The sequence below is a fragment of the Phyllostomus hastatus genome, unplaced genomic scaffold (assembly GCF_019186645.2).
Source record: "Phyllostomus hastatus isolate PE091 unplaced genomic scaffold, TTU_PhHast_1.1 phas_scaffold_501, whole genome shotgun sequence".
Taxonomy (NCBI): Eukaryota; Metazoa; Chordata; class Mammalia; order Chiroptera; family Phyllostomidae; genus Phyllostomus; species Phyllostomus hastatus.
This window is the reverse complement of record NW_025334033.1, coordinates 37,840,610-37,912,698: the sequence shown is the minus strand read 5'-3', so window position 1 is coordinate 37,912,698 and position 72,089 is coordinate 37,840,610. Positions and strand designations below refer to the sequence as shown.

The 72,089-nt window shown below is 39.9% G+C and overlaps 2 pseudogenes; both read left to right on the top strand.

The window, feature by feature from the left end:
• The first annotated feature begins 37,864 nt into the window (after positions 1 to 37,864).
• Positions 37,865 to 42,527, top strand: LOC123807888 (annotated as a pseudogene).
• A 17,064-nt stretch (positions 42,528 to 59,591) lies between these two features.
• Positions 59,592 to 65,055, top strand: LOC123807887 (annotated as a pseudogene).
• Positions 65,056 to 72,089: the final 7,034 nt, after the last annotated feature.

Genomic DNA, 72,089 nt, shown 5'->3' with positions numbered 1-72,089 from the left:
ATTTTAATGGCGAGTTACTATTGATGCTGTGCGTTTTTGCAAGTAAGGGGAAATTCACACATCACTTTGTATATTTCCTTGCAGTGGGAAGTTATTTTGATCCCACCTTACAAATGATCCATGCTGATATTAAGTTTATGGTGTTGGGAGGAGGAGAAAAGAGTGAAGTTAATTTGAATTTAGAAAGTCTCTAAATGATAATTGAATCACAAGTCTGGATTATAATTCTAGGAGCAACACTTGACTTGGTCAAAATCACTGTTATGAAGAGATGCAATTTTTACACAGTACTTCACATTGATTAAGTAATTGTGAAAATGGAAAAAAAGTATTTGAATCTTAATCACAGTCATTTGCATGAAATAAAAGTCTGTGTCAGGGGAATGCACATTATAATAACTCCTGGGTGTTTTGGTTGCATCAGTGAGCAAAGAAGTTGTATGCATTTTTTTCCATGCTGATATACAAGAATTCCTTTTATATTTATTGTATCTTTGATTGTATGAAAATTCAGCAATATAGGATTTTGGCTGATGAGAGACGACAACTGATTAACTACCTTAACAATGGCTGTAATTAAAACAGATGTTTGATAATGCACGTGCCCGAATTAAACTGGGAGCATTCAAAGAGAGAAAAGAGAAATAGGAATTTTATATGAACCTCATTCTCAGTCAGGCTCTCCATTGGATGGGAAGGTAATAAACGGGAAATAAACTTCAGAAAATTCTGTCAGTCTCTCTTCTAAACATCCCACCCCTCCCCCACTGCTGCTGTATGTTTGGGACACTCGGAATACAGAAAACTGAGCTTCTTGCTCCTGTGCTGCCTCCACCCCGGCATATCTGGGACTGGTCTGCAAAGCCACAGAGCCTTTTTTTGTGCTTTGGCATAGGTTAATTCTTCCAACTTCACCACCCTGTTGGGAGTCTTCAGAATCCCAAGTATCTCCAGACACTGGAGCTAGACTCTGTCTTGCCTTCTTCAGACCCTCCGATAATGAAAACCACCTTTTAATAACCTGACATCTGCCACACGGGTTGATATGCATTTCCTATGATGTTGAGTTAGATTCGTTTCTTATATTGATTATCTACTAGTCTGAGGGCACCATGATTTGGGAATTAAGGAGGTTTCAGTTTCTGAATATTTTTGCAGTCCCAAGTTTGTGGAAGAGAAGGAGAGAACCCTAAATAAAACAAGAGTTTTGATTCCTGAAGATGTTGAAAATTCCAGAAGACAGTATTTTCAAAATGTATGATTCTAATTATCTCTGAACCCAGGTCAGAGAAGAAAGCTGCTAAGAAAGCCTCTGCCAGATATGGGCCACCTGAAGGGATAAGCGTGGAGCAGAGAGCTAGGATGGGATGGATGTAGTACTGTATTTAATTAGAACTGCACAATAGCAAAAATAATAATCATAACAATAATGATGATAAATACATAAATGTTTCACTGACTAAAACTAAGTAAAAAATACAAAAACAGTAAAAAACAAAAGTACCACTAAAAGAAAACGATTGTGATTTCTTTCAACGAAAATGATTGTGAGCTCAATCTCACCTTTGAGGGAGAAGCAACACGCCAAGCAAGTGGTGACACCCATGAAGAATCAAAACACGTGTGCCGACCGGCGCCCTCAAGTCATCCCACACGCAGGAAACCGGCAACACGCTGGCACTCTTTCACCTTAGAATCTAAGCGTTTGCAGGGACTCCGCAATATTTATTGAAAGAAAAAAAAAGCCCTCTTTCGACCTCACAAAACTCACTTCTTTCTTTAAAAAACAAATACATTCTACATCCTCTCTCACCAGCCTCGTCAGGCCTTTGCACTTCAACCCTCCTCTCCGCCTCCCCAGAGTCTGCACCCCTCTCTCCAAGGCTAATTCAGGTTCCACCTACTGCAGGAGGAATTCAGCGTCACTCCAGGCCGCCATGGTTTCTTCTTTCTCTGTGCTCCTGTTGCATCCATGGACAATACTCCCTAGTTTAGCACATAATTGTTGTTCGTTTGTAGGGTTTTTCAAACCCCAGTTGCAAGCTCCTTAAAAATGGGAACGTCTCATCTTTCCTTCTTTCTTCCCACCTTCCTTCCTTTCCTTCAACAGATATGTATTTAATACCTGCTCTGTGGCAAATGGGGCACTTCCTGGGTTTCTCCCACAGCGTCTGGCAGCACTGCGCCTTGAAGGTGAGTAGGCATGAAATGCATATGCATATTGTTTGAAGGGGCTTATCAAGCAGCTCCTAACGCCCTAGATAATTCAATTTAACTCATCTGCTCCTTCCTCCCAGCATATATTTAACTCATTCTTTTCAACAAAGGATTGCGCCTTCAGTATCACCTTAAGCCCACTCAGTTCTCTCTGACAGAGGGAAGCCGAGAGATTTATGCCGGAGAAACAAAAGCCTGTTCTTGAAACATGCTTCTGCCCCCAGATCCACCCAGCTTCATGTGTACTCTTGCTCAAATTCCTTGACTTCCTTGTGCCATCACGTTCTTTCTAGAAAAGAAAGATAATAACATATTCCATGCCACCCCCAACACTTCCTAGGGTGAGGGCTAATAGGATAATGGCTGTAACATACTTTAAGCTCATCCAAAGAAAGGTGGCACACTGTATAAAAATGTAAAGAGTTATTATGCAACTAATCAGATTCAAACTACAGGTTGCAAATAGACCTGTGGAGTGTTGCAATGAAGCCTCAAGGAGAGATACTAATGCTTAACTTGCCCCACAGGCCCAGGCAGCATTTCCAGAACTTTCTCGTACATGAATTAACTTCAGAAAATACGTTTTAAATCCATTTTTTTAAAGGCAGGGGAGTTGATGCCTGCAGAACAAAGATGAACTTGTACAGCCAGAATCCAGGTCCCTGACGTTTGCTCCCACTGGGGAGGTGCCACCTTTGGTGTCACATACAAGCCGCAAGAACGCAGTCTCTGCACGGGTGGCACGAGGCGGAACAGTTCCATCCTCTTGCCTGGAGGTTCTATAAGTGTAATGAACATTGTATGTTCACTTTATTGCATGAATGAGCCTGGCTTTCTAGACCCTGAAAGGAGAAAGGGAGCTAAAATAATCAGGTACCAGCAGGCCAACATTAATCTATTTGAAGAAGGTGCTGAGAGAGTATGTCACCCACTAGGCTGGCTGTGGGACCGCTGCAGGCTGTGGGCATTGCCTCTGGCTGCTCAAACCCGCAGGGCTAAGTGCAGGAGAGAAGTCACTTTCATCCCCCACGGTGCTGGAATGTGCAACTTTGGGCATGCCACATGTGATCAGGAAGCACACAAGGGCCTTGAGCACAGAGGTAATAGGTGGGGTTAGATGTTATTGGTCTTCCAGCATTATAAGAATTTGGGGCATCTATGCTACCAAAGGAAGCTGGCTAGCCTGAATTTATGTCCAATCAGCAGCAGTCCCAGAGGAAAAAAGATGAAGATTCTGACTAACCTTCCCAACCCCAGCAGAAGTTCAAAGGTATTAATGACATAACTGATAAACCAGAGTGTCTGACTGAGGCCATGTTGCAAGGACAGAGAGACCCCTACAAGGAGGCTCACCACATGAGAGGCGTAGGGGTGGGCTGGTGACCCGAGTTCACCAGGGCCTGGCTCATGAGCTATGCTTGTTTCAGGCATAGATGCTAGAAACACACCCCAACACAGTACTGTGCATGCACTTTGGGAGAAAATCTGAATGCTCATGATTCAAAAAGCTGCAACACTGCAGTGACTTGGATTCCAGAAAGTGGTGCTATTGAGAGCCTTAATGGAAAGTAACGAGGAGAAAAGAAATGTCCTTCCCTACAAGGGATGAAACTGCTTGTCCTCTGCGAGTCAGCAGAGGCCTGTGTGGAAGCCAGCAGGTGTGGAGAGAACAAGAGAGGAGGCAAGCAAGGACTGGGAGGATAATTGCAGCCTCCCGAGCCTTTTATGTACAAGTATTTATATACGAGTATTGTATGTGGCAAATGAAGCTTATTTGGACAGATATTTTTATTAAAAGAAGAAAAGGAAGGAAGGGAGGATGAGGGGAGGGAGAGGAAGGAAGGGAGAAAGGGAGGGAGGGCGGGAAGGAGAAACAGGAAGACAAGAAAGGCGAGGGAGGGACTCCTGAAGACATACAATGAAGAGGCAACTTCGAAAGAGCAATTAGAAGCAGGAGGGAAATTGATAAAATAAATGCTCCACACTTAGACATAATTAAAGGGAACATGGATTCCACAAGTGATGTTATCAAAGATATATATGTAAAGACTAAAGAGAGACTATCCACAATTCCTTCCTGAAAATCTGTTTGATAATATAATCTAGCCAACCAAAACATAAGTAAAAATTAATTGACCCAGAGATAAGGAAGCTTGGGCATATAAGGACTCCAGGTTAATATTAAACGAATTTAAACATTGAATTAAGTCTAAACAGTACTGATTACTGTACCTATAAAACATAAACTAAATCTTAAAAACCTTGAAATAAAAGCTAAACAATATTTTTAATGATATAATGGACTCAGCATTCCATGGCTATTAATAAAATAGGCTACAAAGAAAAAGAAGCTAAGAGATGTAACGAGTAAATTTCCTCGTCTTTGACCAGAAGTTAATAGAAATTTTAATTTTTTGAAGTTGATAATTGAGAAATATAGACTTACATATGCTATTTAAAGTTATAGAGTTCAATAGAATAAAAAAACACATATCTTTAATACTATAATGCCCATAGGGCTGGGATGTGGAGAAACACAGATTATTTACTGTAGAAGATACTTTATCCAGAATATCCAAGACTTAACTTATTCCAGATTAATAACGTTTGACATTTTACATACTTAAATTTCAAAAGAGCTAAATAAGAAGTTTTAGTATATAAATATGGTATGTAAAATAAAAAATAAGACAAGAAATAAATGATCTTTAAAAATAATGTTTTAAATATCTCTTTTTTATTATAATGTAAATATATCCTGCCGAACAATTGAATATTGAATATTCTGTAATGATTTTGCATCAGTTTGAAACATCGAGGCTTACCTGGAAACAGAAAAGTTAGCAGCACATAAAATCCTAAGTATTTAACAGTATAAGCACAATGAATACCTTTTACATATTTTTTAAATGCACACCCATTTCCTTAAAAATTCAGGGACAGAGGGAGGAGCATCACATAAGAATAGAAATATATGAGAATTATATTCACTAAGAAATCCTGATTGATCTTCACATAGCGGCGAAATCACCAGTTTTCAGGCTGTGTTGTAACAACTTTTGCAAACCAGAACAGAAAATGGATGAAGTAACAAGCGCTCTTGGAAAGAGGTATCTACTAATTTCCCTTCTCAGATTTCTCTCTCAGTATGTACATAGAGAATTTCCTCCTTAGTAGCCAATCATTATTTTTCTCATGAAATTTATGAAACATCTTATAACATGAAACAACTCCTAGAAACTGTTTTTCATCCATCATAACCTCTCTGTCTTGTACCTGCTGTTTGGACCCGGCTGCCAAGAATGACAGTGCAGACTTCTAGAACAAGTCTGATGTTTGGACATTGCCAAGGTTTAGACTTCTAGATAAACAATCTCTACTGTTACAAAAGACAGTGACAAAGAAGTCAGAAAAACAAGCACAAAATGTATCATAAAATGTATCATCTGGAGACTGCCATGAGGCCAAACGTATATGCTATAACGATCAATGTAAATGGGATGAACACCTAAAAAATCTGAAAAAAAGAAAGGTAATTTTATGTGGAATATTAAACGATGCTTACAATCCTGTGGTAACAAATTTGAAAACTTGAGTAACATGAATCATTTCCTAAAAATATATAAATCTATAAAACCTCAGATTTTGTTTTTTTAAAAAGTGTTAGAAAACCTGCATCCCTGCTGTGACGTGGTCAGGGAAGTACTACTCTGAGCCAGGGTCCCTTGCCTTTCCGTCCGCTGTTATTTAATTGTATCAGAGTTTAAGGAAAGAATTCTCACAACGCCAGCATGAAAATGACACCAAAGGATTGCAAAAAAAAAAAATGGCATAGAACAGAAAAACTACAGACTAATCTCATTTTTGAATAAGATGCAAAATACCAGATAAAATATTAGCATATTGTATTATACGAATAGTAAAATAAAGCCAGAACATACCATAATCAAAGGGAGTTAATTCCAGACTTCTGAAGATAGTTCAATAATAAAAATCTATTGAGACAACTTTATCTTATAAATAGATAAGAGAATTAGAACCATGTGATCATGTCAATATTTGCCACCCTTCCCACCCCCTCAAGAAATGACTTTTTAAAAGATTTTAATATTGTGGTAATAGAACAGAACTTTGAAGCCATATAAGCCATACCTTTTAAAAATTGCATGTTCCTCATACACAATGAACTAACAGCCAGCATTACACTTGCTGCTGACAAGCTAGGAGTAGTCTCAGTAACATGAGGAACAAGACAAGGGTCCTTGTTAGCAGCACAATTATTTAATGACTGTTCTTGAAGTGCTCACCAATGTAATTGGATGAGAAAATGAGATAAGAAGCAGAAATATTGGGTAAGAAGAGACAGAAGTATCATCATTTGCAGATTATAAAGATTATAGCCTTGAAAAATTCAAATGAATCAACTGAAAAACTGTAAGGAACATGAGAGATTTTAGTAGATTATCTGGTTAAAATACAAATATGCAAAAGTAAGAATTTTCCCACTTGCCTGCAATAACTAGTTAGAAAGTATGACAGATACAGTAATTTCCCATTCACAAAAGAAAAAAAATGACAAGAAATGTCTAATATATTAAGGAATTTATAAAACTTGAGAGAAGATCATAGTAAATGTGGAAAGAAAAACTAGGTTAAAATGTTATTACAAACTGAACTAAGCTATGAATACAATGCAAAAAAATCAAATTCCTAGCAGTTATTTTTTTTAGAAACTTGGTATATGATTCTAAAATTATTTGTAGAATCAGCATGTGAGAATAACAAAAATGGAGCTGAAAAATCATAATTATAAGATTAACTCTATTATACAGTAATAATTTTATTTATAATGTATTAATTGGTAATATTAATCATTTAAATTAATTTTAGTTAGAAGTAAAAAGAGTGTGACACTGACAAATGAATCAAAGAAACAGAACAGGAAACCCAGAAATAGATCCAAATTTACCAGGAAACAAAATACATGAAGAAGATTATTTTCTCCTGATTGCAAAAGATAAATCATTTAATAAATTATCTTGAGCCATCTGGCCCAGCCCAAATACCTGGGAGCTCTCCTCCCCTCACTACCATTTCTTTATCCACCCGTGATTCCTTCTGCTTTTACCTTCAGAATGCACCTGGATCTGGTCACTGCTCACTACATCCACAGCTACCAGCACCCTCACCTCTTGCCTGCATTTCCAAAACAGCTTCCTAATTGGTCTGGTTTCTCTCTGGCCTTCCAAAAATCTTCATACTGCAGTTAGGGTGGTCTTTCAAAAATAATCAAATGATGTCACTCCCTTCCTTGAGATTCCTCAGTGGCTTCCCATCACACGTAAAAATCCTGGCTCCTTGGAAGTAAGTGGCAGTCCTCCTCCTGCAGGCCTGGCCCTGCCTCGCCTTCTGACCTCAGCCCTCCCTTTCCACTCACTCCCCTCCGGACACGCCAGCCTTGCGGGACACAGTAAACTTTTCCCACCCCAAATTCCTGCATTGTCTTTTCCTTCTGCCAGGGTGCCTCTTCCCCTTGATCTTTTCAGATGGCTCCACCCTTCACATCCCACAAGTTTTCCTGAACAAATGTCCATATCACAGAGGCCAGGCTTTACCGTCCTAACCCACCCCTTTCCATAATGCTCTGCTTTATCTCCTTGGCCCTGACCAGTCCCTGAAAATGTTCCCTAAGATAGCCTTGCTTCTCATCTGTCTCTCCCACTAGATTATAAATTCCAGGACAGCAAACTTTGCTTATTTTGTTTGCCACTCTAACCTCAGTGCCTAGCACAGTGCCTGGAACATGGTAGTGCTTCATCAGTATTTGTTGAGTCAAAGAATTGCAGTGGAAATTGAGAAAAGGGGATACAATTGAGTTATTTAGGAGGTAGAATTAATGGGACCTGAGATTTATTCAATGGAAGGATGCAATGGGTGAAGCCTGCGGGACCGGGAATGATTCTTCGTCTGTGGACCAAGGAACTGAAGAGACGGTGCACCATTCCTACGGTGAGAAATTGAGGGTGAGAAGCTCGATTCATGAGCCATATGTTGAGTGCAGTTTGGGCTCTGAGTCAGCTATGAGATATTCATGGGGGATCTCCAGAGTGCAACAGGTCATACCAGTTCACAGTTCAGGAAATGAGAACTAGCTTAGGGTTCATCGTTTTTTCAGAAACATGTGTTGAACTTTTTAAGAGAGGAAAAAGGGAAAGATTTGCAAACCAAAAACTGGCTAATGATAATTACCAAGAATGCAATTCTTCAATTACTTTCTCTGTGTTGTCACAAGGTATAAATTTCTTCTGCAACAGATAACTGAAATGACTTACCAAACACATAAGCAAGATTTATTCTCCTAACTATGAATAGACCATAAAATTGTATCTCCATAAGTTATTGGAACTGTAAATCCAATTATCATGAACCTAGTTCAGCTGAATGATCAGAGAGCATCTGTTGGATAACTCTGAGGCGTCCACTGAGGACTGACCCCTCTGTAAGTACCTGCAGCAGTTGCAAGCTAGCATATAAGAGCCCTCATGGAAGCTGACTGTCCAGTGGGAAAGACGGGTGAAGATGTTAGTCAGACTACCTTTCCTGTGTATTTGTTAAAGGTATTTTAAATGGCTACATCCTGATCAGTCTGCTGAAGAGCATGGCGCATGAAGCATGGTTTTAGAGAGCCGAATTCCTCGTTGCAAAGGGGAACTGACTCGGGCGAAGTATGTATTCACCTCTGGGCTGCTGCTGCTTCAGCCCCGTGTCAGATTCTTATGGGAGCCAGGACCTGCTGCCTCCACCAGCTCATGTGTGTGGCTTTTTTTTTTTTTTACTTTAATCATGCATGCAATAGTCTGGAGAAAAAATTTAAATACAATTATTTCTTAAATTTATCTGAACACATCCAGAGGTAATAATTATTAACATTTTGGCAAATGCTCTTCCAGACAATCTATCCACAGATACAATACCTATGTCTGCAGCAAGATCAAATTTACAGTTTTATTCCTTTGTAGTATAGCATAAGCATCTCTCCCTATGCCAATAAACACACATTTCCATTACTTCTTTAAATGGCTATAGAGTTCAATTGATAGGTGTCCCAAGATTTATTGAGCCAACCCTCTATTACTGGATATTTTTTTTTCATATAATTCTATTAGATTAGCTGTGGTGTGATTTATTGTGATAAACTTCCTTTAACACTCAGTTTTGCCCATTTATCCAAATATATTTTCAGAAAGAATTCTTAGATGTGAAAGTGTGGGTTAAAGAAGATACACATTTCAAGGGCCTCTGCTCTGTATCACCACAGTACAATTCACTTAAAAACAGCAGATATGGGTGCATCTTAAGGGTGACCAATGAATGCCTGGAAGTTAATCAACAAAAGTTTTCTTTGAAAAATTTTTTAGGAAATGGAAGGATAATGTCAGAATCAATCTTCTGAATTGCTTATTTTTTTTCTCCTAGAGAAAATATTATTTAACCATTGCACTGTATTCCTCCACTTCTGAGTCCCAGGGGCTGCCAACTGCCCTCCTAACTTCCATCTTATGCTGTCATGGCTGTTCCCACTGCTAATCCAGTGAACCCTTATCTGCTTAGCATTAGCCTCAAAAATCACTTGCAGGTGGTTCTGCCTAAAGAAAACTGGTCCCCAAATCCAAAACATTCATGCCAGAGCATCACTTCAGCAAGTCTCCAAGAACCTCTGAAGACTGAAGATAATGGTTAAGGTGGAGAAGAAGATAGAAGGATCTCAAAAGGTGATGGTTTATAGGACATGAATGTAAGAACAACCATTTCTGACCCTGCAGCTTTACAAACGTGCTACATTTAAGTGTGCATATCATTCGTGATGATTGTTCTATCCATAATAATAACAACTAATATTTATTGAGTACCTATTTTGAGCTAGGCATTATTCTAAGCAGTTTAATTTAACTCTACACACACACACACACACACACACACACACACACAGAGTCCTGCTATTATTGTCCCAGGAAAGAAGGAAGCCACACACAGTTTAATTTGCCTTGGAACCCATGGCCAGTAAGCACAGAGCTACACTGAAAGCGAAGGTCCCAACACAACCTTTGCAGCCACTTGCCAAAAAAAAAGTTATAACACTTTAAATCATATTTGCATGGCTTGGGTGAAGTATTTAGGGAAGAGGCACAATCAATATTTTATCTATTTAAAGCAATTAAGTAAGTATTCTTTCATTTATCCAAAAGTACTTAAGGAGCCCATATTAAGTTGAAACAATCATGCCTAAAACTGTAGGAAATGCAAAAGGGAACTCATTTAATCCACTTAACAGATGTCTACGGGGCCATTTCTATTCTCCCTGCTGTCTGCTGGTCTCAGGGGATACTTGCGATCGTCCTTCAGTTACAGAGAAGTCCAAGGACAAGTGAACATTGCATGGGGTGGTACGCTCCCACAGGGGGAGGGTTTATAATTCCACATTAAGAAAAGGGGTAATTGAGTGCATTGTGATAACTGTCACCAGGAGGGAGAAAGATGAGTGCTGTTATCCGAAGAAGGGTGAGACGACTCACGTAGACTTCAATGTGAATAGTTCACGCCGGGTCAGATTCGGGCTCTAAATTGAAGCTATTGACAAGTATTCTGTTTCTTCAAGGGATAGTCATCTTTTAGGAGGTGATGGAACAAATGAGAATAATCTTAGATTGGGTAAGGCATGTACAAAATCCAGTTTTAGGAAGGATATCCATGTAGTCATGTGCAGAACTCACTCAGTGGAAGGCGAGAGGTTGAGGGGACCTGTGGTCATGGGCCGGCTATGAACCACAGGAAGGAAAAGGAGAAGCAGGAATGGAAGGAAAGGGGAGATAAAAGGAACATTGAGAAGGAAGGCATTGAAACTCTTGGAGAAACACAGTAGAAAAGCAGAGGTTTGAAATCAACCAGAATCAACCTAAGTGTGCTGCTCACTAGTTCTGTGACCCATGGCAAGTCCCTCTGCTCTTCGTCTACACAACGGGTATAACAATATAAGGTATTGTTTTCATAAGGATTCAATGAAGCAATAGTAGTTTTGATTATTATTGGTGACTGACTTCAAAGCTTGTCTGTCACTCTCTGTCTCCTTACCCTGTCTCTTGCTGTCAAAGTTCAGGGAATCCCTGGGCGGGGTTGGGGGGGAGCCATAAATAAGGACATTTACAGAGGGATAAAGGTGGTCTCTGCTTTCCTATGAATTGAGTTTGATGAGTACCTAAAAATATCATTTCTCTTCTCTTCACTAATTCTGAACCAACTAAAAAGAAATAAAATAGTAAAGCACATAAAGACAAAATGTCACCTTTTATCACTGGCAAACATGAGTTTTGAGAACATGGGGTTTTCTGCAGACCATACCTACTACTACAGAACACCGAGACAAGTAGACCTCCACCCCGCCAGGCCCCCACCCGCAGTCGCAGTTCCCGCTGGACGGCCGATGACCTTCCCCAGGGGTCAGGCCTCCTATCACACAGAGTCCAGAAGGAAGGGCGGAAGAGTTCTGTGTGGGGCATGCACTCCTAAGAGAAAAGGAGAGGAAGGAGCTGGGGTCCAAGGTTCCCAATCAGCCATCACTCTGCATCCATGAGTGAGTCCATAGTATGCACACAAGTGCAGTTCCGGCCACAAAGAAGAAAATGGCTAGCTCAGTTCAGGGAATAGTGACTCCCAAGCATCCAGCCCCACCCTGCTGTCCTGGTCACCTTCTTTCCCCCCGTCTCTCACTTCTCACTTGGCTGTCAGTGCCTAATGCACAGTACAGTATAGCTGCTTCCTTCTCCATGTGGTCAGATCCTTAACCAGAATTCAAAACCCTTAAATGAGAGGAATAAAGGCCCTGTAGTAGAATTGAGTGTGGTAATTTGTGTGGTCAAAAAAAAACCCTTTGCAGGGCTCCTGAAAACATCGCCATCCCGGGTGGTAATCTACTGGCCAGTGCTACCAAGATATTGCACTTTGTCGACCCAGGAACTTGTGTAGTGTGTTTGTCTTCCCTAAAGCAATTTTGCTGCATACACAAAGCTCTCACTTTGAGGGAGACACCACTCTGCTGGGGCTAGCTCTTCCAGAGCGTAAGTTCTGCACACTGAACATACAGTTGCACAATCTGAGGAGAAGAATGAGACATGTGGTTTGACTAATCAAGTGCCTCAATTTACACTATTACCCAACTCCCACTCTATTACCTAATCCCGATCCTGACATGTAGGAGGAAAGACCCCACCTTGGACCGGAAGTTCTGGCTCTACCACTTTCTAGCTTCAGGAACGTAGACACATGACAACCTCTCTGAGTCTCCATTTCCACATTCAGAAATGAGGCTTTCCATTCAATATATCCTTCAGTGGGTGATGGATAAACAAAGTGTCAGACACCGTGCAATGGGATGTTGGTCCATGATAAAAACAAATGAGCTATCGAGCTTTGAAAAAACACAGAGGAACTTGAGATGCATACTGCTTAGTTAAAGAAACCATTCTGAAAAGGCGACATACAGTGTGGTTCTGACTAAATGACATTCCTGAAAAGGTAAAATTATAAAGACAGTAAAAAAAATCAATTGACAGAGGGTATAAAGAAAAGGATGAATAAATGAAATACAGGGGATTTTTAGGGCAGTAAACTACTTTGTATCATAGTGCAATGGTGGATACATGATGTTATGCATTTGTTAAGACTTGCAGAACCGTACAACACAAAGACTGAACCCTAATGCAAACTATGGCTTTAGGTGCTAATACTGTATCGATATGAGTTCACCAATTGTAACAACTACACCGTGCTAATGCAAACGTTAACAATAAGGGAAACTGGGGAGAAGGGTTGTGATGTAGGAACTGTGGGAACTGTCTGCACCATTTTTCTGTAAACCTAAAATTTCTCTAATAAACAAAGTCTGTTATTTTTTTAATGGGGCTTTAACTTCTACCTCTCCGTGTTGTTAAGGCTCTAAAGGTGATGCTCAGGAGCATTCCTGGCTCCTAGCCACTCCTGCACAGTGTTCAGCCAGTCAAATGCCCACGGCTCCAGCTGCGCCCCCTTTCCTTCCCCTTCCCAACAATTTAAAGAAGTCTCCTCTCCTGGTAGTGGTCACACCTGGAACTCTTCATCTTCAATACCTGGACAGCATGATCAGTTAGTTCCCTTGTAAATCCAGCTGGTTTTCAAAATGCACACGTCTTAATTATCATTCTTTCCCATCATGTCACTCTTTTTTGTCTTTTTTTAGTTGACTTTTTAGAGAGAGAGAGAGGAAGAGAGAGACATTATTGTTCCCCTTAATTATGCATTCATTAGTTGGTTCTTGTATGTACCCTGACAGTGGATCGAACCCACGACCTTGGTATATCCAAACAATGCTCCAACCAACTAAGCTACCCACTGGCTGGGGAGTTTCTTGTCTTTGTTTAACCAGGAGTTCCTGTGTTAGGAATCCTCGTGGCAGCTGTGGTGCAGTGGTGAAGAGCGTGGGTGCAGGATCCAGACTCCCTGCACAATTATCCCAGCTCGGCCATCTACCAAGGGACTGGAGTGACCTTGGACAAGTTGTCAAAACCTTTTCTGCCTCTGTTTCCTCATCTCCGAGTTGAGAATGATAAAAATAGTATCTCCCCCACGTTATTCTTTTTCCTCCACATGTTTTGATTACTGAAGATGGGAAAGAGAAGATGTGTTCTCCACCCATATCCTGGGTAAATCCTGGGATTTTCTCATGCAGACAGTGAGGGAGTCTGTATGTGAGTTTTTCTGAGTCCATCAGATCCATGTCAGATTGTCCGGTGACCAGGGCCACCCTTAAGACAAGACCTGAATCCTCGCAGTTCCCTGACCAGTTCTGCATTTCCAGCAGCTTTTAAGGTAATGCAATATCCTAATGCACTGGGGAAATATGCTGTTTCACTTTTTCCGAAAGGCAATAAAGATCTTCCAGATGGACCACAGACCGTGTCCTCCATCCTCTTCCATCTCCACACCATGTCCACAGCCCCGAGCTCTCCTGACTCCGCCGCCAGGAAGGGAGCTGCGGCAGTAAACGCGTGCGCGTCCTGTTGCCATTCGGCACGTCCGGCTCAGCAGCTTCACCTGGGACTCAGGCCCAGCGTGGCGCTGATACAGAGAGCCAGGTATTTGGTCACGTCAAAGCAATTTGCCAACGGCAGATGCTTTCTTTCTGTTTAATGTTTCATGCGCAGTATTAGGTGGTTGATTTAACTTGTTCATAGTGCCTGTTTTATCTCATTAGCTGTCTTTAAAGGGAATCAAAGCATGTTAAGTGTAGACAGAGGACATTGATTATCTGTATGTGAGTGTATGAGACAGAGAATTTAAGTCACTGCTACTTTCCTAACATGTTAAGGACATGAGAGCTCATATATACATACATGTTAACCTACAAAATAGAACCACATGTGAAGTATGTATCCATGCATGTCAATATTAAATAAATAGTCAACATACAACTATCAATGAAATACACACATGCTTTATTTTAGCATAGATAGATAACCATTTGTAAGTTAAAGTTCGAGTTCTAGAGCCTCAGGTTATTCTCAGGTTTTCATCATCTTTTATCTTTAGTACATTTTCAGCCATAATCCCAGCAAAATGTGCAGACAGCATTAATGCTGCTCCACTCGCCCTGCTTCAGCCACGTTCCTGGTCCAGGCTTTCATTTCAGACCCTGACTAACCTTCAATGTACTGTAAGTGTGCAGTTGGAACACGCCGACCTGAGACAAAGCAGCATTATCATATATCAGAGGGGAAAAAAGTGGTCATAAAATTTCCAAAGGAAAAAAATGCTACCCGGCTTGTCCTTGAAACATCCCTCTGGTGAAGGGCGTCGACGGTGGTGGAGATTGTACGTGTGTGCGGTGGCAGTGGGCACCAGAGAACTCGCTGCACTTTCTGCTCAATTTCGCTGTGAACCGAAAACCATTTTTTTTACAAAAGCCTATTAAAAAATTCTCTTTGATATCTGTATCCAAAATAATAATAATAATAATAGCATTAATAATAATAATGTGTTTGGTGCAGTAAACCAAGGCCTCAGCTAGGTTTAGCCTGTAACAAGGACTAACGCTTGTACTACTTACCCTGCCATGCTGCCAGCATATAGATGTCACGACAGCCAATAACGACTCCTTAGGGGATGCTTGTCATGTCACAGAGGTTTGAATTCACAGAGCTTTACCAAGCACATTGGCCACTAAGGATTATCAAGGAAGAAATTCTTTTAAATGCTTCCCACTAGTCTACATAATAGAGTATAGCAATCTTTACATCATATTGATTTTATTTTTTAGTCCCTGAAAGTAAATGAAGACAAACACAGGCTGGAGTACCATGAGACTCTGGTTTTCCTCTGTGTCTCCCAAGCCTCCCTTCAAATGAGTGAGTTATCTCCACAAACTCTCCGGATCTGGTGTTCTAACCCCAGGCTCTTATGTGGGTATGAGGTGATCATTCGTGTTGTGCAGACTTTATCTTAGCAATGGGCTCAGCATTACATGGGCATTCATGATGTCCAGCTCCCATTGGATAGACCTCGTCTACTTTGATTCATGATCTTGCTACAAGGATTAAGGCAGATTGCACACATATTAATGTTTTAAATCAATTTCTTAATAAGAAAGATAGACTAGTATAAGCTTCCTAAGTGCTTATATCTTACAATAAATTTTTTATGCCACTAAACATAGTTCCCGTTCAGAGATCAGTGTGCCCTCGGAAGCCGCACTTTGAAGAGGCCAGCTGCTGATCCTTAGACTATACAAAACAGTGGAAAGTAAGCGATGCTCCAATTCATTTAATTATAGAACACATTGAAGTAAAAAATTATAATAACTAATACATTTCTTTTTTCAATCAGAAAAAAATCTATTGCTCAGAGCATAAAGGTAACGGCTATACTAAAGTTGACTTTTTAACAGAGTTTTACTTTCCACCCAAGAAGAGAGCACTCCTGGTTCCCAGGAGCATCCTCCAAGCAGTCACAGCACTGCTAGTCACCTTGTGCTCGAGGCCCATCTAATGCAACTGTTCCAACTGCACCCTTCTTGGCAGGGCAGTTTGAAGATCCTAACCTCTTTATAGAGGAAAATCGTCCCTTAGATGCGCTGGAGCGACATAACTCTCCCAGCCATTTTCTGCGCCACATTTTTGTTTTCATTTTGCTTCCTTTGTGCTCCATTCAAGGTTTGCCTGCACTGAGACAATCTTTTACATGTTTTTCTTCTTCTGCCTGCATCAAAGTTAGGACTTCGTGAGGGATGCCTTGCTATCGGCATCTGCTACCTCTTTTTCTTAGGGGCTGAGGAGGAGGCTGCTGTGTGGCTGAAAAAGACTCTCATTCAGTGTGGAATTGCCTCCCTTTGCTTTCCTGTCACACTGTCAAGCTCAATCAGAACGCAATGAAAGTGATACAGAGGCGAGGCTTTGCTGGCGAGACTTAGAACAAAGACCGCTCCATAGCCTAGTACAGATTTCACATCCAATTTAACTCTTTGGAAAAGGATTTCAGGAAATACATAGTCAAGAGTTGAAAAAATGGAGTTGGATGTACTATAAAGGCTAAAAGTATTATCCTGGCTTAGATAAGCTACAAAGATAGGTTGATACTATTTTCTACCATAAACCACATTAGCCGGCATTACACATTGAGCTTTCTTTACTCGTTAAGTTGCAAGGAGATTTGAGAGGAATTTAGCAGCTACATAAAATGACTCTTTCATGATTCTAGCTTTACCAGTCATTTTAATTGTACAAGGTGCATGAATAGCAAGGACCTAAATCATGTTGTTTAACAAATCTGGTATTAGAGGGTTAGTCTCAGTTTACTTATTAAGAATTTAGTTGAGTAAAGGATTTTAGGACTCAGTTCTTTGTGTGGATGACAATGAACAGGCAAATACTTGTATTTTTGGGGGGAAACATACATCAGCTACACATGTTTTCAACTGTGCTGTTGGGCCTATAACTAATGTTGTGCATTGAACATGTTTTTCCACGGGGAACTAACTGTAAAGAACAAAATTCCCTGAGAAGGACATAGGTCAGTGGTGACTTCAGTGGCCTCTCCCGTGACTTCCTTTCTGAAGCCGAGTTTCCACTTTATCTTACAACAGACTTGGATTGAGTCTATGAATTTTTCGAATTTAGATCATGACAAGTAAGACGTGTTATTAGATTAGTGGTTTCATTTCAAACATGGCCCCTCATTTTCTCCTGGTGGATTTGAAACGTGCCGAACACTGGTTCACACAGCACACACCAGTTGTGAATTTTAAACATTCTACACAGCAGCAGTAACACTGTTGCAAGAGTGAAGGGAGCTTTCTACAGTTTCAATGAACTGTTTTTAGAAGGAATTCTTTAAAACGATTATGGCCATAGGCACCATTGTCAAAATGCCAATATTTATGATTTAGGAAATGATACATATTTTCTTGTTTGTGTGTATCTTATTGAAAATTAAAAAACATTTAAGTAATTTCATATATATATATTTTTTTATGTGCACTTGGAGAGAGACTGAAATTAGTTGACAGACACAATTACATTTAAGGGGAGCACATTTCACGTAACTGGCACCACATCATTGCAGATCATTGCAGTAAAGAAGCCATTGCTTCGGAAAATTTTCCATGGACAAGATACGACTAGAAGCAAGCGTGTGATAGATACCAACATTTCATCTCTGCATGCAATTATGATACAAATTAGGAATGCTATTATGTTGGTGCTTCATAATTAAGTAAGCAATTAAAAACAAAACTAGTTCATTAACAAATTGTCATAGCTAGGCCGACAAGTGTCCAATGGGGTCACGGTCACAGCAATTGCATGAGACGATGAGTACGTCTTCCCAAGAGCAAAAATCCCCACCAACAGCAGTGGTTCTATTTCTAATTCATGTGTTATATAAACAGCAATTTATCATGGAAAAGCTGAAATAAATACTGTAGGCAAGTATTTATTTGTGTTGGAGGCAAGAAGAGGAGAGCGCTTTTGGTGAGTTACCTGTGCTATTTGTTAGAGTATGGTTTGATGCTAAAATGAAATGATAGTTTTACTCAAAAATGAAGGCAGACTCTCCTTTGATGCTTGAGATAGCTGTGGTTATTTTCTCCTGTCTTTGGCCAATTGGCTCATTCAGTCTCTTTCCCTTTGGGGAACCAATGGTTCTATCCGAATGAAAATGGCGACTAGAAATTGGCAGTTACTGGTGGTAGCTGTGAGACCCAGATATTTGTATAGAGTTTTAAAAGTAGCCAGTTGATAAGTATTTTCATTAAAAAATGTTTCCCATTATTTCCAGTGAAACCAGATAGTGTCACAACATGAAAAAATTATATCAACAATGAACACGTTTGATAAATAAGAATGCAAAAAAAGTAAAATGGTTAATCCCTGTACTAATTATTTGTCCCATTTTTGTTAATACAAATTAAATGTTTCACTTGGTTAATGACAAGTTTGATCAAACAGTTCATAAACTGTTGGATTGACTTTGAAATGAATTCAGGAGAAAAAAACGACACGATGCAGAGCTGGCAAAGGGCCGCCTCTAGTGGGAACAGATGCCCGACAAATTTGGCGAGTAGTTTTGTTTCCTTCTATCTGTTGCAGTTCACAATCCTAATGAATGTTATGTTTAAATAACATGAATAAAGATAAAGTGAAAATGAATTCAACTCCAGTTTGAGCAGCAGAATGAAAATGAGCAAACTGTATTATCTTCTGCCACCTAATCTGGGTTGAATTTCCTCTGTATCTTTTTTGTTTGTTGAAGAATCCTTTTCTTGAGTCTCCTTGGCCATTGACAAGGTCTTTTGAGATGAATATGAAAAGATAGATTTAAAGGTTAAGGCCAGGGTCAGATGGTTGCAGATGTTTTGTGAGAGATTGTTTGGTGCAGTTTGTGATACTTCTCCTGACTAAGGTATTTCAAATGGGCAGACTCATGGCCAGCCACTGTCGGTGAGTGTGGTCTGGCTCACAATTGATCCATGAAAACACAAACACAAGGTGGAAGGAGTGTTTGTTTTTCCTGAGGCGGATAATTTTCCCTCAGCCCAAGACTTTGTCTAAAGCCAGAGAAGAAGACGCTGTTTTTATTTCTAGGAAGTAGGATATTTCAGGTTTGGCTTTTCAGATGATCATCTGAGGCCATTTTTCAGGGGATGAATAATGGCACCATGTGATAGAAACTGATGAACTCTAAAAGTTTACAAAATTTTTGACGAGGGAGAGAAAGAAAGTAGAGCTTGGACATTAAAAAAATGATAAATGAACTCATCTCTCTCTCGACTTCAAATCTAATTAACAGACAATGTTAAAACAAAGAGACAGGAATTCATGGAGGTCATACTGATTGCCCTTGAGATATTTCATCATTTGGTAGATTTAGATCAAACCCTGTTTCCTATAAGGAAGGTTAGAATAAACAGACATGTATGTATGTAGTGTGATGCATATATAAAATGTGATATATAAATATGTATAAATATATACAGGGTGGAGCAAAAGTAGGTTTACAGTTGTGAGTACACAAAACACAGTTTATTCTTGTATTACTACTTATTAATTATTGTATTATTTTCCATAGAAACAACTGTAAACCTACTTTTTCTCCACCCTGTATGAGTTGTGTATCACACACACACACCTGTCTTCTTAGCAGTCAGATAGCATTAGATGAACACCATTTCCTCCAGCAATGTCTTAGGGATTTTCATTGCAAAAAATTTTATTTACTATCATCTCTACTAGTTTATAAATGTAATTAAAACATCTCCATGGGCCATTTGCCATCTCTCCTTTGAGTGCTTTAACGTTAGAAATTAGCATTGAGATCCTATAGTTAATTGACTAAGGCCAATGGGATGGCTTCTTTCCACAACATGCAATTCAGAACCCACAGGACTGGGATAGTTTCTGTCATACCCCTTATAAAGAAGGTGATTCATTAAAGTACATTTTGGAAAACTCTATGTAAAATACCTAGGATTTTGAAAGATACGAAAAACTGTAAATTTTTCAGTCAAGAGATGATTAGGAAGCTTTTATAGCTCTTTCCTATCATCTATTCAACATTGGTCACTCTTTCCATTTACATTCTTCTGCCTGATACTACTGGGAAGATTGTGTTTATTATTCTAACATGATTCTTTGTGAAATAGGTGCTTGATAAGGATTATTTTTGAAGAGCCAAGAGCCCCTCAATTACCCTCTCAAACTTCTTATAAACTACGGCAGATAGTGGTCTCATCATCTCTGAAAGCAAATCTAGACTTTTTCAATGTTTTAAATACTCGCATGCCACAAAATATAATCCATGTTGTTTTTGCTAAGGTGAGAAATTAGATTTTTTTCCTCCCTGAGGCCTGTTGCCTCTTTTAAACATTGAATTTTCTGATCATTTCTATATATTTGAGTCACTGGACAATACTATATAGGTTTACAAAAATTATGTCACAAAATCATTCTTACATTTCTTCTTATAATAATGGAAATATTTGAAAATATTTTAAATGAAAATATAATCTTCAAGCCTCCTTCATGCTATCAACACATATATAAAAGGTATGAAATATTCTCTTTACAGAACTCATTGATGTGCATTTCACTATTTCACATTATAGAGTGAAATGATCTTTTTACACGATATTCTCGATTTTATAACCCCCTCCAGCTAAAATTATTTCACTATAGAACAGTAGGTTTTTAAGATTGTGATTTTAGTAGACAGAGTATTATCCCTACAATTTCCCTAAATAGGTGAAATGCTATTTGAAATATATATTTCACTTTCTTTTGGCTATTCTGAAGGCAAAAGAAAAAATAAAAATATTCAGGGAAGCAAAAAGACAATCCCACAATAAAAACAAAAACAAAAAAATTCTGTATAATAGCTGTGTGTTTTGCAATTGCAGGTTTAGAAAGCTTTATTTAAAGCAGCTTTGGAATGTTTTTGTGATAAACAGAAATCAATATGTATTCACATCACAATTTTCTTAAGCATGTTTACGAGTTCTTTTCTAATTCACACCCTGCCATCATTGTGTTTTTATATAAGTTCATTTAAAAAGATTTGGCACACATAACTAAGAATAATTATGGAATTACAGAGTAGGATTACTTCTGAAGAAAAAAAATGATCATCAGTTGTATTCTCATCAGCTATTCTATTTGACTTCATCATTAAGAAAAGTATTCAGGATGTCTAGTGGGTGAAGAGAGCAGAAGTGTGTTTTCATTTTGATATGATAGCTGCATTCAAGTTATTCTCCTCTTTACAATAGATTTTACCTAGCTTTATCTTCATAAGAAGCTGCTTTCAGTTGAAAAGCAGAAGTGAATAGAAGTGTCATGACATGGGATTAACAGTACAACCGGTTAGTGAATCAAATGTTCGAGGTGAAGAAAGTGGAATGTGTGACATGCATCAGCAGGATGGACTGACGGGATTTCAAGAAGACAAGGGAAAAAAATTTTTAATCATTTGTCGATGCTCCTAATATCAGTACTACTTTGAAAGCACATGGTCTGTTTAACCAGTTGTTCACTGCGGTGAATCTGAGGGCATTAAGATGTTACCAGCAATATGAGTTCATGTTGAAGCGACACCCACAGGAGAAACTAGCCCAAGTTCTGTTTCCCACTAATTGGGCTTGAGGTGGAAAGACTGGCCGATATGGTTCGCTTTTGAGATGCCAACGTATCTGCCAGAAACCTCACTGTGGGCTCCTGTCATAACATCCACACAAATCGCTGAAGAATTAACGCATATATTATATACACAATATATATATCCCTTCATATTTCCATTTACATAGGTTTTATAAAGTACTCAGAGTTAATTTTAAAATTTTGAGAGTGTTCACCCAAAGATTTAAACAGATAAAAGCAATCAATTTGGAGCACTTAGAAACACACGTTTAAGCATAGCCATGAGTTCCTTTTCTCCTTCTGCTGAGTGTCCACACAAATGCGTAAAAACTTAAACTGAAGCTGGTAATACTTACAGACCTGTCTGAGTAGCAGGGGAGAGCGTCTAAAAGGTCTATTTAAAAACACAGGAAGATGCTTCATATCGTCAGTGTCTTCATGTGGAAGATTTAAGAAATTCCACATAGTTTGGCATTTACTGCATAACTCCGTGTTTTTCAGTCTTTGTGTTTGTCACAGCAAGTTTTCCTAAGAGTAGGGTTAAAACTATTATGTGCCTAATATTTACTTAAAACTTTGTAAAAAAAAAATTCATGAACACAAAAAAGCCCATTAAATATTCACACTTTAATATATGTTCCTCAGAAACAAATGTACAGTTAGATAACACATAAAGAATTATGAATGACTAATTATATTTTGCATATTTACAGCAAAGACAATTAGCAAATAGCTTTTATATGCAAAATAAATGAAAAAGTAATTAAGATGCACTAACCAGAGCAGCAATATCAAGTCTGTTGTCTTGTGATTCATTCCTAACAAACAATAATTATGCATTCATTGTCATATAATTAAAACAGCTCTGTCCTTTAGAAAAATGGTTATTTACTGTATAATAACCTGAAGAGTGGCAGAAGTTCCTCATAATAGTGAGCAGGATAATTAAATATTTCTTCTTAGGAAATGCTCACCCAGTTTAGTTTATCATAAACTTCTACCAGCAAGCAGCTGTTCCTCGGGAATGCCAAGTGTTCTCTGTTCCGTCTGGGAAAGTTACTTCCCGTTTCGTTTCCAAGCCCTCCTTCCCTTCCCTTGCTGTTCAATCGAGCAGGGATGCTCCTGAGCCACTCTTCACCTTTCTAGGGCTCGTCCCCCTGAGGCCAACCCGAGATGCAGAGGGCTTTGGGGAACATCTTCGAGGCCTGTCTACCTCCGTGGCGAGGTCTGCACTTGGTGGTACGAATGTGTTATACCTGCTTCTCTGCCAGAATGTGTTCCCTGTTTGAAGACATTATAAGAGTTGCTCTTTGTAATCACTAAGATAGACCTCGATGTTAACATGAGCCCTCAGGCAATGTATAATTAATTAATTAAATAGCATCCAGTATTTATCATATTAAATACACTTCTCAAATTTTACTGTAGAAACACAGCAACAACTTTCAAAAGGCTTATTGTTTTTGGTATTAAGTCTAATTAAAGTGATACAGACTATCCTCTGTATTCCCCACAGATAGGTAAGGGGAGACATTTTGTTTCCTCAAAGCTGAGATCTCTATGTCTGTGGCCACTGGTTAGATTACTGTCTTGTTCATCCCAATATAAACTCGGGACCTATGTGATGCAGTCAGAAATTACTTAAGCAATTATTTTGTGTCTATTTTGTGTGTTGTTTTCATATATTGATACCATTACATTGTTGTGTGTATAGTCAACAAAATTAATTTATTTTATATAATAAAATTGTGTGTCCTTTGGGAGTGGAGAGTGCAGGGTAATTGGGATGAGCAGTATTTGTTTCTTATTAGTTACTGATTTTATAAAAGTTATGATGGTGATTTTGAAAATTATTATTTTTAACACCTTAGATATTTGAGAAATATAAATTTTAAGTAGAAAAAATGTATTGAATTGTTAATTTAGAATTTCCTTATTACTTAAAATGTCCTTTTTATTATACTTTTTACATAATTTGTAATAATATTAAATATAAACATGAACCTCAGAGAGTAAGAAAATTAATGGCTTTAGTTAGGTTTTGTGATTTGACTTTATTAAATATTTGCAACTAATTATTTCAGCAATTACTGAACTACCACTCATTTCCTTACTAAGTTCAAGAAGTGAGTATCAAACAGTAAGCATACCATCTTGTTTTTTTCATGTAAATAAAGATCCACAACCTTATCTTGAACAGTTTATTCTGAACTATTTCCTTATTTTCTAAATAGTCTGCATTATAAGCTCCTTTTGGCATGTTATAAAATGGACATAGAACATGGAGAACCTAGGGAGATGATATATGTTTCTTGTTCCTGTGTTATGTTTGGGATAATTTAGCTATAGCTCAGAATGCTAAAAAGAAATAATTGCTCAGGAGTGTAGCTGGTTAAGCACATTATTAAAGCTCCCATTGGTATGCTACCGACAGAATGTTGGGATAGAAAGAAAATAGAATTTGAATTCATAGCAGGGATTCTGATAATTAATTTATTAGTAAAAGGTAAATGAGAAAAAGGTAGAAGTCACACCTTAAACTCTAATCAAAAACTCTGCAGGATTATCCACTACCAGCATATCAGAGGCACAAGGGAAAAAGAGAGCTAGAAAAAATATTTTAGATTTTATAATTGCTATTTGAAGAAATTCTAGTAATTCCAAACTAATTCTAAGTAGTCATCATGGGAACAATTAATACATATTTCTTCTTACACTTGTTTGTAGTTTAGTATTGCTTTAAATTTTAGTTACTTGAGCTGCAGAAGAGGCAAAGAGGACCATAGTCTTTTCTCAGTTCTTAGTGCTTATTAAACTTGTTCATGTAACTATATGTACATATGTATTTCATCTAATTTAAATTTCTATTAAGTATGTCAGTAATCTTCCACCTTGCAGATTTAAAGAATATGGGGTTATTCAGTGTTGTAGTAGAAGTTATCAGTTTATGTATCTGCTATGACAGAGTAAAAATGATCAAACATTCTACTAACTCTTAGTAATGAGCTTGTTTCTCTCTTCAAGGAACAAAGTTCATAAAAAAGAGATGTGAAGGGCCAAAGGTGAATGCATGCACCTGTTTGTAAGCCTCTTTCCATTCTTCCTTTCCAAAGTACAATTTTCTTAGCAAAAGGGAAATAGGAAGACCAAGCCTCAACTTTTAGACGACATCATGGAAATTATAATTATTCAAAATTTATAATTCACCTTGAAGTTGTTATTGGTATCTTTCAAAGGGGAGCTTCGTCATCTACCTCAAGTTCATTGTCTTATATGTATATGGGGTCTGTCCAGAAAAAGTCCAACCATTGGTAATATAATGAGAATGGTCTGCACAACATTGATGTAACCTAACAGCCAAGGAGAGTGGACTGGAATGTGCATGTGTGAACAATGATGACTTAACTGTAGTACTCAGTGGGAGTAGCAGATGCCCATTGAGTGAGCATGTCCACTGTGTGGACATTGCATTCAAAATGACTGAGTAGTGCAATGAGTCTGCGCCAAATTTTGCATTAAGCTTGAACATTCCTCTGTGAAAACTATTTGGATGATTCAGAAGGCTGCAGCTACAGGCAGCTGGTGATTGATTAGCAGTTTCATCACAACAGCACACTCACTCATGCATCAGGTCTCCTGCACTTTTTTAGCAAAACATCAAATCACCCAGGTGACTAAGCCTGCTTATAGCCCAGATTTGGTGCCCTGTAACTTCTGGCTTTTCCCAAAACTAAAATCACCTGTGAAAGGGAACAGATTTCAGACTATCAATGATATTCAGAAAAATATGACAGGGCAGCTGATGGTGATTAGAACTGTGTGAGCTCCCAAGGTACCTGCTTTGAAGTGGATTGAGGCATCACTGTCCTTCATACAATGTTTCTTTGTATCTTCTTCAATAAATGCCTCTAGTTTTCATATTAATGGCTGGATTCTTTCTGGACAGACCATATACATACCATGGGCCGCTGACCAGACTACAGAATGGAAGATTCTGGGATCCAGAGACAGTGTCCTTTCTGTGTAAGTGTTCTACATGGCACATAGGATATGGAAGTTGCTTGATATATACTGTTGGATGACTACTTCCATCATACATTTAACAGAGATGTTTGTTGTCTCCATATTGTTTGTCCCGAACCCGGTCCTTGCTTCCCTTCCCTACATGTAGTCTTAGCTTCCACATGTCTCACAGAACACACCCAACCACAGATCTACTCGCAGTTCTGTTTCTGATAGATGCGCAGTGGGGCTTTAACCAGTACTTACTGAATGACTGACAAGTTAAAAAATGAAAGAATGAGTGAGTGAATAAATAATGTAAATATTAATTGAATGTGCTCATAGAGTATAGAAGTACCCCTTTTCAGCAAAAGTAGTTGCCCTTATTCTATCTCAGCCTTGGCTTGGGTAAAATTTGTGGTGTGCCCTTCAGTGCCAGGGCAGCTGGCATACACATATGCCACTCTCATGAAGTCTTTCTAGGTGTATTTTTTTAAATAAATGTTTGATATTTAGGGATAAAAGATAACCAAAGAGGGGGAACTGGGAACATAGTTGTTTCCTGCAGATACAGACATTGCATTTGACACTACCTTCTGGCTCTCAGGCCAGTCCCTGCTCTGATTGTTGACCTAGAGGGTTCTGTGTTCTTCCAAAGGGCTTGTGTAGAAGCGTCACAACATGCTTTGAGTCACTGTCTCTCCCCTGTGTGGGACTCAGACAATTACACTGCAGAAAACATTATGGAGAGCTCAGGCTAATTGGAGCATTTTCAAATTGATGGGCTTATTATAAAAATTTCTTTATAAAAATTTTCCAAAGTATTTTCCTAAAACTTAATATAAAAATACTCCTAAGTCTAATATTTACTTTTAAGTCTAATAACCTAGAGCAAAAAGAAAGACTTTTACAAGGCTCCTATCCAAAAGCAGATCAGAAAGATCCTAGGTATAGATAACAAAAATCATCTCAAAATACACTCTCCACCTCACATAAGGCTTAATAAAATAAATGACAATCAAGAACATAGAAACATGAGTGGTTTTATTGCTTGCAACCTTCAGTTCTGACTATTGGTTTTCATCGGCTTCATGGATCTTCCAAGGAATAAATACGAGCAGGTACAAAGTAAGAGTAAGTCTTTCAATAAACTCCGAATCATGCCGTGTGATAGAAAACTGGACATGGAGTCAAAGCAGCCTGGAATGTCTTCAGTCCAAGACAGGTGTGTCCTAGAGATGACATCGAAAATCTTCAGGGACCCCCTTCCCCAATAAATCAATAAGCGTTTCCTGAACTCTTCACTTCTGAGCCTTAAGACTCTCCTGAAAGTTTGGTTTAATTTGAAAAATAGAACAGTCAAGGAAACCCTAGAAAATTTGTTGTATAAGTATAAAGAAAAACATAGCAAGCTAGAATGCTGTGGTGACATTCAGTGTCACTTTGTGGAACGTAGACACAGACTACGTGTTTGCTAGTGTTGGAGGAATGGAATCACGAGGATCACTCTCAAACACAATTGATGAAGAAGCCTCACGGGGGACAGGCAAGTCCTCCCTCAGTACTGCACTTGCCTGAGCCTATCGGGACATTCCTGGGTTCCTCAGTGGGTACTCCCAGACTCCTTACATTTCTGGGTTCTGGGAGTGGGAACTCCTGTTCCTCATTCATGTCCCAGATGCAGGGGGGACGCTAAAAAACCCTCATCTTACCAACCACCACCCACAAATGAGGATGGATATTTCACTCGGAGAAAGCAACGTGTCAGGACTGTTCCAGGGGCTGGAACGGGTGGTGACTGGGCAAGAAGCATTTGCGGTGAGTGGTGGAAGTTCGAGGAAACCCTTTTACTGCTGGCGCAAGGCCCCCAATGTGGAATGAATCAGATTCCTCCAGCTTCAGTCCGGCTACATTATATTTAGATAATAATCCTGCAATGCACATTGATGCTGAAGTTGCTTCTTCAAAACTTTAAGGCAACAATTAAGTATTCCATTGTCATGGCTCAATTAAATGGTTTGGCCTGAGAAAATTGGGGATTGTAAAGTGAGGATGGAATGTGCTTTGATCCTCTTTCCAGGGTTATTGTTTCATTAATAAATGAACATGTCATTTGTCTCACCAGAGGGAGCTCATGCCCTCCAGGCTTTTTTCCCTTTTTTGTTCAGGTTTTATAAAGATGAATTTCCAGTGCTCTGAAATACCATGGATTAGTGGCTAAGCCTGACAGCACTTCGGGGAGTAGCGAGCTTAAAGTGCCTCACACAGGTCTCCAAAGCACTTGTTTACTAATAGAGGAAATCAGCGACCGTCTGCAGCTGCTGATATCGCATTACCATTTGGAAAGACAGTAGCTGAGATAACAAATCACACAGTTTTAATAATTACTCCTGCATTCCCGTTTTTTGTTTCCTGCATAACTGTAAAGGCTGGATTTCTTCCAAATAAACAGATAAAAACAGTATGAAACTTTTATCTTTTAATGATAATGACAACACATCATGTTTCACTAAAAGTTTCCTGCTGATTTTTTTCTGATTTCTCGAGTTTCACTAAAATGTAATTATACTTTATAATTCCATTCTTTTAACCTTCACTTCAAAAACTATTCGCAGTGAGCAAGTTTGCCAGGCACCAAGAGTCGGGCCAATCCGTCTGGACTCACCCATGTTGACTCGCTCCTGCATTCTGTCTTGGGGTAAACCTGTCATTGAAATTGCATCCTGGACTATGAGCTACTTTGAGCTACTTTGCATTCAAATTAATAGCTAGTTTAATTTGAATGTAAAATAGCTCCATTTATGCCATGTTTTTTTTTAAAAAAATAAGGCATTTGGCAATGAATGGATATTTAAGATATGATACATTAGCTACATATTTTTAATCCTAAATTGAACCTATATTAGGATTGTGACATTTTAATATCAATAGATAAGTCATAAAAGAAGCCCTTTTAAAAATCTGCATAGTAAATATGTGCTTTAGGGGTCAAAACTACTCCATTGTACAGATACAGTACAGGGTTTAGTTCATATGGTTGGTGCTGGGCATTTTCCTGCAAATCTGTGTATTGTTACGCTTCTATAGTCCAAGAATAGCAATTGATTTTTAAAACACATGCTGCAACTTTATTTGCTCAGTAATTACATGGACTTTATTTGGAGGTCAGTGAAAGAACAACTAAATAGGAAAATGAAGTCTTCCTCCCTTGTGCAATGAAACCATAAAAGTTGGCAGACAGAAAGGAATGCTAAACTTTTTCCCAGAGCTCTGAGTTTGGTTTCCACTGGTCCATGTCTCATTGGGTGATTAGAGAAAGCTTTTTTAAAGCCTTACTTCAGAATGATCTTAATTGGTGCAAGGTTGAGCCCTTTCTAGGAGGGGAGGGAAAAGGTTGAATAGCCTTTTCAAGTCACATGAAAGTTTCTAGGATGAATGTACGATAATTAGATTAATAAGTAGCTTAATTTATCACAGCCGAGGATTTCAACAGCCACACACATTAGAGCAAGAAAAAAAGATTAGTGTGATTCTAGTTTGCAAAAAAAAAAAAAAGTACTGAAACTTGATTAACCTTAAACACAGAGTGCCTTTCTTCCTGTCTGAAAGTCTGATGGGGATGAGGGAGTGGGGAAGTGGGAGATAGGACCTGAAATAATCAGACAAGTCCTATGTTATTCCTTTTTTTCCTCTCAGTTAATGAGTGGTATCAGAATTGTTTGAGCCCATTTTTCCTTTTACTGTTTCTTAAAATAATGGGTTGGGAATAAACCTGTAGAATCTTCAATTATATGGCCCACCCACATCATACAGACAGGTCTTCTCTGATGTGCAACCTGTGATGAGCAGAGTCTCTCATCTCTGCTGAGAAAAAAAGAAAGAAGAAAGTGGTGGGAGAATGAGATTTGAACATGACCGTAAATCCAGTTAAGATGTGTTGGAAACACTGAGGCTTAGATTACTGGATGGCATTTCCAAGAGTCATCTCAGCACTTGAAAGCCTGAGTCTAGTCCCATGCCTTCAAACATTGCAGCTTCCCCAAACCAGAGCAGCGATGAGTTCAGGTAAGTGGCACTCATTGACTGAGATGTGCTGACTCAAGTCAGTTATGATAGAAGCAAGGACACTTAAGAATATTCACTTGAATAGGGTTGAAAATCAGACAGGAACTGGCACTCAAAAAATAGGGATGAAATCAAATTATCGTCTATCAGGGGCCTTTTCCTCCACCTCCTCCATATAGGCACAATAAAAATTTTTGATAAAAGGTGGAATTAGCTGGCCTATCTGATGGTCCTATCCAACAGGCATGGCCTAACGTCAGAGCTGATGAACCTTAAATTTCCTGCATCCTGTCTGGCTACGAATGAAACTTCTGTGCTGCATGGAACAAAGCTGCTGGCCCCAGCTTGGGTTTTGCAGTGGAAGAGCCAGGAGGGTGAATCTACAGTGTCTGTCAACACGCCACAGTCATTGGGGCTGGGAGGCCCACTCATGAGACCCCAGCAGTGGAGCCCTGAATGGGACATTGCCCCCATGGCTGCATGAGGAAGGTGTGTGTGGCTGGATGTGGCAAGCACCTGGGACACCCTCCAGCTGGAAGGGAAAAATAAGAAGCTAAAATACCAGATAACCTCGGTGATGGCACGACCTCTACCCCAGCAAAAACTGCTGTGCCCTTCTCCTCAGTCTCTGAAGCTTGCACTGAGGGGTTCTGAAAGAGGTCTGTGCACACGGCCCCAGCTAGCATGTGCGAAAGTTACCTGTGGCCCAGCCAGACCAACCAGGGCAATGCCAAGGGCACTCACGCACCAGCAGCCTGTGGGAGAAGTTCCTAACTGGAGCCAGAACCTGAGGTGAATTCATTTCCGCTGTGGGAGCCTTCTCTCAGAGCACATCTCCTCTTCTGCTAGGATGACAGAGAAGCTTTAATTTAAAAAAGAAAAATCATATAATGAAAAACATCACATTATGGGTGGAATACAATTTAAAATATTGAAATGTGAAACACTGATGTAATTATGGACTTAATAAACTTGAAAAACTGAGGCCTAGCTCTGCCAGCAGCCCAAGCCTGAGAGAGTGTGCATGTATCTAAAATGAATATCTCATTACTGGTTAACATTATTTAGTTAGGAGGAGATATGACCTCTAATTTGCCTTTTAATAATTAATTTGGTGTTTAAATAAGTGTCTTTTATTTAATAATGTTTTCTTCAACCAATTCACTATGTCAATAAACTCTTTGTTTAACCTTCTTAAAGGAAACATTTTCTCTGCTCGGAGGCAATTAATGAGCTATCAAATAAATAGGTACAGGAAAATGAACTACAAGAGCTGCCCAGGACAGCAAGTGTGCTTTAAGCCATGGAGTGGGTGCTGCATGTCATGGTCAACCATGGCACACAGTCTCAGTTCAGTCCTCATCCCACCAGCCTCCTCTCTGCCACAGCTCCTGGCGGGAACAACTCACACTGTCGAACCTGCCCAGAAGGAAACACCCCACACACACTTAGAGGCATTTTGTTTTGATTGCTGGTTCTTTAAGTTTGGTTAAAAAAAATTATAAATCTTTGACTTGGGAGTAGGTTGTCATTTTAATGGGAAATTAAAGGAAACATAAAGATATATTCAATATTAATGTAAAATACTAATATCAATAATAGCAATGTTAATGTCAGAGTGTCAAATTCTATCTTTTGCAGACTTCGGAACAAAAAAGTGTATCATGGATAGCTATCATTTTTCACATAACTTATTTTAAAATACAGTGTTTTTAGATAGCTATCTATGGGATTAGAATATATTCTGCTTTTTTCACTTATTGGTAGTTGAAAGTTCTTTTTCTTAGATTTTATTTATTTATTTTTAGAGAGGGGAAGTGAGGGAGAAAGAGAGGGAGTGTTTCACATACTATAGGAGGCTAAAGCAAATTTAAGAACTTTTAACTATCAGCCCTGGCTGGCATAGCTCAGTGGATTGAGTGTGTGCCTGTGATCCAATGGGCCACTGGTTTGATTCCCAGTCAGGGCACATGCCTGGGCTGCAGGCCAGGTCCCCGGTGGGAAGCAACCGCACATTGATATTTTCCTCTCTCTTTCTCTCTCCCTTCCCTCTCTCTATAAGTAAATAAAAAATAAATAATAAGCATGCCAATCAATATGTAAGTATTGATTGTGGAGAACTGCTGCGAAAGGAGAGACGGTGTGCTATGAGAGGGTGCAACAAGGGGCAGGGATTTACAGGAGAAGTTATTCTTCATGACCCAGCTCAAAAGATGAAAATTCTATGCAACTTGTCCTTGTCCCTCAATTATATGGACCTTCTCCTTCGTTCAACCCTTATTCCAAAGAATAACTTTATTATGACATTTGCTTTACTTTTTCTTTTTACTTGTAAGAATAGTGGATGCTAATAGCTATTATTAGCTGTTCATGTGAATCTAAGGTAGGCTCTTGCCTAATCTTTGCCATCTGGGCTACAAATTTCTCACAGGTAAGATCTATGTCTTCCTTCCTGTCAAACCTGCAGGACCTAGCGGGGATCCGGGCACAGACTAAGGGCTCCAGGAATATCTGTAGAGTAGAGATAAATCTCACTCTTTTATTGGACTTCTGAATATTAAAAAAATTTACCCTGATTCATATGACTCTCTCTACTCTTCACATTAGATTATTTCTTTAGTTAGTGAATTTATATACATCAATTTCTTTCACATATAATAGATGATGAATAAATAAGAAGCAAGTTACAATAGACAGAATTTTATCATGAAAAAAGCTTTAACACCCCGTGGCAAAAAAGATATTCTTGGAAGAATCCCAGATTGAAATCCCTTGATCAATATTTGAAAATGTTCTGTTTTCTGCAATATTTGAAAGTAACTTCTCAACATAAAATTTATCTGCTTCTGCTTATCCCATGATCCTGTCAAAAAGAACAGTTATCATAACTTAGAACTGAAAGTGTCCTAATGGCTCTTTTTGGAAGCATAATCCCTTTACTGAAAGGAAAGCATTTAAGTGCACAGGTTGAAAGTGAATAATACAGTAAAGAAACCATCGGCACACACGACTGTAAAGTCCAGAGGTAGGGATGTTTTAGAGGAGGCTTGGTCCAATGCCTCAAGGATGCCCAGAACACCTGGGCTCTTTCCGCCTCTCCTTGTCAGCTTCATCCTGAGGGTAGCATCCTTCCTAGTCCCAATGTGGCTTCTGGCACCATATGCTTTGGTGTGTGTGTCAGAGAGAATAACTGTTTCAAGCCCTCTATACTCCCTGGGTGGCCTGCTCAGTTCGCACGCTGACCCTGGCTGTGTACAATTGCTGCAGCCGAGAGGGTGGAATATGCCGGTTGGCTTGACACATTCCATCCCTACTGGGAGACAGTAAGTTCAGCTTCCATAAAATCACATGGACCCCAAAAGGACACTGGGAACTGGTGGGAAGGAAATAGGGGGCAATGGTGGCTGGCAAAGCATCTGACAAATGTTGGCTGTATAAGGTCCTGGGCAGCCTTGGTCCGTGAAGCCTGCCTCCTCAGAATAGGATCACTCATTCCTATCGGTAAGAGGAAAAGGAAAAGATGGGGACTTCTTCCCTCTCTTTAGAACATGGCATCACATGCTGAAAATTAAATAAGCTTTGCTCTGAATTTGTTCTGCTCAGGGGAAAGTGTTATGGTCTAATGACTTTCAAATAAAATTATTCTTCTTCTCAATTTTTGAAGTCATTATGAATAAGTAAAAGACAAGTAACAATATATACTCTGTCTTGTGTATTGTATTTCTTAGGAGAAATGTTGACATTTGACCTCATTTTCAAGGAAAAATAAATTGAGAGAACTTTATGGGGAAGGCTTTCGTTTGTCTCCACTTGTTTTAATTAAGTAAAAGCTGCTAGAGAGAATCCACGGCATATCTCCATATCTCCTATTGTCTTTCTCATTTTTCTTTTCCCGTCTCTCTAACCCCCACCCACCTCCCTCTCTCTCTCTCTCTCTCTCTCTCCCCCGCCCCGACACACACACATTTTATTATTCTGTCCTTTCTCTCCATTTCCTCTTCCTTTATCCATTTCATTCTTTTTGCTTTAAAGATTTTATTCATTTATTTATTTTAGAGAGAAAGGAAGAGGGAGAGAAACATTGATGTGAGAGAGAAACATTGATCAGTTGCCTCTTGAACTCCTCCAACTGGGGACCTAGCCCACAACCCAGGCACGTGCCCTGACCGGGCAGTGAACGGGTAGGGACCTTTGGGTTTGCGGTATGATGCCCATCCCACTGAGCCACAGCAGTCAGGACTACCCTTTTCATTCTTCCTTCCATCTTTGGAATTCTCTTTATCTGTTTCTTCTCGTTCTTCTCTTTCTTTTCTCTCATGTTTTTCACTCATACTCTCTCCAAATGGGCCCAGTAAAGTGATTAATTTAGTCAGAGGAAAGCAGTTTATTTTTACTCACAATGTCATGGAAACAAGTGTGAAACTGGTGACAGTGACAGGTATGTCTTGAGGAGAGCTCCTCCCAGTTCTCTGTGGCCTCCAAACTGCATCAGAGGACAAAGTCTCAGCAGTCCAGTAAGAACTATACTGCTTTCGCCCAAATGTTCTGCACTAGCCACTAAAGGAGAGAGACCCCATCTCTCTACTGGTGAGCTGTGCGGTCTAACTCTTATCTCCCTAATCCCCCCACCACCCTCCAGAGCTAAGAAAGCAGCTTAGTTTTCTCACCCCCATTTCAGAGTCTAGAAGGCACAGGCCCTAACAGTGTGATAGAATGACCAGATTTTTAGGCTTAGTGTATTATTGTCTTTACTTCTGGCTGATTTTTCAACTCTGACATTCCTCAGAGTAGCATGAAATCTCTTTTCCAAATAACTTTATCCACTAATCATTAGCATTATCAGGGAGGACGATTCACAGACAGGAGACAATGACATTAAATGCAATAACTCTTGCTCATGAAAGAAAAACATTATGCTTTGGCATCGGTCTAAGCCAAGTGCAGTTCTCAGATACATAAAAGAAATGCATTGCATATTTCTTTACGAAACCTGATACCATTAAAAAGTTTTGAGTTATGGTTTTTAAAATAGCTATGTGTAGTTATCAAAATACACTTGTTAGGAGCATAACTGAGGAGATTAACATAAAAGCCCTGATAAGATACATAGCATGAAAATTTTGATCAACGTTTTTAAAATGTGTCTAGAGACACAATTGCTAATAATAAAGGGGAAAAATCTAACCTTGAGAGACATAACTCTAATTTTTCTAGTTTGCTTATAAAAAATAGAAGATTAATAATACTTTATGTTGCTTTTATATCTGGTTTTGAGGGCTGTTCTTATAACAAACAAAGCTACTATTTTCTGGAGGTGAAAATTTTGCATAGAACTATCATTTAATTTCCACCAAGGTGTGTGTGTGTGTGCGTGTGTGTGTGTGATTCTGCACCACTATTGTGGTCTATGGCAATTTATATTAAATGGAAGAGTCAATATTGCAGTTCAGTCAACAACCAGCAAACTCCTACCGAGCACCTGCTCACTCGACAACACATCACATATCTGGCATTGGGCCCTCACAGCTCCTGTCCTCAAGAATCTCATAGTCTCGTGAGGAAACAGATATTTATTTAAACAATTAAACTACAATGGAGTGATCTCTATATTGCAGGCATGTGAAGTACACAATGGGAATATAAGAAGGGAATTAAGGCTTTATGACGGAGTTTGGGAAGACTTCCTAGAGCAGGTAGCTTTTGAGGTGGGACTTGAAGAAAGAGTAAGAACAAAGAGAAAAGAGGAGGGTTGCTTTTCCAAGTAGAGAGAATGTCACATGCCGAGACATGGAGGTAGGATGGGAGTTGGCCTGTTTAAGAAACCACAGGTGGTTTATTATTGCTGCGTGTAAGTATGAGCATAGCATAGAAAATGAGGTGTGATCAAACACTGTGGACAAATCACAAAATTCATTTTATGCCATGCTCAAGAATGTCTTAAGAATATAGTTGCTAAGAAAAAGAAAAGAATATGGTTGCTAATCATAGATCACAGAGGATCGTGAAAATCAATTAATCGCATTGCCTTTTTGACAGGTATTTATGGCTTTCTAGACCAAGTGCTGTTTCATAATATGTACTCTCCAATACAGAGGTTGCTAGTCAAAAGTGACCAGTGAGTACTTGAAATTTGATTAGTATGACTGAGGAACTAAATATCTTTTTTTTTAATTTCAGTACAGGTTGCATTTAAATAGCCACAGGTAACTAACAGCTACCTTACTGGACATGCTGTTCTAGACCAAAGCCCTTGGACTATACCTAAACTAAAGTTGCTATGCTGAAGTTCAAAGAAATGAACTTGCAGAGAGTGTATGTGTATGTTTTGTAACTCCCTAAGAGATGTCCCTAGTATCCTGTCGGGGTCAAAAACCTTAGCAAGGGCTGCACTTCACAGAGATTATCAGTATGTGCAGTTAACGAATGGCACACTTTTGTCTTAGGACCCAGGATCATGGAGTCAATGTAAGTACTCATGGATGCATAGCGTTATAAGAACGTCGGATGTTAACCAGATACGTTTTTGGAGTGTTGAGGACAAGTGTCTAGGGAAAATCTAGAGAAATCAACTTGGGCTTTTATTGATCACTTTTTTCCTAATGGGAACGAAATTGCCAAGAGTTTAATTTAAAAAATAAGTCACCTGTGATAATATTTTGAAATCTTTTTTTATTATAAAAGCTTTTGAAATAGATTTCCCAAAATAGCTTTCGCTATATAAGGAAGTGGTGAGAAAAAGGGCTCAGCAAGGAGATGGCCATGGAGCTCCACCAGCTCCATGAGTCTGCAGGCAGAGGCACACACAGTACGGACGCTTAGCAGGGAGGGAGAGGGTGAGACCATGCACTGCCTCATGGACACAGGTGGAAGCCCTCAAGGTGGAAGCGTGGTCCAAGCACAGCAGTGTGAAGAGACAAAGTAAACTATGGAAGAGAGAAACAAGAAAAGAGAAAACGTTTCAATCTAGAAAATATCAAGTTAATCTGTAGCCTTGGCAGAGAAAGTGAAAGAGAATTATGAGAGGCAAATAAAATGTTGAATTAGAAAATCTTTCAAGGGATATCAGTCACATGATTTACAAAATAAAAAATGTAAAAGGCATTATTTTCCATCTATAAACTTTATTATATTCATCTAATAAACTACTAATTTCTATGGGAAGAAATGAGGGATAATCTTACATCCTTCCACTCCCATGGATTGATCTTGAGGATTATTATTAATTTTTAAAGGCAGGTGGAGAAAATTATATATCTATAACTAAATATAAATATACACTGACTCGGGGTCTAGCAGAAGTAACACCTGCTTGAATGTGGTTGATAGAGAAATAATATGGGTGTAACAATTTATAGTTTTAATTTGAACATTTCACCCAAAATGTTATACTGTGTGCTTGAGTGTGATATTGTTGTGTTACAGAATTAAATGCTTATGATTTTGTAATAAAAGATTTTGTGATAAAAAAGGGTGTTATTTGTGCTGGATCCTATATATATTCGTCAAATGGATAACATAGCATGTCTATAGTTCTCAGAGTGTGTGTGTGCTTGTTTATAATTTGCTAATACTAATAAAGCAAACAATGAAAAGGTAAACCAGAAAACTATGTAAATGGTTCTATACTAGAGGAGGGAAGGAATAGGAGGTAAGAGAAATAACAACTAGTCTTCCTTGATGTACTCATATATGTTTTATTATGTGGCTTGGGAAACATGCAAAATGTAAAATTTAAAAGCAATCCCTAAAAGATAACATAAAATAAATGAATTTAAATGTATATCCAGTATTTAGTAGGACAAAAAGAACTGCAAAAAGAATTTAAAACTCTTTACAATAATGATGTTATGAGTGTTAGCTTTAGTCCTGTTATCCTGTGTAATGTGGAAAAATAAAATGAAAAAAATTTTAATATTCTAATTCTATTATCTGTGGTGTTCTTTTTTTAATTTTTTTAAAATTTTATTTTAAAGATTTTATTTATTTATTTCTAGAGAGGGGAAGGGAGGGACAAAGAGAGAGAGAAAAACATCAATATGTGGTTGCCTCTCATGTGGCCCCAATGGGGACCTGGCCTGCAACCTGGGAGTATGCCCTGATTGGGAACTAACCGGTGACCCTTTGGTTTGCAGCCCGCACTCAATCCACTGAGCTACGCCAGCCAGGGCATCTGTGGTGTTCTTGATAATCAGAATTCTTAGTAAGAGAAAAAGGAGATATAGAAGTAAGACAAAAGAATTTGAATATCAAAATTTATAGTCCTAAATTTGAATTAGACATAGCAGTATGGGAATCCAGTCAAGATGGTTGCATAGGCTAACATGCCTCACCTCCTCGCACAACCACATCAAAATTTCACTAAACTATAGAACAACCATCTCTCAGAACCATCAGAAATAGAATTTAATGGAAGTCTGACAGCTACAGAATTAAAGATACTACATTCATCCAGACTGGTAGGAGGGCGAGACACATGGAATGGGCTGGTCCCACATCCATGTATGGTAGATAAAAATTTGGGAAAGATATCTCATGTGTGAGGAATTCCAGTCCAACACCAGGCCCCCCAGCCCAGGGTTCTAGTGGCAGGAAGATCAGTCCCCATACCTTCTGGCTGCAAAAAACCAGCAGGGATTGAGTTGGTGAAAGGAACTTATGGAGTCCCAAGCAGTTCCTCTTAAAGAACCCACAAACAAACTTATTCAGACTCACTCCCTCTGAGCTGCAGCACTGAGGTAGCAGCTTGAAAGGTACCAGTGGCATACAGGGAGGAACTGAAGTGTCTGGCATCAAGACAACACCTGGGAGACAGCTTTCTGCCAGACAGAAAAGCAGACAGAGGATATTGTCCCTTTTCTGAAAATTCCCCCCACAGAGCCACAGAGCTGGCAGACGGGTGCCATATCTGAGACTCCATCAACCTGGCTAACATTTTTTGCCCTGCCCTGGAGATCCCTTGAGACTCTGTCCCACCCAACATATGGGCCTACCCAAGCTGTTTACAGCGACTTTTCTATATGAATGGCTTGCCTTGTCTCATGCTTCATAACTTCCTAAATCCTATCAAACAAGCAACAGATGGCCTCAGTGAGCCCTCAGTGCCCCATACCTCTTGCTAAGTGGCCCCAGGCCCAGCACTAGCAACAGCCAGCCTAGGTTTGCAACTTGGCTTCGCCTGGGAACTTCCAAGCCCTGCACAAGTAGCAGACATCTCAGACTGTTTTATAGCTCAGGCAGAATGGGCAAAACACAGGTGGGGGCTGACATTGGCCTGCACCACCCAGGAAACCCCAGAACCAGTGCACCCAGTGGACAGCTACATACCATGTCAGAGCACCACCATCCTGCCTCTGCACAGCTGATCCTTCACAAAGGTTAGTGGTCATGGGTCACAGTCAGTCCTTGCAGCTGACTGGCCTGGACAAATCCTTCCCATTGACCTGCCAACAACAATCAAGTCTCAACCACAAGAGGAGGTGTACTCAGCTAACATGAAAGGTGCACCTCAAGTATCCAGCTTGGGTGATAGGGAAGGCTGTGCCATGGGACCCTGCAGGACATTTACTACATTAGGCCATGCTACCAAGACAGCAAGTCATAGCAGTTCTACCTATACATAGAAACAAACACAGGGATGCTATCAAAATGAGGACATAAGGAAACATAGCCCAAATGAAAGAGCAGATCAAAACTCTAGAAAAAAGACCTAAACAAAAAGGAGATAAACAATCTATCAGATCCAGAGTTCAAAACACTGGTTATAAGGATGCTCAAGGAATTTAGTGACGACTTCAATAGCATAAAAAAGATCCAGTTAGAAACAAAGGATACATCAATACAAAAAAACAATTAACAGGGGAACCACAGTAGGGTGGATGAATCCAAGAATCAAATCAATGACTTGGAACATAAGGAATCAAAAAATAACCAATGAGAACAAGAAGAAGAAAGGAGAATCCAAAAAAATGAGGACAGTGTCAGCAACCTCTGGGACAACTTCAAGTCTTCCAACAGTTGCATCATAGGGGTGCCAGAAGGAGAAGAGAAAGAACAAGAAATTGGAAATCTATTTGGAAAAATAATGACAGAAAATTTCCCTAATTTGGTGAAGGAAATGGACACGCAAGTCCAGAAAGCATGGAGAATCCCAAACAAGACGGATGCAAAGAGGCTCACTCTAAGACACGTTATAATTAAAATGCCAAAGGTTACAGGTAAAGACTCTTAAAAGTAACAAGAGAAAAGCAGTTAATTATCTACAGGGGTGTTTCCATAAGGCTGTGAGCTGATTTCTCAAAAGAAACGTTTCAGACTAGAAGGGACTGGCAAGAAATATTTAAAGTCATGAAAAACAGGGACCTACAGCCAAGATTGCTCTACTTCCCAAAGCTATCATTTAGAATTGAAGGGCAGATAAGAGCTTCCCAGACAAGAAAAAACTAAAGGAGTTCAGCATCACCAAATCATTATTATATGAAATGTTAAAAGGACTTACTTAAAAAAAAGAACATGCAAACAATGAACAATACAATGGCAATAAATACCTATCTGTTAACAATTGAATCTAAACTGATCTAATGTGTGAAAGTGGTTTGTGAAGTTTCATGCTGGAGATTTCTCACTGGATGATGTTCCACGCTTGGATAGACAAGTTGAAGTTAATAGCAATCAAATTGAGATGTTAAATTAAGAACAACCAACATTATACCACACAGGAGATAGCCAATATGCTCAAAATATCCAAATCAATAAACTTATAGGTGAAAATGAAAAGATGTGTATTTTATTTTACAGAAAAAAACCATATGGCTCTTTGGCCAACCCAATATAAAGATATATATTCAAATAATTATAGAATAAGATGGTTCACTGTAAGTTCCTTAAAAACAGTATTTAGGAGTCAGATTTTAGGCTTTCATCATTTTATATCAAACCTAGTTTTCTCATATCATAATTATCTTAAAGGGAGGGCTAGTTGACTATTATAACTTAATAATCAAAGGTTAGCCCTGGCTGGTGTGGCTCAGTGGATTGAGCACCAGCCTGTGAACCAAAGGTCGCCATTTTGATTTCCAGCCAGGGCACAGGCCCTGGATGTGGGCCAGGTCCCCAGTAGGGGGCGTGCAAGAGGCAGCCACACATTGATGTTCATCTCCCTCTCTCCTTCTCTTCTCCTTTCTCTAAAAATAAATAAATAAAATCTTAAAAAAAAATTAAAAGGTTAGCTCTTTCAAGCATCAAAAATAAATGGATCCTTGGGCCATAGATTACTATTACTTCAAGGCCTACATCACTCAGCGGAAAAAAATGTGGAGCGAAATTCTTAAACATGTTTTAAAACTAGGAAACCTTGCAGAGCAATTTGGCTATATCTATATAGATGAGGTTTTAAGTTTATTTCCTACAACCTAACAACTTCAATTCTAGGTAGGCACTCCTGGTAAAATCTTAAACATAGGCACAAGGAGACTTGGGAAAGGATGTTCCACAACTTTGTACCAAGAAACATGGAAATTAGAAACAACCAAAACTGCTGACCAGTAGGAGGGTGGACAAATAAATGTGATATGTGGGACATTCATATAGTTAACTATTACATAGCAGTCAACTTTTTATATAAGAAAAATTTCGAGTGCCTACTATATGCCAAGTGCTTTGCTAGGTTCTGGGATTCAGCAATGAGCAAACCAAGACCCTGCCCTCAGGGGGCTTACTACTAGACGTGGGTGTACTATGTGGATAGAGGGCAAAACACGTGGAGGGAAAAACATAGACTATGATATGTGAAACATGTTACCTCTAAAATTATCCACTAAGCATCTTACATGTTATTTATGTATATAGAGTAAAAGTATTTGAATGACCTTACAGAACACATGCAAAAATCATAAAATTTGCTTCTAGGAAAGAAAAAAAGGCGATAGGACTGACAATGTGGGTCAAAGGGAATTTCAACTTTATCTGTAATTTTTCTTTTCCATTAGAAAAAAGATAAGCCAAGTGCCTTTCAGATGCTGCCGCCCTGGTGCTTCCCGTGCCCAGCCATGGTCAACCCCACCATGGTCTTTGACCTCGCTGCTGCCAGTGGGCCCTTGGGCCGCGTCTCCTTCAAGCTGTTTGCAGACAAAGTTCTAAAGACAGCAGAAAACTTTTGTGTTCTGAGCACTTGGGAGAAAGGATTTGGTTATAAAGATTCCTGCTTTCACAGATTATTCCAGGATTTATGTGCCAGGCTGGTGACTTCACACGCCACAGTGGCACAGGCAGCAAGTCCATCTATGGGGAGAAATTTGGTGATGAGAATTTCATCCTGAAGCACACAGGTCCTGGCATCTGGTCCATGGAAAATGCTGGGCCCAACACAATGGTTCCTAGTTTGTCATCTGCACTGCCAAGACCAAGTGGCCGGATGGCAAGCATGTGGCCTTCAGCCAGGTGAAAGACAACGTAGAAGCTGTGGGAGCCATGATGTGCTAAGGGTTGAGGAATGGCAAGACCAGTAAGAAGACCACCATTACTGACTGCAGATGACTCTTATAAACTGGACTTGTGTTTTATCTTAACCTCCAGACCATTCCTTCTGTAGCTTCACCCTCATCACTTGGAATGTTCTATAATCTTCATGCACTTGCCATAGTTCATTGGGTTCCATATTATTCTTACCCCTTCCAAGTCTAGCTGGATTCCAAAGTTAAGTTTATGATTATGAAATAAAAACTAAACAGAAAAAGAAAAAAGATAATCTAATTTATCACAATATGAACAATGGTCTTTTCTGGGTATTAGAAACGTCTGTCTTTATTTTATTAATATCTGTATTTTATTTTTTAGTTTCTTGAAACTAAAGAACCTGTGACAAGGGAATTCAGGGTTACAAGGAACAGAAGTTACCAGCTATAGAGAAAAGTTCTGGAGGAACTGGGTTCAACCTAGAAACAAGAGAGATGCCTCTTCTCTGAGACAGAAGGGCAGAAGAAGTGATGGCTGAAGGAAAATAGAAAAGATTTAGGGAAGGAATAGGAAATTGAAGGAGATTGCAGATGGCACTGAACTTCTCAGTAAAGCAGGAGGCAAGATCATCTTTTGAGTTCAAGGAGAAGAGAAGACCAATCAAAAAATATGAGAAAAATTTTAAACAACCAATGTAGGGAACTTGTTAGTGAATCTCTGGGAAAAGATTAGTGAAATAAGTACAACTCTGACTGGTGTGGCTCAGTGGGCTGGTCGAGCAACAGGCAACTAATCAATGCTTCTCTCACACATCGATGTTTCTTTCCCTCTCTTTCTCCCTTCCTTTCCCTTTCTCTAAAAATAAATAAATAAATAAATAAATAAATAAATAAATAAAATCTTTAAAAAAATAACTTAAAAGTAGTAAGTACAGAGCAACCATAAAACCAGGTGGGGCTGGTAGCATGGATTTTCAGTGAACTGACTCAGAGTGGTTTTATGTCTTGATCTAGCAAAACTTGATAGCATAGAAAAAAACAGGAAAAATTCATTGGTAGTGATGAACACAATTTAAGGAATGCTATGGTAGGCACTTGGTAGAAATGTAAGGTAGAAAGTACACCAGGATGATAATGAAAGCATCCTTTAAAGCTCTTGACTTGAGAGTCAGACTCAACAGAGGGAAAAGGGACCTGGAACAAGCTTTGACTCTCTTGGATTAGGGGTTGCAAGGGCAAGGCGCAAGGGCAAGGCACACGTGCCAACTAATCTGTCCTCAGACCATTGGCAGACATTAATAATTGATCTCAGCACCCTTTCTTACTTTAGACTTGAGCTCAGAACCCTCCTGCTTTCAGTACTCCAGGGATCCAGTCCCAATTGCTGAGAATGGACACACCATGTGAAACCTACAGAACATACCTGCACCAGACAGTGAGCCCCTCCCTGCAAGGCAGTGATCATATCATATTAATCTCCAAGTGCTGTGCCTGGCACATAAAAAGCTCTCACTCAATAAATAATTATGGACAGAAGGAAGAGAAGGAGGAAGGAGAAAAGGAGGGAGAGAATGAAAATAGAGAACAAGGTCAGGAGAAATGAAAGAAAAGGGAAAGCAAGAGAAGGGCAGACTAGCTTCAGAATGGGGAGCTCAAAGCTGTTAGTCTTTGAGGTGAAACTGTTTCAAGTAGTAAAAAAAACATACAGGATTGCCTCTTGCAAAGAATGAAAAAGATACAAAATAGTTGTTAAACCCTAACTCTAAATTTTCTTTGGTAAAGTGAAGGGGGCCAAAGTTTTGCCTACCTGAAACTGTGCCTTTTGGGAATACTGATTTTAAGCTGGTTATGAAGAAATAAAACACTCTTGAAGAACCTTTGACCCTCAATCTTTCCTGCCTAAGAGATTTGAATGAAGAGATCTGTTCCGGAAAGGGAATCAACATATGAGGTCTGTCTAGAAAAAGTCCAACCGTTAATATAATGAGAACGGTTTGCCCGACATCGATGTAACCTGGCAGCCAAGGAGAGTGGACTGGAATGCACATAAGTGAACAATGACCACTTCACTACACTAGTCAGTAAGAGCAGTAAATGCCATAGAGTGAGCACGTGTACTGTGTGGCCATCACATTCAAAATGACTATGCAAGTAGAGCAACAAATCTGCATCAAATTTGTGTTAAGCTTGAATATTCCTTTGTGGAAACTATTCAGATGATTCAGAAGGCTGCAGCTATGGGCAACTGGTGACTGACTGGCAGCTTCATCATGACAACACATGAGCTCATGCATCATGTCTTGTGCAGTCTTTTGGGGGAACATCAAATCACCCAGGTGACTCAGTCCCCCTTCAGCCCAGATTTGGTGCCCTATGACTTCTAGCTTTCCCCAAAACTAAAATCACCTTTGAAAGGAAAGAGATTTCAAACCTGATGAGATTAAGGAAAATATGACGGGGTGATTGAGAGAACTGTGTGAGGTCCCAGGGTGCCTACCTTGAAAAGAACTGAGGTGACCTTGTCCTATGTACAATATGTTTCTTGTGTATTGTATTGTCTTCAGTAAGTGTCTTTTTCTTTTTTACAGTACGTGGTTGGATAGTTTCTGGACAGATCTGTATTCACCTTAGCATTAGATAGTTAGTCTTTAGACAGGGATCTGTTAGCTAGACGCTGCCTTGTTCCCATTGTTTCTGGGTTGTACAGCAAGGATTTCTGTGCCACAAGTAAACTACCCTGTAACCACAGAACCAGCTCAAAATGCTCCTATGCTGTTCAATGAGACATTGAGTTTCTTTCCTGAGATAGCAGACCAAAGCCTCAAGTGCTGCAGCTAAAGCATGCGCAGAGAAGAGAAGTTTGACCTCCAGCTGCACCTGGAACCAAAGGACCTGAACATAACCAGAACTTTATCACCAGAACACTTTAAGAAGTGAAGGATTTGTTGTCCAGGAAGATCTGGTACTGATGGCTTCTCAACATAAATGGCCATGCTCCAAGGTCTCCCAGTGAAAACTCACCCTATCAATGCTTCCACATACCTGTCCCCCATAAATCATTAAAAACCCACCCTAAACCCTGCATCAGGGCATTTGAGTTTCTCTAGCACAACCTGCCCATTCTCTAGGGTGCAGCGCTGTACAATAAATGCCACTTCCTTTCCCCGCACCCTGGTATCCACATAATTGGCTCTCTGCAGTGACAAGTGGACAAATTCTTTGCCCAGTTACATACCTGTAAATATCCTATTTCCTTTGAAATCTCAGGCCCCTTCTTCCTTTCCCCTTTGCCCATAATGGCATATAAATCTCAATGGCCCAATGCATTTGGTGTCTGATGACACCCCCAACATGTACATCTGTAATAAACTTTGTACATTTTCTCCTGTTAATTTGCCTCTATTAAATTGATTATTCACCCAGCTAGAAGAACTTAGAAAGTGGGAGGGCAAATATTATTTTTATCACCCACAGAAGTCTTCCCATCCCTTTCCTGCAGAGTTTTCCTTCTAAGGGAGCTTGTGGAAGGTGATACGTTATAGTTGAAGTTTCATTTCAGGCAGAGTGGTCTTAAATCAACTCTTGCCATCTAAACATTTAATACTCAAAACTTCAGTAATGTCTTGTTCACATAATATAGATTTTTCTTAGTAAAAATGCCTTCTGTCACACCATTAATAAAACTATGGAATTGTTAGTTGACAAAGTATGGAAATTTTGTATTGATATGTTTCCATAAGAAGCCTGAACAACTTTACCTAAATTCTGGTACAGTTTGGAACACAGGGAAAGTATTCCTCCTTTTTCTGATCCTTGATTTAAAGAGAAGATTGAGGATACCTAGTTGCCTGAATTTCTCAGCCATTGAAAATTCTGTAATAATCATGGCTGCAAAAGATTTTAGTAATGGCTTCTTAACATTTACCTGAAAATAAAATCAGTTAACTGCTTTTCTCTCCATGTCATGACTTGAGTTAGTCTAGTGGGGTTGTTCTCGAACGGGTCTTCTATGGAAAGATCGGATGGGTGTTTGTTTGTTTGTTTGTTTGTTGTCCAAACTGTCTAGAGTGAACGGTCATGGAGCAAAACTTGCCAACTGACAAGCCACCTCACTGGCGGCAGAACATAGCTTATTTATAGATGTCAACTCAACAACACTTGAGTGTGGAGGAACATCTTTAAGAAAAATGTGTAAAGTATTTAAAATAAAGTTACCTTTGCCCTGGCCAGGTATCTCAGTTGGTTAGAGCACCATCCTGACATATCAAGGTTGTGGGTGAATCCCTGATCAGGGCACATGCAAGAATCAGTGAATGATTGCATAAATAAGTGAAACAACTAACTGTTGTTTCCTCCCCTCTCTCTCTCTTAAAATCAACAAAATAAAATAAAATAAGGCACCTTAACAGTATATACAAATAATGAAATATTATTTAGGCTTTGAAAAGGGAAATTCTGTAACAACATGAATAAAACTTGAAGACAGCATGCTAAGTAAAATAAACCAGACACAAAAGGCCACATATTGTGTGAATCTACACATATGAGAGACCTAGAGTAATCAAATCTATAGAGACAGAAAGTAGAATGGGGAGGGGAAGAAGAATGGGAACTTATTGTTTAATAAATCCAGTTTCAGTTTGGGAAGATGAAAAAGTGTTGAAAATGAATGGTGGTGATTCATAGCAATGTGAAGGTATTAATGCCCCTGAACCGAACATCCAAAAATGGTTAAAATAATGCTCTGGCTGGGTGGCTCAGTTGGCTGGAGGTCATCCCATACACCAAAAACACTGCAGATTCCTGTTCAGGGCACATACCGAAGTTGCAGTTTCGATCCCTGGTTGGGGCACATACAGGAGGCAACCAATCGATGTTTATCTCTCACATAGATGTTTTTCTCTCTTTCTCTCTCCCTTCCTCTCTCTCTAAAATCAATAAACATATCCTCAGGTGAGGATTTTTAAAAAGGGTTAAAATAGTAAGTTTTATGCTTATATGTTTTACAATATAAATAAAATAAAATAAAATAAAGGTATCTTCAACTATATTGTCAAAAGCAAAGGAAACCATGGCTGATTTTGACTCATTATAATATAAAGTAACTAGAAAACTTTTTTCTTGACAAAAAAATATTGTTGCATCAAAATGGTCATTAACATGTTGGCCCAATATCATTCATTTTTTGAAAATGCCATTTGAGTGTGAGATAAAAGGAAAAAATGGTCACATATGCCCCACATCTTCAACACAGTTCCCCTCTGTGGCTTCAGGAGCTTTTCAGGAACTAGACTGGCATTAGATTGGAGCTAGATTGTCTTTGGGTTGAGAAGGCACTTTTGTTTCAATAATGTAAAATGTTTATTTTGGTCATGAAGAAAAATCAAGAGTGGAAACGCTGAAAAGGGGTACTTTTTAATGTGAAAGCTGTTACACTGTGTCAGAACAATCCATTTAGGTGAGGGGAGGAAAGTAAATCACATTAATGTGTTTGTGTTCCCAAACTGTTTTCTTGGCCTGAAATTATTCAACGTATAAAATGATTCCCAATAATGTCACTGACTACGTAGGAAACTGATAACTGCTCAGCCTCCCACTCCATTTGCCACCCCCGCAAAAAATGAAATAAAATCTAAGCCACTAACTGCACAGTGTTCTCAGCTGCTTTGTTACCCTGAGAAATGCAGAGGGTCGGCGGAAATTATTCTGTAATGAGCAATCCATCTGGCTGTACCTAAAAATGGAATAAAAATGCCACCCTTGACTTTTCCATGGTAGTAAATTAAAGCCTAATGTATAGTTCTAATTGCTAACATTTTCTCTCTAATTATGGTTCAGTTTGGTGAGGATTTCTGACAATCCCCTTGTTCCCCTAAAGCAAACACCAGAGAATGTTCTAACCCCACTGGTGGCATTTATTAATAACCCCCTTGACAGATAAAAAAAATCATTATTCTATATTAGACAGGAAAAGATTTTCCCAGCAAAAGCTAATTGATAAAAAACCCATTTAGACAGTGTAGAGGAATTAATTTTAGAGAGGGGAAAAATACAATAGTGTCAAAAACAAAACAAAACAACCTCATACATAGCATGATGCTGCCTGAATATTATTTATAGTACCAGCTAGGAAAAAACAAACCCTGATAAATGTATGAAAAATATCCATGTGCACTTATATACCGAGATGATGAGAGGAGAGGGGAAGAGCTCTCTGGTGAAGGATTCTTATTCTGTGCCTCCGTGAAAGAGATAAGATATGAAAAGGTGGTTTCTATAGATGGCAAATACAAACACATACAAAAAAATTGTCAGAATGTTCCTACATTCTTTATTTAATCCCTTTCATTCCTATTTTTTAAAAAGCATTATTCCTTTTAAACTAATGTACAAAACACACTAATACAAATCAGTATTTATCTATAGGTCTAGTTCTCATCAAACAGTATACAGCTTTCTGAGCAACAGTTAATAGTTTAGAAATGGTAAACAAAAATAAGATTTCTGATATAATGAGAGGAGGCATGGTAAAAAGAATACACTGAGAAAATTGATTTTGAAAGCTGCACTTCAAAGTATGCAAGGAGAAAATAGAAAGGCAGCTTTATGCAGCGTGGGGGCCCTGAGTGCAAACAGTGGGCCCTGGTGCAAGCACCATGGCATGGTCCACGCCGTGTGAGACCCAATGTTAAAATCAGCGAAAATCCAGTCTGCCTTTTAGTATCATCGCGCACTGACGTTCTGAACAGTGTTAGACATGAAATACTCCTCTCTGCAAAAAACACTGTTTGTGTAAGTTCTAAACAATTTCTGAGGTTACTGTTAAATTTTAATGTTGTAAGTGACCACTTTTAGCTGTCACATTTTTAGCACTTAGGCTTTTATAGACATTGTTTTCTACACTCAAGTTCACTTGGAAAATGAAGAGGTGCTCTGTCCTGAATCCACATAAGCTCAGCTACGTACACTCATTACTGCAACAGACAAATATGTAGGTGTAATATTTCCCCTTTTGTCAACAAATGCATTCATGTATTTTAAACTATTAATACATTTTCATTTTTGTACTGTAATCTCTATTTTATTTATTATTTTTTCCTTTATTTGTACAAGTAAAATACAAAGTACAATAAAAATATTTGGTGTACGTATTTCTTTTCTGGACACTGTTATTATTTGTTTGATTTCATGACTTTTACAAGAAAATCATTTGCTGCATAAGACAAGGGAAGTGTTAAAAAATGATCTGTTCCAGTTGTCAAATACACGAGGCACTCAACTGAAGCAAAGAAAATATATCATCTGGATAAGTGGAAGATAAGGTCTTCTGCTTAAACAAATGATCTAGCCAAAGGTATTCTAGATTTTTGTTGTATACATATGCAGAAATGCTTGATAGTAGAAGCACTAGGTAATACAATTATAGGTAATAGAACATTAAGACATTAAAATGGGGGCTTATGGTAAATGCCACTTGATTCACATTCCCATCTCTCCAAGAATGTAAAAGTTGTCTGCAGTTTACTACATTCAATTCAAATGAAATTTCCATGGTCCTGAAATACAATTTCAAAGAGTAGTTTTATGGAAAAACAAAAAACAAAAAAAACCCACAGAGTTGTCACATTCCCACTGTCCCCACTGAGATTTATGTTTCAGTGAACTGAATTAATATTTGAGGTCTTTTGTGATACAAGAGACACAGTAAAAGACTCAGCCCCTCCAGATCAGCTGACCAGATTCCTTCTTTGTTACTCCACTTTTTGCTGATCCATGCCAGGGTAAAAATTCCTGCACATAAAATTACAGGCTATGTTGATGGAAAGATACCAGTGCTCTGCCATTTGGGTCTTTTTGGATTTACTTTTCAGTTTGGGCTGAAAACCAGGGACTGTGGATCAAGGCTGGGTTGTGGACCTTGGTCAGGTTTTCACAAGAAGGGCCTCTATTTTCTATTCCAATAGAGACAGGTTCATTTGGGCAACAATGGAGTGGCATAAAGCTCAATATTCATGCTGAAGCTCCATTAGCTACACAAATCTGACATCCTGTCAACACATTGACCCAAATTTGTATTTGCAAAGATTTGCCCTAGCAACCTTGGCAGCTATCTACAGGGATCTCCTGTGGAAGAAAGCCCAGGTGACCCAAATTTGTATATCCAAAGGTTTGCCCCAGCGACCTTGGCAGCTCTGTGCCCGGGATCTCCTGTGGAAGGAAGCCCGCTGGTGGGGGCGGGAGGTGCTTCCTCAGAACCCACACATTACAGATTTCTTCTTCAAAGAGACATTCGCTGCACTGCATCAAGATGCAAACATGGAAATACGTTGCAACACGCAAATTCTCACGAATTTTACTACATGTTTTTTACTGCAACTTTTGCTGGCTGTGAAGAAAGCTGAATTAAAATAGTCATTTAGCAAATAATAACTGAGTAACTACTATGCCGGGCCCCAAACTAAGAATGGTGGCTCTAAGAAAAAGCACAGAACCTGTGTTCCTGCAAATACACATATACATGGAACTGATGAGATTACGTGCATGTATGCATGTAAAATGAAACTGCCATTAAACGTCTAAGTGTGATAAATTCCAAAAGAGTAGTGTGGAAAGGAAGAGCTAGACATGTTCATAAAGAGAGAAATCTCTGCAGGAGTAGGTGGGCAGGTCTGAATGCGCTGAGGAGTCTTGGGTCAATCCAAACGTCAAATTGGCCAGTGCACGGTATGAATATATCTTTCTATTCGATGATATTACCTCTGTGTTAAATTATATTCAGTTCCTGGTCCCCTAAGATTTCCAAGTCATTTTCAGCTAGTCTTCAGAGCCCTTCTTATAGAGCTAATTATTCTACATTTTCCAGAACATAAAGTCACAATGTTCCTTTCCTGCCTTCCATGAGTGCAGAATGCCTCTTCATCCATCTCCCTGAAGAGAAGGTTGATATGTACCTTAATTTACTTCTAATTCAACTCTATCGTTATCGCTCCACTTTAAGCTTGTGAAGTCACGACCAGAATCATATTGTTGATTGCTTTATTTTCCCCTGTTGTCATTGACATGGACGCCCCTCCAGCACTTTGTTACAGGCATCTCTCTATCTCATCCCCCACCCTTCCTCAGTGACTCATGGAGCTTACTGATCTCTTGCTACTCCTTTCTTCTCTTTACATTCATGCGATGAGTCCTGTCAAAATCATATTGATAATTTGTATGACCTTGTCAACAAAATACAAGTTGGAGTCATTTGCTATCACCATTGTAGGACTAAATATCTAGAAGGGTAAATAAGTACCTCTTTTTGATGTATGAAACAAATACATACCATAGAGCATTCCTGAGCAAATTGTTATTGATATATGAACAGGGATCCAAAATAATACAGAATTCTCTTCTGGAGGGCAGGCCCCTTCTAGTACAGGCTTCCCCACCACGTGAGTGTTCTAGGAACCCATCTGTACCAGTGCACCAGGGGGTGGTGGTGTTGTGAGAGGCTGCATTCAGCCTCTCAGTGACTTTTTAAAAAACTCTTTCAACACCTTTGCCCATTTCATGATGGGTGATTCCCAAATACATCTTTCCCTACTGCACTGAGTGCTCAGCAGTTTTAGACCAGAAACAGCATGATCCTCATGCCCCACCCTCCCTATTCATCTGTTCTCACCCAGAACAGCTATTTTTTGTTTCTCTGGATGAAAAATGTCCTCAAAGGGAAGGAAGAAGTAAAACAAACAGACAAAAAAAATGGCAGAGACACTAAAAGGCATAAAAATCAATGAGTTCAAAAACTGTTTTTGCACAATGGAAAAAAAATATCTCGATGGGTGTATTGCATCAAATGGGGAGTACTTTGAAAGTTTAAACTGAACTTTAAACATGTGAGAATGAATACACAACTTTCTATAAATAAATACCAGGGATTTTGGAGGGTTCTTCCTCATATCCTTCTAAGATAAATGCTTGGTGATTGCTCCCTCTCCCCCACCAGACACACACACAATTTATAACTCTTGTGTAATTGTTTTATTAGTAACTACTAAAACAGAATTAGTGGATATAAAAATGGACCTCTTTATTGGTGACTACAAACAATGGTTTTATTAGTCATTACTTCATTGTACTCTCTAGTCACATTTAAACTGCAACGTGGTGCGTGTAGTGAACAGAGAGTGGGGGAGAGATGGAGTTTGGACTCAGAAGATCTGAGTTTAATTTCCAGGACTGCCACTTAATGGCATCGTGACCTTTGACAAGCCACTTCATTTCTCAGTTTTCCCAATGTAAAGTAGTGATAATGATAATATTAGCTCATGATCATTGGACATTATCTAAGCTGGAATACATGGAAAATGGTTCATACATTTTAGAAGCACATAGCAAATGCTAGTTGTTGTTATTTTACAATATTTTATTAATTAAGATTTAACATGTTAGCTAAAATTGTAGTCTCCAGAGCCAGGCTGGATTTAAGTCCCACCACCTCCAGCTAGAAGATGTGAAAGGACTTTCGTCCCTTGACTTCTCTGAGCTGCAGTGTCCTCCTCTGTAAACAGACCTGGTACCTATTTAGTAGGATGTTGTGTAAAGCACTTAGAGCACCATCTGGGATATTGTGAAATACTATTAAGTGGCTGTTCATTCATTTATTCAGCAAATGTTTATTGAGCACATACTCTATGCTAGACCTCTTCTAGGACTGGGAATACAGTACAGAGCACAAGAACAAAAAACTCTCATGTAGCATATACTTACTCTCATGTAGCATATATCTTAGTTGGAGTAAAGGAGATTTTATTACTGTTGCAAATAATAAAATCAATGAGAAATATATGTGCAGGTGATAGATGCTATGATGAAAGTTAAACAGGGAAATCTGTTGCAGAATGACTGAGGATCTCTAATAGCAATGAGAAGCTGAGTTATTACTACTATTATTATTGCCGTGGCTTTTCCCTCTGCATCTATACAGCTGAGGTGCTTTCTCATGCATGTGCATCTTTGGCTTAGAGAGCTGTAAACACTTCTAAAGCATTTCCCTCCTAGTGACACTTAAAAACAATAATATCTCCAGACAGTATTGGAAATTCAAGAATCATGTGATAAAGTTACCACTTGTAACACAGAAATGGACAGAGAACTCAATTTCAATCACATAAGCCTACCAAGGATTTTGAAAGTCAATCTTTTATATGTGGGACTCCATTTTTCAGATTAATGCATATTTATTAAGTGATTATCATAAGAAAGTCCCTATACGAGATGAAGTAGTATAAGAAAAAAGAATTCTTGTCAAAAATTTAATAATCAGGTTGAAAGTGATAGTAATATATTTCGAACTAAATAATCAAAAAGTTTTAACTGACTTTCAAAATAATAAAAATTACTAATTACCAAATCTATTATTTGAATAGGTTATTTCAAAGGGAAGTTCAAAAGAGAAAATGACATATTTAACTTGGGTAGGCAGGAAAGTTGACATTTGAAAAACTGGGGAGAAGAGAGTATTTCAAGTGGGGAGAGGAGTTTAAACAAATGTCTATTGACTGTTGAGTGTAAGTGTGTTCCACGTAGAGTGAGTAAAACTGTTTGTCATAGAGGAATTGACAAGAAAGGGTAGAAATGTGGTTATAAGGCAGATGGCCTCAGAATCTAAATAAATAAAGGAATATAAACTCAGGAAAAATTGATATGCAGTAAAAATCTGTACCTTGAGAATGTTTGCTTTTTTCTGACAATAATGGAAGTAAAGAAAGGCATTGATAATAAAAAGTGAGTAAAAAAGAAGGGGTAGGAAAACTGTATTAGGAAATTAATATACATCAAAAGGTATATCGTGGTCACTATGCAGAGTCTACAGCAGTCCTGGGAAGTGTGTGTGATGGATTGACTGTACAAATCAAAAATAGCTAGGGTGTACTATCACTTAAAAATAGGTCCATATACATGTTAATGGGGAAACTGTTTTCAAAAGCTATTAACAAAGGGTTAAGGAAGCTCAGAAGAAATGGTGAGGCACCAGGGGCTAGTGAGCAGATGGGTTAGGGGATGGATATCAGGAAGGTAGGAAAATCAATTAGTGAGACAGTGCAGCGAGGCCACATGATGACACTGGGAGGCCCTCGGCACTTTTGCTTTTGTGGTCCTCTTCCTGCGTGGAAAAAAAAGTTTAAATTATATTTTACAATTACACCAATATAAGGACAAATATAATCCAGGCTGGATTATATCAATATCTTTTCTTCTGATTATAAAAAATATTGAGCTTTGGCTGGTGTGGCTCAGTGGACTGAGTGCTAGCTGGCAAACCAAAGGGTCACCAGTTCCATACCCAGTCAGGGCACATGCCAGGGTTGGAGGCCAGGTCCCCAGTTTTGGGCATGTGAGAGGTAACCCATCATTGTTTCACTCGCTCGCTAATGCTTCTCTCCCTGTCTTTCTCTCTTCCTTCCCTTATTTCTGAAAATGAAAAAAAACCTTTTTAAAAATAAAATAAAAGATATTGAAACATTTTCATGGACTCCAAAGGGATCATGGCCCTAGGCACATACCGCCAAGCCTTATGGAGGTGCTGGACTGCAGACGACCAGAAATGAGATGGTAAGACCTGAACCAAAGGATGGGATTCTGCTAGAACCCAGAAAGGAGCTCAACATAATTTGTGGAGTTTATGCACGAAGGGGTTATTTGTAATCTGAGGGGGCGGGGAAGGTGGGAGTGAGGTAGGGAATCACAAAGTCCCGTGTAGTAATGTAGGGCTCAAAACAACTGAGTGCCCTGACCCCACCCAGGCCTGAAGGGTGGAGTATGTGTTGTGAGGAGAAGGCATCCTTGGGAGGAACAGTCCCTTAGGAGGCTTTGACTTGAGGGATGCAGTTAGCCTGGGATAACCTTGCAGGGAGGAATCCAGGGTTATAAATCCCTTCTTCCCCATTGACTGAGCCCAACCAGAAGTCGAGGGCACGAGAACCGCTGATGCCGGGCACACGCAGCCATTCCCCAGGGCCGAGTGCTGCTGCTGGAAGGCTGGGTCTGCAGGACCAGTCAGAAGCCGTTGTAAAATGCTGCAAAAATGTTTTTTCTCACACCTTTGACACTGAGAATTTCTACAACTCTGATTAAATTTACCTTTGGATCCTAGCTCTAGAAATCATGTTTCTGTCTCTCTATACCTCTTATAGACATAGCTTTTCTTCTGGCTAATCAGCAACCCCCACGGCAGCAGAAAACAGTAACCTGGACCTGACTAAAAGTCACCAGGTCTGGACCTCTGGCAGGCTAAAGACATCTTGACCTAAGTTATGTTTCAGCTCCTGAGCCATAAGTTGGAACGACTTCTTGTCTACTTTTCCAAGAAACCAGACAGAGGAATGCAGAAACAGACCTCAGAGCCGTTCTTAAGCCTTGAAAAAATGATTCATTACTCTTATTTCACCTCCAACCAATCAGTTCCCAGCACAACCCAGAATCCCCAACCCACAGTGTCTTGGGATTTTGTCCTATGTAATCTGTAACTGACATGCCATTGAGAGTCTAGTCTTTCAGAGTACTAGTATTGGCCAATTTAATAGAAAACTATTTTCCTTCCTACACTGCAAACTCCTGCTCATGCATGTCTTTTGGCCAGTGCGCACAGGACAGCAAACTCAAATATTGGGGTTTGATAATACCTTCTAAGTTCTTCCAGTTGGGCTAGCAATCAAATTAACAGAGACAGATAAGAGAAGAAAATGTACAAAGTTTATTACTGATGTACATGATGGGGGTGTCATAAGATATGAGACCCCAAGCACATTGGGCAGCTGAGGTTTACATGCCATTATGGACAAAGGAGAAAGAGGGCAGGGGCCTGAGATTTCAAAAGAAATACATAATTTCAGGTAGTTGAGAAAGAGCAGGACACACCGCAGCAGGCAAATTCTTGCTGGGTACCCCAAAACAATATGACACAAGGCAGGGGGACCTAACTACCAGGCACCAGGCCCCTCCCTGGAACCCTTCTAACACTGAAGTCAATATATTAAGATTCCATGCCTTTCCATGTGAATCTCCTAGGCAGGAAAGGGGGAGGGTCCAGTGTTCTGGGTTCTGGGTTTTTTTGTATTTTAATAACCAGGTTAAAATCAGTACCTTAAAAGGCACAGTTTGGGGTGGCAAAACTTTGGACCATTCACTATGAACACAGATGGCCTCTCTAGCATGGACTTGGACTAGACTCGGCACTGGATCTCGGCATCAGAATCACCTGGAGGGCTCGTGAAATCAGATTGCAGTGTCCCAACCCCCAGAGTTACTGAACTGGTAGGAGTCAGGTGGGGTCCAAGAGCTGCCATTCCTAACACATCGATCTGTGGATCGCACTTTGAGAACCACGGTTCTGGAGTTCTCCGTGGACCCTGTCCTAAATCGTATGGTTTGATCACTGTATCCGCCAGCATTTGGAACAGTGTTCAGTAACCTAACAGGTACTGAATGAATATCTGACATATTAATAAAGGAACAATGAACCCAAATAAAACCTTAACTAAAGTAAATTCCCCGACTCCATTCAATCACCCACAAAGTACTCAACAACCCATGACCCACATGGAGGTGATGGCCAAACAAACACAACAGATCTGAGATTCCAGCAGCACCTTCTAAGTGGAGGTTCTGTCCTGGGCCATCTCAGATCTCACACATCACACAGGCCTATTTTCTGTGTTGACATGATGCTCCAAATGTTTTATTCAGTGTGAACAGCATGGTAAACAACTGTATCATCAGTGTTTCCACAGTATATTACATGCAATCATTCATCCTTCAAATATTAAGTTACAGAGCTAAGGGCCATAGGGAATGCTAGTGCCTGGGGAAACAAAGAGGGATGACTTCAGCCCTATGAGTTCACAGTCTAATGAGGAAAACAGACAGGTACACAGAAAAACAGTGGTAAATAGTATCTTAGAGGTACAACATGGTGAATACAGACATTAAATGGTAGGGTAGAAGCAGGAAGGAGGAAGGAGGCAACTCTGCCCCAGAGTTTCAGGGAAAGCTCCACAGAGGCAACTTTTGGGATGGGTGTTAAAAAATGAATGCAGGAGGGGTGGTGAACACACACTGCAATCTGCAGACGACGTACTATAGAACTGTACCCCTGAAACCTATATAATTGTATTAACCAATGTCAGCCCAATAAATTCAATAAAAAAGTTAAAAATAATAATAATAGAAGAGCCCTGGCCAGGGAGCTCAGTTGGTTACACTATCGTCCTGATACACCTAGGCTGTCGGTTCTGTCCCCAGGTCAGAGCACGTGTAAGAACCAATGAATGAAGGCCTAAACAAGTGAAACACACCAATGTTTCTCTCTTTCTCTCCCCACCCCCTCTCTAGAGGAATTAAAAAAAAGAATGAATAAAGGGTTTCCAGATTTATAAATGGGAGCATAGCATCCAAACTGAAGTCTAGCTTGTACAAACATGCAGTGTTCGAAAATTAGTGAGAGATGAGTATATGATTGCACAGGAAATCAAGGAGCGCCAGGTTAGAGACTGAGCAGGGAGAAAGCTAGAGAGGTAGGTTAAGTAGAGAGCCAGCTGGTATGTGGCCCCTGGATGACAGACTTAAAAGAGCTACCTCACTGGCCTTCTTCTCCAGGAAGCCCTTTATACCCCCCAAAGTGGGATGAACAGCCTCTGCCCCAGGCTCCCATAGCATACTTTATGTACTTTTTTAAAAAAGATTTTATTTTTTATTTATTTTTAGAGAGGGAAGGGAGGGAGAAAGAGAGAGGGAAACATCAATGTGCGGTTGCTGGGGGCCATGGCCTGCAACTCAAGCATGTGCCCTTACTGGGAATTGAACCTGTGATGCTTTGGTTCGCAGCCCACGCTCAATCCACTGAGCTATGCCAGCCAGGGCTCTATTTACTTTAAAAAAAAAAGATTTTATTTGTTTTTAGAGAAAAGGGAAGGGAGGGAGAAAGAGAGGGAGAGAATCATTGTTGTGCATGTGTGAGAAATACATCCATCATTTGCCTCTCGCACACCCCCAACTGGGGACCTGACCTGCAACCCAGGCATGTGCCCTGACTGGGAATCGAACTGGTGACCTTCTGGTCTATAGGCTGGTGCTCAATTCACTGAGCTACACCAGCCAGGGCTCTTATGTACTTTTATCATAGTCATTACTTCATTAGATTGAAATTATCTGCTCATGTTTTCAACTTTCCTCCTAGACTATACACTCACCAAAGGCAGAAACTCTTATTCCATTTTGCAGTAGCACTTGGTCTGACATAGGGCAAATGATGAATAAATGTTTGCTGAATAGAGGGGAATGGAGGAGGTCTTTCTATTACAGTATGTGTAATGAGGAGGTCTCCCGCTGGCCTGTTCAGCCAGCCCTACCTAAGGACAGGTGCTGGGCTTTGCTTTGTTTTTCTCCCCTTCCTTCGTCTCTCCCATCATTCTACCAGGTTTCCAGGGACTTACCTTCCATCTTGAAGACCCTGAGCGCCCCAAGGGTTTGAAAGGAGGTTTTATCCACAGTAGGTATATTAAAGGGAATAGCTGTTTTCATCCATTTCTTTGGGATTTTGATGTACCAAAAATGAAGAAGCAGGAAATCTAAGTGCTTCCATGGTATAGTGGAGAGTTGAGGGATAGGAGACTATTGAAGGCCTGAGTGGTGTAGCATTTGAGTGATAGGTGAGGCGTAAGAAGCTAAAGAAAAGGCATTCCCGGTCCCACATACATGCAATCCTCCTTTTTTGCTGCTTTTCATCCTGGTGCTGATTCCTCATTGTAGCTCCACCTGTAAGATGATTCCCAGCCCTCGTTTTAAACCCTAACTTTAAATATGAATTGAATTGGTTAGTTATATTTCAATCCAACTAATCTCCCTCTGCCCACCTACTAAAGAAAAGACCTGTTTAAGTTATTTCCTAAGAGAGACAAGCTGTCATAGGATCAGGACTGTAAGTGATAAGTGTAAAATTTAGTTTTTGTTTAGAACTGGATATAACCACATCAGCAAAGCACTACTAGAAGTGCTTTGAAAAGCTCTAGCTTTTTAGTGCCATTTGCTTGTGGTACGTCCACAATGAGCCACTGACTGCGCAGCTTCGGCCACCTGGCTCCCCGTGCTAGGCATTGGTATCTGGAGTTCTTACAACATGGCAGACACTGACGATAAAGAACAGACTGAACTTGATCAAGATTTGGATGATGTTGAAGAAGTAGAAGGAGAAACTGGTGAATAAATAACAATAAAAGCACATCAGTTGCCTGTTCGGATGATGCAAAACCTTCAGATTCTTGCCAATCTCCAACAAAGACTTGATGGTCTGGTATGAACACCAACAGGACACACTGAGAGCTTGCTCAAGGGAGTTAAAAGGCAAGTGAACGCTCTCAAAAATCATCAAGTTAAATGTGCACAGATAGAAGCCAAGTTCTATAGGGAAGTTCATAATCTTGAAAGAAAGTATGCTGCTCTCTGTCAGCCTTTATTTGATAAGTGATTCAAAATCATTAATGCAATTTATGAACCTACAGAAGAATATGAATGGAAACCAGATGATGAAATTTTGGAGGAGCTGAAAGAAAAGGCCAAGATTGAAGATGAGAAGGATGAAGAAAAAGAAGACCCCAAGGGAATGCCTGAATTTTGTTTGACTGTTTTTAAGAATATTGACTTGCTCAGTGATATGGTTCAGGAACATGATGAGCCTATTCCGAAGCACTTGAAAGATATTAAAGTGAAGTTCTTAGGTGCTGGCCAGCCTATGAGCTTTGTTTTAGAACTTCACCTTGAACCCAATGAAAATTTCACAACTGAAGTGTTGACAAAGACATATAGGATGAGGTCAGAACCAGGTGATTCTGATCCCTTTTCTTTTGATGGACCAGAAAATATGGGTTGTCAGATAGATTGGAAAAAAGGGAAGAATGTCACTTTGAAAACCATTAAAAAGAAGCAGAAACACAAGGGATGTGGGACAGTTTGTACTGTGACCAAAACAGTTTTTGATGATTTAAAAAACATTTTTTTACCCCTCCTGAAGTTCCTGAGAGCGGCGATCTGGATGCTGCTCCTGATGCTCTCCTTGCTGCAGACTTTGAAGCTGTTCACTTTTTATGTGAGTGCATAATCCCCAAATCAGTGTTGCACTTTACCGGAGAAGCTATTGAAGAGGATAATGTTAGTCATGATGAAGAAGGTGGGGAAGCAGTTGAGGAAGGGGAAGATGAGGGAAATGCTCCAGACTGTGACTCAAAGCCCAGCAGAGCGCAAGGAGCAGTGAAACAGGATGGCCTGCCTTCTGCTTCCCTGGGAAGGATGAATTTTCATCATTGGACAAGTTTATTTCAAGTTTTTTTGCTATTGTTTGCTTGCTTGTTTTTGTTTTCACAGCCTAAAATGAAAATGCACCCCCCCCCCAAAAAACTAGATTTACTCCTTCATAAATTGTATAATGTTTCTATTGTGCTTGCATGGGCAGTTCATTACACAGGGACATCCAGCTAAGGGGACAAATGGAGGCTCAAATCCAGCCTGAATGCTGTACAATAAACGATGTACCTGTGAACTATAGACATGCAGAAGAGTCTGCTTTTTTATATTCAAACACTAGTTTATACGGACTAGCAGTGGCCATCACTGGACCCTCCTTTTCTTCCTATGCCCCATTCTCTTTTGAAAGGATGGGCTGAAATCTCAATGATGACACTACCATTACCATTTCTATCACATTTCTGGTACACTATTTCCCTAGAAGACAGTCCTAAGGCAAAAGTCATGATCTAAGGCTTTATTAAGAGGTGTGATGCCAGGGTATTAAAAGTGAGAGAAAAGGAGAAGTGAGGCAGAGAAAAAAGAAGATAAAATGTGGTCCACTCTGAATTGACCACAGCATAACCCCTCAGCTTAGTGATGGGGGCATCCTCCAGGCAGGCTGCATGGAACTCCCTGCTGTTCCCCATCTCTCATCGGTTGAAGTTGGCCTGATGGAACCAATACACTCCTTTAGCCTCTCCTTTTTCAATGCCATTCTCCCACTCTGCTGCCAGACCATCAGTCCCTCAAAGTGGATTTACTGTTGTGTGTCCTGTGATAGTAAAGTTACCAAAAGGAATGGGGGAGAAAGATGATATAATTTGGTAGTCAGCTTTTAAAGATAAAAGAATGAGTGCCATTCTCACTCATTCAAAACATATTTATTTGGCACTTAACATATCAGAAACACTTATGATTTACTTAAGTGTCACCTCTTCTGTAAATTAATATTCCTTGTCTTAATAGCTGCCTATAATAGGCATTTGTAATAGTCTGTAAAAATCCAAACTCAGGGCTTCCAATTTAAAATTGTTATTAACAAACACTATTGTTACTATTTGACAGTGAAATTAGGGATGCAGCCAACAGTCAAAACCATTCAGGGAAATGCTCAGCAAAAACTCGGATATTAAGACTTAGGCATCACGTTGTTTAATTAGAAAGGAAATCGTGAAATATACCTGATCTTGCAAAGTAATTCAGTCCACAAGATGGGTCAAGGGGGGGATTTCTCTTTTTTTTTTCCACCAACCGGTAATTTGATAGGAGGGACATGGACTATTTTAGTGAATTACTGCAAATCGAATGTTTATTTCAACAACTTGAAGTGAGCCCTTAAAGAATATAAAAATATACAAAGATCCCCTCTGCTAAAACTGCAGTGGATGATCGAAGTCCTACTGTTTAATCTATAAAAATAAAACCCGAGTTTTCAGCTAATTCCGTTTTCTCAAACACAAAAAACAGTGACACCCCAGTTAGATGCTTCAACATGCACGTTAATTTCCACTCACAGCTGGGGCAATTAGAAAGTGTACTTAATGGAGTGTCATGCTAATTGTTTTCAGAGTTAACCAATTTCTTCATTTAATTGCCAATTGATTAACCTATTGAAATGTTAAGTGACTCAGTTTCCTTCCAGAGTAAACAGCAGCAGCATATGGTAGTGTCCTCAGCCAAAGGCAGCACTCATTTGCTTTGGAGTCAATGTGCTGGTATTTTTCTACACCTCCCTGAGCTTTTAATTAGATGAGGCAATGTTACATGTGTTTGTCTGCTGGAAAGGTTATCAGTGCTGAGGCTGACCTGCAGAGGCAAGGTTGAGTCTAGCAGCTTTAATAGGAAAGCTTTTCAGCTATGACTGTTGTACTTGATTGCATTGTGATGGTAATTAACTCAAGACTGCTTTCCTCCGTGTGCGTGCATGTGTGCGTGTGTGCTGTGTCTTTCCTGTCGCACCAACTATGCAATGAGATGTTTCCTCTGACATATATATGCACTTATTAGGCACTCATTGGATCTAATATGCATGCAAATAGTCAAGAATTTCTTTAGGCTAATGCCACACTCCTCAGACGGTGGTGCCATTAAATAAGTATGATGGTTGTGGCCTGCAGGACTTTTTGCCTTGTAAAAAAAGCCAGCTCTCTTTAGTAGAATTTGGCTCCTTTATCTCCATGTTGTCTCATTCCAACAGATCTTTACAACTGAAAAGTAAAACTAATTTTATTTTTTGAATGTAAGCATACACGAGGCCGCGCAGAGTTGAAAGACTTGGATTTGGAAGCATGTTTTTCAATGTTCCCATTAAAGATGACCACTGTGTTTTAGTGACCAAATTAACATAAGGTCCTGGTGGTGAGCTATTAACTCAGTCTTCTCATCTCTCGAAGGCTGTTTTCTGATTCTGGGTGCGTGTTGCTTGCATGTGTGGTTTTACTGTACCACACTACTGTTTAATTATGAGCCAATCCACAGTGAGCCAGCATTATCATCCTTGATAATGTTGGTAGCAGGCAACAGAGACAAAATGATTACAAACCTATGTTGTGCTCAATAGTTCTTTAGAGGATTTCTCTCTAAATAGTTCTGGCTCATTCATGTTTGATTCAGCACATTTGTTCTTTTAAAAAAGCATAGATTAGAAGAGTTTCAGGGTGGGTTAATAACTCAACTGAAAATGGCTGCTCGCATTGTGAGAGCTTGTTCCCCAGTTGCTCGGGGCTCTCTTCAGTTTTGCTGCTCTGCAGCTTCAGCCCAGTTGGTAAACAGCTTAAGTCCAGACATCTTTTCATTCTCTGAGCAGCAGATTGAAATAAAAATGCATATAAGTGGCGACTGACTGGCGCTGGCCTAACAATAGCCTGTAACATTATGCAAGGGTATTTACATAGGAATAAGGCCTTATTAAAGGAGATGGGGCAATTAATGGTGCGGCCACACATATAAGGAAAGTTTGTCCAATCCTTTCCTCAATAAAGATCTTTTGTAAAGTGCTATGGAAACTCAGAGGCCCCAAAGAGATTAAGGGGAGGGCTTTTCTGGGACTTTGAAAATATATGTATACATATAATTGCAAGTTTCAATAAGCCAAATTATATTAAATAAATGCCCAGGAAAGAACATGAATTGTTTTGTTTTGGTCATTTTGGGTAGTTTCTCTAACCCTGGAAGGAGGCCGTCCCACGTGCTTTCAGCTCTCCTCTCCTCCCTTCTCCCCCACCCCTGGTTTGCAGCGAGTCGGAAATCAGTTCTGAGATAGGCACATTTCTTAGTTAGCTGTATCACGGAGGTTGAAATGGAAGCAGCATCTTTAAAATATTTTAAAAGTTTTGCTGTACTTCTTATCTCAAGTACCGTTTGAACTACGGGAGAAACAATCGCCCGGCAGTCAGGCCTGAGGAGAAAATCCTTGAGATTCTCAGGAGTGTCAGGCAGCTGGCGGGCAGGTTGCAAGTGAGCAAGTACAGAAACAGGGAGGGGCCCCGGAGAAAATGCAAGGGGTGTGTCCTAGGAGAATCTGAAAACATGAATTCACACCCAGATCTTTCTTAGGCTGCCTGTCTTAAGGGAATATCTTGATAGTCCAGAAAAAAAATCAAAAAGTCAAATGCTTCAGTTATTTTCATCCCAATTCATTGTCTTTGATTTTGGGGGGTGGGGATGCGGGCACTAGGAAGTCCTCCCTACCCCGCCCCTAGCCCTAGCCCACCGTCCACAGCAGTGAAAGACAGACCGGGGTAGCTCCGTCCCAGGTTCTCATTCTTATCAGAGGCTCGCCATCTGCTTCTGCCCTTGGCCAGATAGCATTGCTGTTATTATTACTTGGGATCAGAACACTTTCAGCAAAAGTATCACCAACATTCTAAAAATAAGAGAGAAAAATAACTCAAGCCCTCTTTTCACATTTGAGGGCAAGGGAAAGCATTTACTGTCTTCTTTAAGTGAAGAACTTTGACTTTTTTCCCTCTTTTTAAATGCTCCCTCTCACTCGAAGGCCATTTTCCAAGAAAGCAGAACTTCGGCAGGGACTGACGGCTCCAGCTCCGTTCCCACTGGCTGGTGAAACTGTTCATACTTCCAAAGTTGCTTTCTACCCCATTTTCTCACGTGTCCTTGGTTCACGAAATTCCTGCCCAAACGGGAGGAGTGAAACAAAATCCTAACGTGATAACGGATAGGCTCTGGGTGCCTCTGTGTGTGTGTCGCACAGAGAAAGTGATTTCGGCGGCAGCCCTGTCAAGCAGGGAGAAATCAATGCCTCATTCAGGACTATTGATCGGTACTAAATTAATTAGACTCCCAGGCTTACAGCAGTTGATAAGACAACTTGTTAATTTAGTCAATGATAGTGCTTTCCCTAAAGCAGTAAATACCCTCTTTTTTAGAAAAGGCATTTCTAATACTTGCTGCCAGTTGTTTTACTGTTTTCATCTTTCTCGTTTTCTTTTTCTGGGTGTAGTTAGGGGTAAGTGCGTTAGTTGGGGGCAGGTGTCCGATAGGCAAGGGAGCGCCGTAAAAATGTATATGCTGAGGAGTCGGTCTAGAATATTCATTAACCCACTCCCATTATCTGTCCCCTAGCCCCATGTTGTGATTTTGGGATGAAAAGAATGTTGTGATTTTGGGGTGAAAACCTGGATTTTCTATGGGGCTTTGGCCAAGTGAGGCTACTCCAGCCCTCCAATGATGTTCATTTGGAAGGGGGCTACTTCCTCAACCTGCATTTAGCATGGACTGATACAGATCGCTTTTGCTTTTCATTTAAACCTGCAACAGTGATGGTCATAGTCAATAACAAAGACTTCAGCCCCGTTGGTTATGCAAACTGTGAAAGGAATGAAGGTATCCCAGAATGCCTTGAACATGGGGCAGTACTTCCTGCTGGCTTGGAAGGACAAAAGGACAAAGCCGGGGAGTGTAGGGGTCCCACCCACAGCTCTTGGAGGCAACAGTCTGCTATCAGCAGCACTCTAACCCTCTGAGAATGCTAATAAGCTAGTGAAGAGCTCAGCTCTCTCGCCATAATTCTATAGTGTGGTTGAGGACCCCATAGTGCTCACTAAATAAAGACAACTAATTGAGAATTTTTTGCACATTTTGCCCAGGGGACGTGTTGTTCATTCGATTCTTTGGGGAGAATGTACCCCTACTGACAAGAGGAACTGATTGTTTTGGCAGCCTCATGTTACTCTTCCCTGGGTCTAAGACTGACTTTTGAAGTATGACAAAAATGTTTAATTTTGATTTTTTAAAATATGTTACTGGGAATTCTTTTAGATCTCAAAGAATAGGTGTTTCAGTGTTCATCTAAAAAAAAAAAAAAAAAAAAAACCTGGCAGAGTTTTTTGAGTTAAAGCCCTGGTTTGTTTTTTTCTTTCTTTCTTTTTTTCTCTCTTAAATTGTATTTTCTGTGGTGAGGCCTACATTTTTGTGTCTGCAGGTGACACGTTGATTGAAACTAAAATTAATAAATCAGCTGAAAAGCTCACACCTACAGCTCACAGCAGGGCCTGGAAAACACGTTTATAAAGGAAGCTTTATGCCCTCATATAAAGAAGGAATAAATTACAGAAGCACTTGTTGCCCTGGGATTTGATTTTGCTTTGCAATCTGGTATCTTATTTTTTGGGAGCTTATTGTTAATCAACAGGTTCCTGGTTGCTTTTGCAGGTGACTTTGCTATTAATCTCTTACTTGACCATTATAGCATATTAGTAAGGAAGCTTCTAAATGTGGCTCTATCTTCTGACCAAGGAATTAGTTTAAAAGGTGTACTTTCTACTCAGTGGCTTGCAGTTAGCCATGTTGAGGACCAAATGCAAAGTAGCATTTTCTACAGCTTGTGTAGTATTAAGGAGTGTTTTACTAACATATGTGTCTTACTGTGCTATTCTTCCCTCCTACACTTATTCCTTCACCATGGAGGGCAATTATGGAACTTACCAGTCTCTGTTCATTTTTTAACAAAATAAAATTATATATAAATAACAAAATGATATCCTTTCTTATTAATGTGCACCCTCACTTTAATTAAACAATGTCAGTGTTCTTTGGAGGTGTGTTCAGAATTAAAATGTATGATTTGGGGAGGCAAGAGATTCAACATTTCTCACCAGTGCCAGATTAATAAATGTCATTACAAGTGCAGGAATTTAACCATCACATTTCCCTTTAGAGTCTGAGGTAATTGGAAATGTTTAAGCTTGACAAAAGAAAGAAGTAAATGTACCTATGGGGGTTGTTTAGAAATATAAAGAAGAAATGAGGATTTAAGTCTTAAATTTGTAATTACCAGGATCTCCAAAGCACATAATGGTGCAAAAGAGCCTAGACTACCCCACATAGGGGAAGAACTGTTTTGTTGCAATCTGCAGATATTCCCAAGGACATCTCTGGCACAGCACTATTATTATTATTATTATTATTATTATTATTATTATTCATTTCCTTTCAAATCTTCGGGACAATCTGGTGCTCACCTCAGGCATGCATGTAGTCTTTTTTCTAGCCCTAAAAAATATAAAGCTTGGGCTTTTCTTGTTTTTAACTTTTTGAAATTAAGGGTTTGTGTCAACTGAGGCACATTTGATGTCACTGTCTACCTCACCTTTTCATGCTAAGTCCTAAGCATCTTCATTCTGTAGGTTAAGGTCAATACCATTACCTCTTACAGTAAGGAATTTTCTGGTTAGGTTTCAGGGGAGGAGGAGATAAATTAGAGGTATCCACAGATTATTTGAAAGCCAATTGCAGGAAATGTGGGAGCATGAGTGTCAACACAACCATCAGATTTAACATTATGTATGAAATACTTGTTTTTTAAAAAGCCATCAGTGTTACCCTGTGGTTGTGCTATTAGGCCTTTCCCACAGATAGAAGACAGCAGGAAATAGTACTGGACTCTTCAAAGTGTAACCGAAGTTACCAGCTTAACTGTGCATTAGAATTACACTATGGAGCTACTCCTTTTACAGGAACAGGGTCATCTGCTCCAAAATTGATGCTGTTACCTTGAACCTGGATCCTCATTTTAGATTGTTTTTGTCCAGGCCAAAAAATTAGGATAACTTTGGTAAAGACGGCCACCGCCCACCTCCACCAACCGCAAAAATAGTTCATTCTGGACTCACTTATCTTTTTAAACTGAGAAAGAAAAACACCCGTTCTACACTGGACAGAAAGTTTATGCACCAGAGACACAAATCAGCTGCTTTAGCTTCTTATGTGCAATGGAATAGTTGTCACGTACGGTGGGGCAAAGGGTCTTGAAAGTGAGTAGAGGAAAAGGGGACAGTAAACCTCAAATTACCAGGAATTTGGCATTTGTAGTAGACATTTATAGAGGACAAAATTCCAGATACATCCCGAAGTGTTGCAGATGGTGGATGCTGTGACATGGACTTATAAAGGACAGTTCCTTTGAGAGAACTTTCCACTCCCCCTGTTCCCCCTCAAGTACTTCCAGCTAGGAAGGTTTTCAGCTCTTTCTGTCTTCTTACAACTGAGCAAGATTAGACACGTTTCTGCAATGCATATGCAGATTTCACCTCTTGTTACTTTCTCTAATGAGCGTTCACTTAATCAATTTGACAGAAGCCTTTATCCCCCTCCCAGTTTTTTCCTTCACATCCACTAAGAAAGTTTTCAGAAAGAAAAAAAAATAGTGTTAACAGATTCAAGGAGGCGTTAGCAACGTGAAATGGTAGGTGAATTGCGAGGCTTTACAATGACCCTCCTCTCCAGCCACCCCTCCGTCCAGCTCCTGGAAACAGGAAGCAGGTCTGCCAGCCTTTTACAACAGCATGTACTCTAGTAGCCAAAGGGGAATGATTTTCCTTTTCTCTACAAGAATTAAAAAGAATTAGTTGTTATTTAACAAAACACTTAAGCATAGTCCTTCCTCATAGTCCCATACCCTCATCCTGCCAAAAGCACTTTTAGAAACTGTTACAAACCCTGGCTGGCGTAGCTCAGTGGATTGAGCGTGGGCTCAACCCAAGCATCGCAGGTTCAATTCCCAGTCAGGGCACATGCCTGGGTTGCAGGCCACGGCCCCCAGCAACTGCACATTGATGTTTCTCTCGCTCTTTCTCCCTCCCTTCCCTCTCTAAAAATAAATAAATAAAATTAAAAAAATAGTACTTTCTGTAATAACTTATTTAAAAAAAAAGAAACTGTTACAAAAGAGACAATCTTATTAGGAGATGAGAGGAACCAATTTACATTGGCACTCCCCATCAAATTTCCCAACAGAACACCCTATAATTTCATGACAGTCTTGACCTTGTTAGGTACCTGGGAGTGGAAAATGGCAGGAGTAGGGGCGGAGGCAGGTGCATGTCAATCTAATGTGTAGTTCAGTCTTCCAGGGCAATGGGTGATGAAACCCAAATCCTAGGAGTTCTCAGTCGTATTCTCAACTCAACCTCAACCTGAACCTGCGACTAGGGAATCGATGTGACGTGTCAACATATGGCCCTGCTGCTGGGATGTAGCTGGGTCCTCAAAAAGAAAATGTTTTTTAAACATGAGATCTCTTGCCTGCCGGCAGCCAGTTTTCAGCCCCCATACAGCTTCTGAGAAGCTTTCTTTACCTCTCATTGGGCTGTTTTCTCCTTCCAGTTATCTCTGGCTATCTCCAGCTAAACTCTTGTCCTTCATCTTAGTCAGTTTTGCAACACACCCGCCTGACTCCCTTTCACCGTACTAGAACCAGAAAAACCACTCTGAAGGAAGGAGAGGCGAGGGGACAGGAGGGAAAGACCACCACCAGTTCCCTTACCCCCGTTCTGTGCTTGGTAGATGCAGTGTTGCCTTTCCTGATAACCCACAGTACCTTTCTCCCCAACACTGACCCACCAAGTCCTACCAACAGCCAATCGTTCACCTTTTACATTCAAATTAAACAAGTTTGGTTTTTAAGACAATCAGAGTCTGGTCTCTATTTAGAAGTTGTAAATCAGACTTGTTAGGTCACTGACAAGTCTTTTCTTGGCTGTTTTGGTTTAGTAGGTCTTGGGATGGGAATCCATACAACCGGTTGCCTACCTTCTCTGGTGTGAGTGCCTGTTCTTCTTGGCAGGCGGAGTCTGCTCTGACCACGGAGAGAGAGGGCCTTCTGCTGGGATTCCTCCGAGCTCTGCAAATGGGGAGTACTTTCGAGTTCACAGCCTGGCTTCAACCAGGATCTCTCAAGGTCGAAGGGCTGCACTGACATCTCGGAGAACTCGAACTGAGTCATCCACACCCTGAGAGTCTGCATTACCTTATCTGAACTCCTTGCTTCCAGTTAAAATGCAGAATGACAGGCCTCATCCCAAGACCTATTGAACCAAAATCTGCATTTCAACAAGTTCCCCAGGTGATTCGTATGCGCATTTCTCTAATCACCTGAGGATTTTGAGGAGGGAGGGATACAGAGTACTCTTGTGGGTTCTTTCAGTTCATCTTCCGTCTCTTAATCACAATCCCTGGAGGGCTGGAGGGGAAAGAGGAAGAGTGGGGATTATGCTCCATTGTTACTAACGTGGCTTTCTAACTGTAGAATTTAAAAATTACTTTAGCACATACGCAATCAAAAATAGATGCTAAGTCCCTATTTTTTCCAGAAATAATTTGAAGTTTTACCTACAGTTTCTCCCCTTTGTTTTACAAAATCACCCTGAAACACCCTCTACTGTATTGGACTTTTTGGTTTAGTGAACTAGTGGTTTAGAGAACTAGCATTTTAGCCCTGATTTCTAATTTTACTTAAGATTGGTTTATATGTATGTAGGCTTCGTTCGCAAAAACTTTACGGTTTTCCTGAGTTTCTGGAAAACTGGAGGGGCATTTCTGACCCCTGAAGCCAAGCATGCCCTTGGCAGAGGTTTAGCCCCTCTTTTGCCAACACCTGACTGGCCCCGCCCCCGTCCCTGAGCTGAAGGGTCGCGAGTGAGCGCACTAAGTGGAAAGAGCACACCCCGAGGGCAGAGAGACCTGGATGCACAAAGCTGGTTCCCCCATACAGAATGCCTGTGACCTTTGGCAGGCGATTTAATGTTTCTCGGGTTCAGCAGCCCGCTGTGAAAAGGAGATGATAACGCGAAAGGTTGTTGGGTTGATTGAAGAATTTCAGAAACACCTCCTGCAAAGCGAGAGGTTGGTAGTGGGGGCTCCCTTCGTCTGTGCTTCCTGGCAAGGCCTCTGAAGAGCTAATCAAAAAAGAAGCTTGGCTGTCTCGCCCCAGAGCAAAGGCCTTCTAACTTAAAAATCAGTTTATTTGGACATAGGTGAGAATCCAGTCTCCTCGGGTTGATGATTATAAATAGTCCCTGCTTATTAAACACCTACGATGTGACTGTGACATTTGGCAAGTGCTTTAACCTTCCTGAACCATTCACCCCGCTCTGTGAAATGGAGATTATAATGCCTAATAGGATTGTTGAGGTTGGTTAAAGAGGTCGCTTTACATTCATTATCTCACTGAGTCCTCCCAACAGCCCAGAGAAATAGGCCTCATCTGGCCCCATTTTATAGCTGAGGACACTGAGGTCCAGATGTCAAGTGTTTCACTCAGGGTCACGCAGCTCATGCGGGAGAGAGCCGGGTTTTAAGTCTCAGTCTCCCCAATCCAAAACCTACGCGCTCTCCAGTGTACCTCCTGAGCCTTAGGGCACTGATAAGTGAAAGGGGAACCAGACAATGGGAAATACTTAGGTGTTTTCCAGTCCTTAATTACATTCCAGTTCACATTGCAGGAAGGACAGTGATTTTCAAACTTCTCTTTTTTTAATCTGCAAAAAATTTGCAACTAACGGAGAGAGGAGAAATTTCCCCCTAAATGGTTTCAGTTTTGGCAGATCACACAGTAGTTCTTTCACCTCCGAAGGATGACCAAGTTGGTGTCCAGACATGAGAAGCAGCAAGATTTGGTTCTTTACTCTGCTTCCAAATAGAGTCAGGTCTTCAAGTTCCAGAAAAGGACAATCTTCATCGAAGGTCGTCCTGTCTGGAAGCAGAGGGTGCTCAGAATCATGGGGATGCTGTTAACTAAGGGGAATTGACTCCAAAGCTACACCCTCATTAATGAGAAGGTGAGTCACACCAATTCAAAAAGAAGGGACTTGGAGGAATGATGGGAAACCAAAGAGCATCACTTACGGACCAGTTGAGGGAGAAGCAGAGAGAGTGGGTAGGGGAAGGGAGGAAAATGTTTGTACAAAGAGAACCAGGGACTTGGTGCTTTTAAAAGCAGCACAGATCATCAAAACTCAGCCTGTGATGCTGAACCAGCATCCCACATTTGCACAGGCAGCCAGCATCAGCATTGCATCGGAAC